Source organism: Amphiura filiformis, chromosome 13, assembly GCF_039555335.1.
Source record: "Amphiura filiformis chromosome 13, Afil_fr2py, whole genome shotgun sequence".
Taxonomy (NCBI): domain Eukaryota; kingdom Metazoa; phylum Echinodermata; class Ophiuroidea; order Amphilepidida; family Amphiuridae; genus Amphiura; species Amphiura filiformis.
This window is the reverse complement of record NC_092640.1, coordinates 9,960,373-10,032,461: the sequence shown is the minus strand read 5'-3', so window position 1 is coordinate 10,032,461 and position 72,089 is coordinate 9,960,373. Positions and strand designations below refer to the sequence as shown.

Here is a 72,089-nt window from a genome sequence, read left to right as displayed (position 1 = left end):
AAATTCCATTGGGTGAAGGAAGTTTTTGATAACCAAACAACTAATCACCGATTTTTGCGATAAAGGAGGAAACCGGAGATCCCGGAGAAAACCTGCGAGAGCGAGCATGGAATCGGGATAAACCAAGTGCACATGTGTCCTTGGGCCGCGCCGGGGCTTGAACCCGGGACCTCAGTGGTGCAAAGCGAGGGAATTACCGCTGCGCTAACTCGCCCTCCTGCTTAAGGGGGTACTACACCCCTGGCCAATTTTGTGCCTATTTTTGCATTTCTCTCAAAAATTATAGCACATTGGTGACAAGTAGGCCTAAGATATGTATATATATTATAGGGGCAAGGACTACAACTACTGCACTGAAACTTCAGCAACTCAAAGCAAGTAGTTATTGATTTATTAATCAAATATTGGTTTTCGCTCATTTTTGACTGTAACTCCACAACTGTTGTCTGTGCTGAAATAAAATTTCCAGTGCAGTAGTTGTAGTCCTTGCCCCTATAATATACATAGGCTATCTTACTTGTCCCCAATGCGCTATAATTGTTGAGAAAAATGCAAAAATAGGCACAAAATTGGGCAGGGGTGTAGTACCCCCTTAAACGTGAAGGATAAGTCATTCAAATTGTCATTTGGTATTTTTGAAGTGAAAAATTTGGCAAAAAACGAAGAAAACAGCAGTATTGACTAAGTTGAAGCCCCATTCAAATACATGTTGCTAATTTATATACTGTCAGTATATAAATTGCAGATTCATGCAAAATCTATTATTAATTTTGTCTTAAATACACGGCTTTCGGCTGAACCACTATAGCAGGCTATGTTAGCACATCTATAATGACAAAGGTACCAAAATCTGGTGAGCAAATCACTGAATGGGCCTTTAATTAAAAACTATTTGGCAAAACGAAAGGTATATCACTCGTGCCATTTTCAAACCACTGTCACAGAAATATTGCTTATGTCAGTCAGATAAATATTTTGCCTGGAAAACGTTTTTACTTTCCTTTTCCTTTAAGAACTCGTGAACTGTTGAACTTTTTAGTTTGTCATAGAGTAATATGATTGGTCACAATTGTAAGGATATCACAGAACTCAGTGGCGTACCGTGGCCGCCCCAACCCCGGGGGGCTGAAGAAAATTAAATTTTGCCGCCCCTTCCTCAACAGCCCGAAAAGGTTGAACCAATTTTTTTTTTTGTTATTTTAAAAAATGAAGAGCAAAAAAAACAAAAAAAAACATTTTTCAAATTTTTTATGCTTTAACAAATTTTTCCGCCCTTTTTATTTACTAATTCTTTTTACCGCCCTTTCATTTTTGTCGCCCCTTCTTCTTTCGCCGCCCCATCATTTTGGCAGCCCCCAAAGCCCCCCCAAATACGCGCATGGAGCTTGAATATTGCTTATGTCAGTCAGATAAATATTTTGCCTGGAAAACGTATTCACTTTCGTTTAAGAACTGATGAACTGTTGAACTATTTAGTTTGTCATAGATTAATTCTATAATTGGTCACAATTGTAAAGATATCACAGTGTGCGGTAAGGTGACATGATGGATGACCGAGTCGCACTTCCGATTCCAGAAAATTTCTAATTTTTTTTTTACAAATAAGCATAGGGTAACAAAATTACACTTGCATAATCATGAGTAGATGAATATAATTAATAATTATTGTTTAAAAAACAATCAACATGACTGTACAATCTTGCAATAACAGGATTGTAGACATCAGTCAGAGGGTATAAAACGTTTTTCATAACATTCAAAAACATTTTTGATAACTTACTACAAATATTCTAACATAATGTTGTTTAAGTGTTGACAATGGGGTTTTTTGGCAGAAATGTTTGCTAAAAACATTTTACAATACATTTTGACAACATTTTAAAAATATTGTTATATTGCAGTGTGTTTTCATGCAACGTTTTCATGACCTATATATTAAACCTGGCATTTAGTATTATTAAAACGTTATATCAAAACTAATATCAGCAGTAGATATAGCTTCTTTACATACACTAATATCAGCAGTAGATGGCTACATTATCAATACTAATATCAGCAGTAAATAGTTATTTTACCTTCACTAATATCAGCAGTAGATAGTTATCAGAGTAGACAACTGCTTCATCAATACTAATATCAGCAGTGGATAACTACTTTATCCAAACTATAATATCAGCAGTAGAGCTACTTCATCAATATTAACATCAGTAAATAGATACTTTACCAATATGAGCAGTAGCTCAATAACTATTTTACCTAAACTATTACCAGCAGTCGATGCCTACTTCATCAATACTAATATCAGCAGTAGACAAGTAGACCTACTTCATCAAATTAATACCAATATCAGCAGTATATAGCTATTTCATCGACACCAATATCAGCAGTAGATAGCTACTTCATCAATACCAATATCAGCGGTAGACAGCTACTTCATCGACAACAATATCAACAGGAGATAATTACTTCATCAACGCCGATATCAGCAGTAAATAACTACTTCATCAACACCAATATCAGCAGTAGATAATACTTCATCGACACCAATATCAGCAGTAGATAACTACTTCACCAACACCAATATCAGAAGTAGATAACTACTTCATCAACACAAATATCAACAGTAGATAACTACTTCATCGACACCAATATCAGCAGTAGATAACTACTTCACCAACACCAATATCAGAAGTAGATAACTACTTCATCAATACCAATATCAGCGGTAGACCACTACTTCATCGACACCAATATCAGCAGGAGATAATTACTTTACCAACACCAATATCAGCATTAGATAACTACTTCATCAATACCAATATCAACGGTAGACAGCTACTTCATCAATACAATATCAGCAGGAGACAATTACTTCACCAACACCGATATCAGCAGTAGATAACTACTTCATCAATTCTAATATCAGCAGTTTATAGCTACTTCATCAACACCAACATCAGCAGGAGATAAGTACTTCGTCAATACCAATATCAGCAGTAGATACGGGAGTAGATAATACTTCATCGACACCAATATCAGCAGTAGATAACTACTTCGTCAAAAACAATATCAAAAGTATAGACAGCTACTTCATCAATACAATATCAGTAGTAGATAACTACTTCATTGACACCAATATCAGAAGTAGATAACTACTTCACCAACACCAATATCAGAAGTAGATAACTACTTCATCAATACCAATATCAGCAGTAGATAACTAATTTATCGACACCAATAACAGCAGTAGATAGCTACTTCATCAATACTAATATCAGCAGTAGATAAATACTTTGTCAACACCAATATCAGTAGTAGATAACTACTTCATCGACACTAATATCAGAAGTAGATAACTACTTCATCAAAACTAATATCAGCAGTAGATAACTAATTTATCGACACCAATAACAGCAGTGGATAACTACTTCATCGACACTAATATCAGAAGTAGATAACTACTTCATCAAAACTAATATCAGCAGTAGATAACTAATTTATCGACACCAATAACAGCAGTAGATAACTACTTCATCGACACTAATATCAGAAGTAGATAACTACTTCATCAAAACTAATATCAGCAGTAGATAACTAATTTATCGACACCAATAACAGCAGTAGATAACTACTTCATCGACACTAATAACAGCAGGAGATAAGTACTTTGTCAATACTAATATCAGTAGATAATAGTTCATCGACACCAATATCAGCATTAGATAACTACTTCACCAACGCCAATATCAGCAGTATAGATAACTAATTCATCAATACCAATATCAGCTTTAGATAACTACTTCATCGATACCAATATCAGCAGTAGATAACTACTTCACCAACACCAATATCAGCAGTATAGATAACTACTTCATCCATACCAATATCAGCAGTAGATAAATACTTTGTCAACACCAATATCAGTAGTAGATAACTACTTCATCGACACTAATATCAGAAGTAGATAACTACTTCATCAAAACTAATATCAGCAGTAGATAACTAATTTATCGACACCAATAACAGCAGTAGATAGCTACTTCATCAATACTAATATCAGCAGTAGATAAATACTTTGTCAACACCAATATCAGTAGTAGATAACTACTTCATCGACACTAATATCAGAAGTAGATAACTACTTCATCAAAACTAATATCAGCAGTAGATAACTAATTTATCGACACCAATAACAGCAGTGGATAACTACTTCATCGACACTAATATCAGAAGTAGATAACTACTTCATCAAAACTAATATCAGCAGTAGATAACTAATTTATCGACACCAATAACAGCAGTAGATAACTACTTCATCGACACTAATATCAGAAGTAGATAACTACTTCATCAAAACTAATATCAGCAGTAGATAACTAATTTATCGACACCAATAACAGCAGTAGATAACTACTTCATCGACACTAATAACAGCAGGAGATAAGTACTTTGTCAATACTAATATCAGTAGATAATAGTTCATCGACACCAATATCAGCATTAGATAACTACTTCACCAACGCCAATATCAGCAGTATAGATAACTAATTCATCAATACCAATATCAGCTTTAGATAACTACTTCATCGATACCAATATCAGCAGTAGATAACTACTTCACCAACACCAATATCAGCAGTATAGATAACTACTTCATCCATACCAATATCAGCAGTAGATAACTGCTTCACCAAAACCAATATCAGCAGTAGATAGCTACTTCATCAATACTAATATCAGCAGTAGATAACTACTTCACCAACGCCAATATCAGAAGTAAATAACTACTTCATTGACACCAATATCAGCAGTAGATAACTACTTCATCAATACCAATATCAGCGTTAGATTACTACTTCATCAATACAATATCAGCAGTAGATAACTACTTCATTGACACCAATATCAGAAGTAGATAACTACTTCATTGACACCAATATCAGCAGTAGATAACTACTTCATCAATACCAATATCAGCATTAGATAACTACTTCATCAATACTAATATCAGCAGTAGACAGTTACTTCATCGACACTAGTATATATAACAACAGTAAATACCTACTTCATCAATACTAATATCAGCAGTAGATAATACTTCATCAACACCAATATCAACAGTAGATAACTACTTCATCAACACCAATATCTGCAGTAGATAACTATTTCATCGACACCAATATCAGCAGTAGATAACTATACTTCACCAACAGCAATATCAGCAGTAGATAACTACTTCGTCAACACCAATATCAGCAGTAGATAACTACTTCATCGACACTAATATCAGAAGTAGATAGCTACTTCATCAATACTAATATCAGCAGTAGATAAATACTTTGTCAACACCAATATCAGTAGTAGATAACTACTTCATCGACACTAATATCAGAAGTAGATAACTACTTCATCAAAACTAATATCAGCAGTAGATAACTAATTTATCGACACCAATAACAGCAGTGGATAACTACTTCATCGACACTAATATCAGAAGTAGATAACTACTTCATCAAAACTAATATCAGCAGTAGATAACTAATTTATCGACACCAATAACAGCAGTAGATAACTACTTCATCGACACTAATATCAGAAGTAGATAACTACTTCATCAAAACTAATATCAGCAGTAGATAACTAATTTATCGACACCAATAACAGCAGTAGATAACTACTTCATCGACACTAATAACAGCAGGAGATAAGTACTTTGTCAATACTAATATCAGTAGATAATAGTTCATCGACACCAATATCAGCATTAGATAACTACTTCACCAACGCCAATATCAGCAGTATAGATAACTAATTCATCAATACCAATATCAGCTTTAGATAACTACTTCATCGATACCAATATCAGCAGTAGATAACTACTTCACCAACACCAATATCAGCAGTATAGATAACTACTTCATCCATACCAATATCAGCGGTATATAACTACTTTATCGATACTAATAACAGCAGTAGATAACTGCTTCACCAAAACCAATATCAGCAGTAGATAGCTACTTCATCAATACTAATATCAGCAGTAGATAACTACTTCACCAACGCCAATATCAGAAGTAAATAACTACTTCATTGACACCAATATCAGCAGTAGATAACTACTTCATCAATACCAATATCAGCGTTAGATTACTACTTCATCAATACAATATCAGCAGTAGATAACTACTTCATTGACACCAATATCAGAAGTAGATAACTACTTCATTGACACCAATATCAGCAGTAGATAACTACTTCAACTACTTCATCAATACCAATATCAGCATTAGATAACTACTTCATCAATACTAATATCAGCAGTAGACAGTTACTTCATCGACACTAGTATATATAACAACAGTAAATACCTACTTCATCAATACTAATATCAGCAGTAGATAATACTTCATCAACACCAATATCAACAGTAGATAACTACTTCATCAACACCAATATCTGCAGTAGATAACTATTTCATCGACACCAATATCAGCAGTAGATAACTATACTTCACCAACAGCAATATCAGCAGTAGATAACTACTTCGTCAACACCAATATCAGCAGTAGATAACTACTTCATCGACACTAATATCAGAAGTAGATAACTACTTCATCAATACCAATATCAGCATTAGATAACTACTTCATCAATACCAATATCAGCGGTAGACAGCTACTTATCAATACAATATCAGTGGTAGATAACTAATTTATCGACGCCAATAACAGCAGTAGATAGCTACTTCATCAATACTAATATCAGCAGTAGACAGCTACTTCATCGACACTAATAACCGCAGTAAATACCTACTTCATCAATACCAATATCAGTGGTAAATAACTACTTCATCAATACTAATATCAGCAGTGTATAACAACTTCATCGACACCAACATCAGCAGTAGATATCTACTTCATCAACACCAATATCAGCAGTAGATAGCTACTTGATCGACAGTAATAACAACAGTAAATAGCTACTTCATCAAAACTAATTAGCGGTAAATATACTTCATCAATAATAATATCAGCAGTAGATAACTATTTCAGCGACACCAATATCAGTAGATAGATATACTTCATCAATATGATCAATACTAATTAGAGCAGTACATAACTACTTCATCGACACCAATATCAGCAGTAGATAGCTACATAAATATCTGGATATAATTATTTCATCAATCCAGATATGCAATTAATTCAAGCCATTTCGATCGATTATCAATCAATCAATCAATCAATCAATTTGTTCGATCAATCAATTGGTTAGTAAATCAATAAATTGGTATAAATGCAAACTAAAGTCAGCAAACAAAAGACATCCAACTATGACGGTGGCGGGGTCTTGTACAAGTGCCCAGATAACCAAGCGCCTTATCCATATTACGAGGGTTGGTCAATAATATCCCGCAACCATTATTTATCTCCGCTCATGCATGACTTAGATGAGTGTTACTTACGATCAATAAAGTTTGTACCTTTGTCTTTCAAAACGCACAACAATTAGTATCAGAGTACCTTTAATTACGTAATCTCATTTGCATAAAGTCATTGCTATATGTACACTGACAATTGTCAACATTGGCGAGAAATTTGAATTGGCTTTGAGGAACGTGTAGTAAAAAGAAGCAGAAGTAAGGACCAGAGCAGTTTACAAGCCTTATTTTTGGTATGAGGTAATCTGAGTATATTCAATTAATAATTGTGAAAGAAGAAATGTATCCGTCAATAGATGAGGAAAGGGACCGTCTTTGAACTTCACCAAAAATAGCCCTATAACAAAAATCAAAAATGGTGTGAAAATCGCGAAAAAGAGCCCACACGGCAAAAGAAAGAATCCAAATTATCTCCAAAATAAAACAAAACCAAATATGGTTATTGGTATGGTATTAGAGATCATAGTCAGGACAATAGAATTTGTTGCAACAAAAATAGAAATATGCGCATGCGTTGATGGTATGCATGATTAAAAGTACCAAAAATGTATGAAAAAAGTAAAAATTAATCAAAAACGCGCTAAAAATAGGACTAATACAAGGTTTGCGGAACAGTAGCTGTGTGAGTAAATTGCTATACCAAGTCTTATGCTAAAATTAGACACACCTTTCGAAATTCAAATTTCTTATTCAATCCAGAGCCTCTCTATGGTGTGCCACTTTAATTACAAAAACAAGACCTTTTGAAATTAAAGGTTCATTAAGAAAAGAAATGTTTATGGTTTCACCACTGGGACCTCCCTTTTTTATAATCAGTAGATACCCAATCAAACCAGGTACCATTGGTTAAATTTTGTCATCGATTGATCTTTTTATCTCTTATTATGTAAAGATCAATGGGTGATAAAGCCTACTCAAAATTGGAGATATTCAACACGATTTCTTTTCTTTAATAAAAATGGTATATGTCTAAAAAGAGTCCAGCATCATGCCTATGTTATCGGTCTATAAAGCTGCAAAAACAGTGCCAGATTATATACTTTTATTCTCGAGATATTTGGAATTATGTAACAATACCTCAATTTGGCGCGAGATTTTCTTGACTACTTTTCACCATAAATCAGGCAGTACCCATACGCTATTGTGTTTATGCTAATGTCATTACGTAATCAAGCATTCAGTATCGCTAATACATATTCGTTTTGAAAGACAAAAGTACAAACTTGAATTTAGCGTAAGAAACAGCCATCCAAGTCATGCATGAGCGGAGATACACCATAGTTGCGGGAACTTATTGACCAGCCCTCGTATTTTAAAGCCATAATGTACAATCTTAATATGGATTTTTTTTTCAAACCTAATTTTTTGGTATATTTGTATAATGTTTACACATGTCCCAACTTAATCAGCCAAATTTATTGTCTTTAGGTCAATAAAGCAAAGTACCGTAAAATGGGGTAACTTCGGACAGCGGGGTAACTTTGGTCGGTCAAATATATTTTTTGAAATGGTCATATTTCCGTACAGCAATATTGTTTTTAGTCATATTAGGTGTCAATTTGTTAAGAAATATATTTGGAAGAAATAATAGTCTCCCATGTCCAATTTCTTCGAAATTTACTAAAACAAAATTGATTTTTGACCAAAAATGAGCATTTTTTTACATTTTTTTCAGAAAAAATAAAAATCGATATTTGTGACCAAGGATGTGTGTTTGATTAATTTTGCAAGGTGTCAAATGTCACAAAAAACAACTTGCTCATTTACAGCGAAGATCAATTTTTTTATTTTTTTTTTCTTCATGGAATGTAATACTCTGACCAAAGTTGCCCCAAATGCGGGGTAACTTTGGGCAGGCTATTTTTAACCCCTAGGGCACCCTTACAAAATTATTGAAAAATCTTTTTAAACTTCAAGGTGTAGAAGGGAACCCTAATGTCTTAAAAGTCATAAAATGTTTGGAAGCAGTGGTTTAAAAACTATGAAAAGTGGCACAAAGTTACCCCATTTTACGGTACCACTACGATGTCGTAATAAGACAAGTGTTTTTTTTTTCACTTCACCATGTTCACCTTGTTATTTAAAATGGACAGAAACCCTCCCCGACAGGTGTTTTAACTATATTTCCAGGGGGCAGGTTGGACGAAGCCCATGGGCCCCAAGGGTTCAGGGGCCCCAAGCAAAAGAGAAAATGAAATAAGTGCTGATTAAAGATATGCTAAAAGGCATGGCCGAATTTACCAAGAAAGTTATAAGAACACTTCTGTAACATCAGTGGAATTTTGTCAATGTCATTGTCATTAAGGGCTAGGGGGCACTCATTTAACAACGAGCACTATGATTCATCATCCAGTGTTTACGGTGTTGGTAACTACCCCTGATAGCATAGTATACATGGTATAGTTCTGCATGTGTGCAATTATTGCTATCTACCCCTGATAGCACAGCTCACAATACCGGTACGGTAGGCCCTACACACTGTAGGGCCTACAGTGTGCATGGTGTGTGTTGCTATCTACCCCTGATAGCACAGGCACAATGTATACGGTACAGTGTGTGTTGCTATCTACCCCTGAGAGCACATTCATTAAGGTTCTGCAGGTATCTTCATCACCAGATCACAACAAGCCAAAAACAAACTACTACTGGTGGTGCATCGTTCTCAGTTATAAGCAAAAAGGTCAAAGGTCACACGTGGGTAAAAAAAACCCTTTAAAATGTTCCGATTTTACTAAGGCTCAAATTATTCATCTTGAAAAACCGATTCATTTAAAGATAAGTTTGCGGCATCTAGGGTGTTTCAATACATTATAGTAACACAGCAAAAAAAAATCAGTCAGTAGAGTTGAGGATTATCCTTTTCACCCTGTTACCTAGGTAACGGAGCATCCAAGGCGCGGCAAACTAATCTTAATTCAACTGTCTTTGCATAATGAACAATATTTGAGACTATTTGGGTGAAAATCATAGCATTTTAAAGGTTTTGTGGAGGTCAAAATGTGACCTTTGACCTTTTTGCTTGTAACTTATAACGACCGTCCGCGAGGAAAGCATGCTTTATACATTCTTCGCGCAAAATAAGAAATGCGTTTGTTAAAATTTGATCTATTTCAATCATGATGATAAAGATTACAAAAAGTCATCCTGATGAATTATTATTGAAATTGTTTTTAATTGGATGAATAGGTGTTTGCAAAGTCGAGAGAAATGCGCACGGAAATGCGTCCAAAACATGCCTCAAAATGGGTTTTAGGCTTGATAGATATTGTTAATCTGTACGAAGCAGTTTTGCTGATATCAGTAGGCCAATGCAAAAAGATTATAACTGTTTAAACTGAAACGGGGGGGGGGGGGTGATTATAGTTCAGACTCAATTATAAATGATTTCCAAAACAAAATGGCAACACCGATAATGTAGAAAGGAAATTAAGCTTGGTTCAGACGTGCTCAAATTGTTGTCCGTCTCTAGTTTCTGAGTTTTGTACAAAATTTCGCATAAATATGACAAGGGAAATGAGTCGCATGTCGCTAATATTGATTTTGAGATATTAGCAAAGAAAGTGTTCAAATTCTTTTGTTTTACATTGTTTTCAGCGAATGATAAATTGATGTAACTTCGCAAAGGAAAGTCACATCAACATGGGATTTTCAGTTTCTGAAAGCTCTAAATGTCCTCTTTAGGAACCTATGTAAAACTCATTTTCGACCAGGGTCGACATTGTGACTCATTCCCCTTGATCATATTGTTTGAAATGTCGAAATGTGCGACATTCTGCGTTTCGGTACTGATCTTTAAAACATTATTTCTCTAGAACGGAAAGTCGCAGAGACGTGAAATCTTCGGCGTTGAGCTACACATTTGCTCTAGTTTACATAATAAGTAAAAAGGTAGATTTTGAAAACTTTTAAATCCTTATAAGAGGCGCAGCAATAATCACTACGTATTGTATGTAAGAACGAAATTCGGCTAATATAGTTCATAGTGAAGATGAGATTGTAGCGACCATATCTGCCGACACGTTCACTTAAAAATTGCCCTGTTGGCTTCTGCTTTGGACCCAAGACACTTTTTGTTTAAGGCAATAGTACAGGATGTATAAAGGGTAACAAAACACCTGAGATATGGCAAACTAATCTTTTTATTAATATTGCTTTTGCAAACGGAACAATATAAGACCATCAAAATCAGAGAATTTTTCATTTTTGTCCCCCTGTGGAGTCCAAATTTTGACATTTGACCTTCCCCCTATTAATCATGAAATGTATATATGTAATTTTATTTTTAAATACAGTCATGGACAAAAGTTTGGAATATTTTTATTTTTTTGCATAGGCCTGTTTTTAAGTGCAGATTTCTTACCATCAATGACCCGGCAGTCATGCAAAATGGATCACGGGTGTCTGCCAAGGTCTTAGGTACCATTCCATATCACACAATACCTAATGTAGGACAATGGCTTCTTATGCCTGCCCTAGCAGAAATTCTATACAGCAAGAAGTGTATCAAAAGTGTATCAAAGTGTATTAAAACTGTATCAAACAGCAATTTAATACAGTTTTGATATACAAAAGGTGTATTGAAAATGTATCAACTGAAAATATAAGGTATCAAAACTGTATCAAATACCACCTAACTGTATCAAAAATGTATCAAAAGTGTATCAAATTTGAACTTAGTTAATTTTGGCCATGCTTGTGGTGTATCAAAAGTGTATCAAATTGAACTTTGCAGTTTTTCAGTGTATGTAAAGTGTATCAAAGTGAACTTTTTGGTGCTAGATGTATATCAAAAGTGTATCAAATTGGACTTAGTCAAATTCTGGCTGCATACAGTGTATCAAAAGTGTATTAAATTGGACTTTGCCTGTTTTTTAGTGTATGTAAAGTGTATCAAATTGAACTTAGTTAATTTTGGTGTCTAGAGGTATATCAAAAGTGTATCAAATTGGACTTAGTCAAATTCTGGCTGCATACAGTGTATCAAAAGTGTATTAAATTGGACTTTGCCTGTTTTTAGTGTATCAAAAGCGTATTAAATTGGACTTAGTTTATTTTGGGTGGCTAGAGGTATATCAAAAGTGTATCAAATTGGGCTTTCATAAACTGACCTTTTGTAGTGTATCAAAACTGTATCAATAACTGATCACATGTCTAGATAATGACTCATCATTTTCAAATTTGCCCATGTGGCATGTATGCAGTTAACACCAGGATTTGCATTTGGAAATGTACTGTATTTTAGAGCAAATTATGGTGTTTTATTTATCATGATGACGATACAAACATGCTTGTAGACTGCACATTAGGTTACAATGTAGTTGTAATCAGGGACTGTGATTAAAGAGGAAATATCTGACTTTGTTCTGATAAGGTAAGCTTACTATATATTATATATAGGGCCTCAATGTATATGTATTAAGCATGAATATAGCACATGCCTGTATAGTAGATGTTATTGGTAGCCTTTTTGTCTCTTTATTGAGGGTAACAACTTCAGTGACAAGCACTGCATTCCAAGCAGGCCTTCTGATGTATGTATGTTCCATTTTGGTTGGGTTTTGCTTCTTTTTTGCAAGACTTTCTCACACATTTATCCTATTGCGTTGTAATTTTGAACGTTGATAGGGGAAAGTGCATTGAGCTGCTCTGTGATGGGGGAAAGTGCTAGAGGTCAGCATTAGCAGTAGAGGGCAGTGTTGAATTTGAGCTTGATTAGACTAATTTCAAAATTTGACCTTTGACCCCTTCACTTTGGGGTCATTAATGTTTGCAAATATGTTTAGATCATGTACGGATAATTCTTGTTGAATTTGAGCTTGATTGGACCAATTTTGAAATTTGAAAATCTGTATCAAAAGTGTATAAAAAACTGTATCAAAAGTGTATCAAAACTGTATCAAAAGTGTATAAAAAACGTATCAAAAGTGTATCAAAAAAACTATCAAAAGTGTATCAAAACTGTATCAAACTATATCAAAGGTGTATCAAATGGCATGTATCAAAAATAGGGCGGTCCAGCTGGCCAGCATTAGAATTGGAACGCTGATTTGATACAGTGACATATTTGATACACTTTTGATATAATTATGTATAAAATGTGTATAAAATGAAAGGATAAGAATTTCAATGCTAATTTGATACAGTTTAAATTGGCACGCTGATTTCATACAGTGACATATTTGATACACTTTTGATATAATTATGTATGAAATGTGTATGAAATGAAAGGATCAAAATTTCAACGCTAATTTGATACAGTTTAAATTGGAACGCTGATTTGATACAGTAACATATTCGATACACTTTTGATATAAATTATGTATGAAATGTGTATGAAATGAAAGGATAAAAATTTGAACGCAAATTTGATACAGTTTAAATTGGAACCCTCATTTGATACAGTAACATATTCGATACACTTTTGATATAAATTATGTATGAAATGTGTATGAAATGAAAGGATAAAAATTTGAACGCTAATTTGATACAGTTTAAATTGGAACCCTGATTTGATACAGTAACATATTCGATACACTTTTGATATAAATTATGTATGAAATGTGTATGAAATGAAAGGATAAAAATTTCAACGCTAATTTGATACAGTTTAAATTGGAACCCTGATTTGATACAGTTACATATTTCATACACTTTTGATATAATTATGTATGAAATGTGTATGAAATGAAAGGATAAAATTTGAACGCTAATTTGATACAGTTTAAATTGGAACGCTGATTTGATACAGTTACATATTTCATACACTTTTGATATAATTATGTATGAAATATGTATGAAATGAAAGGATAAAATTTGAACGCAAATTTGATACAGTTTAAATTGGAACCCTCATTTGATACAGTAACATATTCGATACACTTTTGATATAAATGGTGTATGAAATGTGTATGAAATGAAAGGATAAAAATTTGAACGCAAATTTGATACAGTTTAAATTGGAACCCTGATTTGATACAGTAACATATTCGATACACTTTTGATATAAATTATGTATGAAATGTGTATGAAATGAAAGGATAAAAATTTGAATGTTAATTTGATAGTTTAAATTGGAACGCTGATTTGATACAGTTACATATTTCATACACTTTTGATATAATTATGTATGAAATGAAAGGATAAAAATTTGAACGCAAATTTGATACAGTTTAAATTGGAACCCTCATTTGATACAGTAACATATTCGAACCCTGATTTGATACAGTTTCATATTTCATACACTTTTGATATAATTATGTATGAAATGTGTATGAAATGAAAGGATAAAATTTGAACGCTAATTTGATACAGTTTAAATTGGAACGCTGATTTGATACAGTTACATATTTCATACACTTTTGATATAATTATGTATGAAATGTGTATGAAATGAAAGGATAAAAATTTCAACGCTAATTTGATACAGTTTAAATTGGAACCCTCATTTGATACAGTAACATATTCGATACACTTTTGATATAAATTATGTATGAAATGTGTATGAAATGAAAGGATAAAAATTTCAACGAAAATTTGATACAGTTTAAATTGGAACCCTCATTTGATACAGTAACATATTCGATACACTTTTGATATAAATTATGTATGAAATGTGTATGAAATGAAAGGATAAAAATTTCAATGCTAATTTGATACAGTTTAAATTGGAACCCTGATTTGATACAGTAACATATTAGATAGACTTTTGATATAAATGATGTATGAAATGTGTATGAAATGAAAGGATAAAAATTTGAACGCTAATTTGATACAGTTTAAATTGGAACCCTGATTTGATACAGTTACTTATTTGATACACTTTTGATATAATTATGTATCAAATATGTATGAAATGAAAGGATACATTTCATTTGATACTTTTTGATACATTATCTTGGCATTTGATACACTTTTGATATGTATAAAATGTGTATGCAATGTTAATTTGATACAGTTTTGATACATAAAAGTGTATGAAATGAGGGTTCCAATTCAAAGCCTTTTATTTCATACATTTTTCATACATATCAAAAGTGGTGTATCAAAAGTGTATCAAATTTCAGCCAGGGTGACCAATGAACCATCGGGCATACTTTTCGCAGTTATTTTAGCAATATGATTCATAAAGTTACATTGGCTTTTGCATTACGGTGTGAAGAATAAAGCTTTACTTTGTTGCATCTTTCTATTGTATACGATATTTCTGATTATGAGGTACGGGTTGAGCACAGATTTATACGCCCGCGTCATTAACTTACGTAATCGCGGCTATAAACAGAAGGATATTGGTGCCGCTTTCAGAATTACATAAGGTGCAGTCTCTAAAATTTTGAAGAGACGTCGAGAGACCGGAACTTCTACACTTAGACCAAGGTCGGGTCGGCCACAAAAGACAACCGCCAGGGAAGCCCGATCTATCCTCAGACTTTGCCGCAATGGCTGCACGAAGTCTGCATCGCGGCTACGAACAGAATGGCTGAGGTCCATAAACGCGCCTGTTACTAGGAAACTTGTGAACAATAGACTGGTTAGTGCAGGTTTTCGCGCAAGACGACCAATAAGAAAGCCGATACTTCTGCAAAGACATCGGCATGCGCGCTTGCTTTTGCCACAGAGACATAGGGATTTGACAGTAGGCCATAGGCATAATGCGATCTTCAGTGAAGAGGCCCGGCTCCTTCTCTACAGACAAGATGCCCGATTCAAGGTCCGAAGACAGGTTGGTCAAGCCCTGCTTGAGGATTGTATCCTTCCTAGAGTCCAGGGAGATGTGGAATCACAGTATGGGGAGCATTCCACAGTAGTTCGAAATCACACGTCTAAATGCTAGAAGGACACATGAACCAGGACCAATCCCTGCATGTTCTTGATACAGTTATGCTTCCGTTCACAAGAAGAGACTTCGGGAACAATTTCATAATCAAAGATGACAACACCACGGCACACAGAGCCTTACGCGGGAGGAGTTCCTTGAAAATGAGAATGTAGAACACCTGGACTGTTCGGCTTTGAGCCTGGATTGGAACTCATAGAGATCTTATGGGCAGAAGTATTCTACAGGATAGGTAACATGGACAACCAACCAATCACCATGCAGGAACTTAGACACGCCCTCATTGCTTGCTGGCGAGATATTCCACAAGGGACCTTGACAAACATGGTCCAGGGAATGTCACGTCGTGTAAATGACCTTGAGCTGGCAAGGGGTGGACATACCAAATATTGAGATGTGTTTTCTCAAGCAAGAGACTTATCTGAACATATCACAGTGAGAGTTCAAGTTTTTGTTTAAACAATAAAGTTTGCTAGTGTCTTTAATCTCATTTTGTGATACAAAGAGACCGCCAAAAAGTGTTGCGATTGTGTGATCCTTCCATTGTAATGCGCTTCCTCAGGTAATTCTTTGTTTAATTGACAAACTGTGTGATGTAAACATCAAAGGACATTCATATCTTTCAATTAAATTCAACTGAGCACTTCTCCAGAACAATAAATATGTTTTTAATATGATTGAAAACTGCGTTTGATACAAAAATAAAAATATTCCAAACTTTTGTCCATGACTGTATCTAGTATATATGGATTATGTACTGTGCAATGTTTTGTAATATTTATAGTGTATTTAAGTGAATAAAGGCATTTTGCCTGACAAAAAGAAGAAATGTACATTCGAGATAGGTTAAACTGTACCTTTTCTGAATCCTTATGACAAGAGCAATACATTGGTATGGTTTTTAGCAAGATTTAACCAACTTTGAAACTTCACCCCTGCATTAGGTCAAATGAAAAAAAAAACATGTTTCACGTCCCCTCCCACCTCCTTTTTTGAGGTTTCTTCAATTTTATTTTTATTTGTTGAAATTCAGTTATAACTTTTCAAAAAATATGTCTAGGAAGTAGATGCTTTCTATATAGCCTTGCTAATATACAAGAAACACTTTTATAAGGTTTTGTGATAGTTAGAAGGGACCTATCTCTCAGAACAACAAATAAAAAGAGGCCTCCTCCTTTTTCCAGGCATTATTGTATACGCTAAATCAGCTCTAATTATGGGTATTTGCACCGATTTTGCGATAAAAATAAAAAACATAAAAAGCCCCCTCTTCCTCCTTTTTTTCAAAAACCCGGACGTGAAACATGTTTTTTATTTTACTTGGCCTCAGTGACCACTAGATAAAGAATCCATGATGGAAGTGTGAACATCAAGTTTATTCCAAAGAAGCTCTGACATATGGAATTTTGTTCAATTGATATTTTTGATATTTAACAGTACTTGAAGTAAACTTTATAAATCTGATGATTTATACTTAAAGTGTATGTAGGTGGGATGAAAAGCCGACGATCAATTGAAAATTTTGACCTTTAGTATTGAAGATATGGATTTTTTTCCCAAAAAACTAAAAAAAAATAGGTCTTTTTTGGGAAAAAATCCATATCTTCAATATAAAAGGTCAAAATGTTCAATTGATCGTCGGCTTTTCCTCCCAGCTACATACACTTTAAGAACATATCATCAGATTTATAAAATTTATTTCGAGGACTGTTATATATCAAAAATTTGAAAAATATCAAATTTTAATAATTTGTCATAAAATTTGTATTATATCGTGAATTTAAAAAATGAAAATTATTTGATATCAGAAAGACATGCTTCGTATTCAGAATGCAATTCGATACGTCTGAGGTGCTCTCATGTCCCACAAATAATACTGTCGAAACGACATAAACGCTCATTCTAGATCCCTTAACAATCTAGTGCAGCATAGGCCGATAGTGACAAAAAGTACCTCAATGAACAAAGCACATCCAGATCTTGCAAAAATTAATATGTTTATTTCTTGACCATCGACCTATGTTTAGCCAGTCTACATGTATTCTCAAAATGAAAACAAAAAGAACATGTACAAAGTAATAGCAGTACACTCATAGAAATTCTTCGTTGGCATTACTCAGTAAGTTGATGTAAGTCGTTGCGTCAACTTTCCAAGTTATGCCAACGCGTACAATTTTGAGTAACGCTGACTCGATATCATTATGTTGGTCGCACTCATTTGCACTTACTTCATTGAGTTGTTACAACTCAGAAAATGAAACCAGCCTAGGTTAGCATAATTTTCTAGAGGTGTGCTATAGTATACAAAATTTTGCACTGATTACAAAAAATAAATATTTGAATACTGCTAATTGTGCAGAAAATGATCCAATTACGTGAATTAAGTAACAAAGTACCAAATTGGAATAACTCAAAACAATAAGTACCAGTAACTTAATAATGAACGAGTTACATCAATTTACATATTGAGTTACAATAACTCAACTAATTGGTTCTTTGAACCTTGTTTATTTTTCTATTAAAGTTCCCTGAACTTGAATTCAGAAGTTGGCATTACTTAAAAAGTTGACGCAACGACTTACATCAACTTTTAAGTAATGCCAACAAAGTTGATTAGTTGACGGAACTTTTGAGCTTTTTCAGCATTTTTAAGTTCGGATAACTAAAATGATTTTTGTTTTGGCAACTTTTACACTATTTTTGAGTTGTCCAAACAAGTCATTTCTATGAGTGTAGTCTTTTGATGTAAAGAGGTGACGTGTCATATTGCAATGGATTCTGGGAAGAGTAAGATATCTTTTCTGGAGAATGACGGCATATTGGAACTTTACCCTCTTCTGTTAAGGTGCAGCCAGGGATGCAAGTGCCCTGAAGTGATTTTGCAGGAAAAGCCTTAAAAAGCGCGTAAATTAGTGCTATAAAGCCACAAAACGGGCTGAAAATCAATAAAAGTGCGTAAATTTGGAGTAACAAAAAGCAGGAATTCCTGCAAAAGCAGGAAAACTTGCATCCCTGGAAGGGTGTGAAAGAAAGCTTATAGCAAAGATAATCAAGACTCAAGAGCATTACCAATCAAGCATTTCAAAAACATGATAAGAATTTGATTGGTCCTGCCATTGTAAGGGCTCGTTCACCCACCTTTGCACACTATTTTTTGTGGGCCCTGCGAGCACATCAGATACTAATTCAAATTGCATTCTGAATACTGGGAATGTCATACTGACAATATCAGATAATTTTTGTTGTTGTTAAATTCGGGATATAATATAAATTTTAATAGTGCAGTCCTGGTTTTCTATTTCCACCACACCCCACCACACCGTACCCCTTCCCCCACCACCCATACCCAATACCGCCACCACTAAGTTCCACAGCTTAGAGGGTGCTACCAGACTTGACTTTTGCATATGCAGTCCCAAAAATGGTCACATCTAGTTTTTATATACAAAAAAGCCCCTTTATCAATTTTTCGTAAGTGGCATACCATTCTCAATGTATCCCAAACAGAAAGGTTCATATACTAGTATTCATATATTCCTTTATCATGACTGTGAATGGCTGAGGTGATGCATTAAATCCAGGCACGGGCTCCATTGAAGGCATCTCTGCACCAGGAGGAATTTCAAATTTAAACTGATGCATTAAACTAGAGAAATAAAGAAAGAGCTCCATCTTGGCTAGCGATTCACCCATGCACACACGACGACCTGCCCCAAATGGTACCAAGTATGGACTCTTGATCACTTCTCCCTTGGTGTTCAAATGTCTGGTAGGATCAAAACGGTACGGATCAGGCCAGATTTCAGGATCATAATGTAGTCCCCATGTATTGCAGATGACATTGGTTCCTTTTGGTATAGCATAACCAGCCAGTGTGGTGTCGACAGTTGCACAACGACAAATCATAGGAGTGACCGCTCCCAATCTTTGCGACTCATAAATTGTAGCAACAGTATACGGTAACCTATCGCGATCTTCTATACAAGGTAGTCGAGAAGGCCCTACAACCGTCATTAATTCGTCATGTACTTTTTCCTGCACATCAGGGTTGGCTACCAAATATAAAAGAGCAAACATAATGGTGTTTGATGTCGATTCTATGCTTGCTCCAAACATATCACGCAAAACAAATGGCAAGTCTTCCAGGGTAAAGATGTCAGGCTGTTCAAGCATCTTTGCCAGGTAACAGTCTACAAAATTCTGCGGCTCTTTATCAGCCGAAAATGTCTTCTGACAATCTGCAACTCTCCTCATAACAAGAGATGAGAACTCCGCAGTTAAGTCCCTCATTTCTTGTGCCGATCGTTGAAGAAATGGCCTGCTGATGGGTACAAATTCCATCAACACCATGCTGGTCTTTCCAAAGTTTGACATATATTTCGCCAGTACATCTACTACTAGTATGTGAAGGAATTCTTTGTTGCTGTTGTAGTCATAACGGCAACCCAGGAGTAAATTGCACACAATACTAGCAACGCTTAAGGTAAGAACGTTATTCAAATCCTGGGGCACTTTTGCTAGGTCTTTCAAATGACTCAGTAAATTCTGCACTTCCTCAGTGACTCTTCCCTCAAAACTGCTCTTCCCAAAACCAAATCCGCGCAAAGTTGACACCACAAATCTTCTCTGTTGTACCCATTTCTCACTGTAGTCCGGATCGAACAAGCCTAATTTCTTGGGATTAGACAGCCCAGCAACGTAAGCCGACCCCCGTCTACTCGCAAAATCAAATCCTTTGTTGCTGTTGAATACTTCATTAATAGCGTCAAAGTCATTTGCTAGGACCATAGGTATGCCTAACATAAAACTGCAGACATTACCATAGCCGTTTTGTGCCAATTTCCGTGCAGTTCGATGGAAATCAATGCCGGTGTAAAGTCTCGTACCTATGATAGGTAGACCGGTCGGTCCTGGGGGGAAATTAGCGACCGGCCATCGTTGTCTGTAATACTGAAGTGTCAATATAATGATCAACATGGACACTAAGACGACAAGAAACTGCAGTACCTCATCCATTTTGAGTCACATCAAGTTTATTAAAAATACCAGGCGATGACCCGTCTCCTCCGCAGCCAATTTCATCGAAAATACTTTGATAATACAGATATATGTACTAATGGGTCGAGGCGATTGTATTGAAAAACCTAATAAATTATTTATAACAGTTACGTAATCAATCAATAGTGCGGACACTTTTCACTTGCAAACCACCAAAATTCGTGATCTTTTTGCGTTGGAAAAGAAACCACGTGAAAAGAGTGCCCTCTCAAGGATGTCTTCTCTCTGCTAATACGGAATTGCTCCATAGACCAGTGACCGTCTTGAAAGACTGATTCTCTATAGACTGATTACGTCACACTTATGTTTTTTCAATGCAATCGCCTCGATCCATTAGCAGCTAGTGCATAATAATGTACTTGCAGTCCGGTGAGTTGAATGAACTACGCCCTGAAACCGAGTATGCTCTCCATACACAGATGAACAAATACAATAGAAGAAGGCCAACACGTACATATATGACATGCTTTAGTGATATGTTATATGAGTTGTACAAAAAGCTTAATATCTTAAGATGCAAAATATCATCATTATAATTTAAACAAGAAGTGGGATTTTGACATAAGGTATATACCTTGAATAAAACGACTTATAAATTCTGCCATCATGGCGTCAGGTCAATGATTCATTATATCCCGCGGACATTTCTCTGAATTCATTTATAATGTATTTGAGACCGATTTTGCTACCCATTTATACCCAGCAAACACAAAACATTTTCGACATCAATCGCAAAAAGTTAGAAAAGGTTGCCAGAAAACGTTTAAATTTCGGTTATATAAAGGTTATAAAACGTTTTTATAATATTCAAAAACGTTTTGTGATAACTTCCTGCAAATATACTAACATAATGTTATTTAAGTGTTGATAAAAATATTTGGCAAAAATGTTTGCAAAAAATATTTTAAAATAACATTTTGAGAACATTTTAAAAATATTTTTGTAGTGTGTTTTCATACAAACATATAAACCGTTTTATTAAAACGTTTTCTTGACATAACCCGACATTTAATGTTATTAAAACATTTTAGGAAAACCAAGAATTCAAAGTATAACCTATTAAAAACGTTTTAAAAATATTTTGTGTTTACTGGTATGTAAAGTCCATTCGCTCTAAGAGTGAAGGTTTTGACTGGATGTGTTTACTAGTTTAATGGGTTACCTCATTGATATCACTAACCACAAGTTCCAAAGGGGTACTGAAGAAGTCATAACAATGATAAGAGATTATATACAATTTTAATTATTTTAGTCTAAAATACTATGCCATTTTATCAGTTGTTGACCGAAAACTTCTCCAGTGTGGTTTAGGAATACTCCCAAAAACCTTCACAGTAAATCAGTTATAGCGCCTTTCTCGGCAAATGAACTCAATATTGAGGATTCAAAGTGGGAATTGTCAAATTGTCAACTCCCAAAAACCTTCACAGTTAGGGCAAATGGACTTACACAGGCAGATATGTTTTAGGTTTTTTCAGTAGCGTAACTAGGGTTGTTAGCAGGGCCGGATTTACCATAGGGCCAGATGGGCCCGGGCCCAGGGCCCCCACATTTTGGGGGCCCCCAAAATTGCCCTGTGCAGTGTGCATCTTCCATTTTAGCCGAAAAACACCATGTTTTGCGGGGCCAAAATAGGGTACAAAAATTGCAAAATTCGCGCGCACTGTCCTATTATATAGCAAAATTAAGCTTCAATTTGGGCTAAAACAGTCTAAAATTGACATTTTTCGCGCGCTTCGCGCGCAAATGTCGTAGTAAAATCTATAAAAATTTGGCCACATGCCTTCCTCACGGTGCGTTAAGGGCCTCCAAATTTTGGCCTGGCCCAGGGCCCCCAAAAAGGTAAATCCGGCCCTGGCTGTTAGCGCTCGGGACAAGAAACAAATTGGCGCCCCTACCCGCGGGGGTGTGGGAATGGCATCGGAATTTAAAAAAAAAATGTTGTGTTGCCCTCCGCGGCCGGGTCAAAATCGCGAAAATCTGGTCCCGGGTTTTTTTTTTTTTTTTTTTTTTTAAATAATTTTTTTTAACAAATGATTTTTTTTATCATACATGTACCCGCAAGCCTATTCCCATTTATCTATAACGTTCACTAAAAAGATTGTGCCCCAAGCCAGCACTTTAACTGGATAGTAGGACTGACTCATTGAATCCCAACAACATGGATGTTTAGGCCCTTCACAATTGATTTTGAGTTTCCTATTTCCAGCCAGCATCAAATCAAAATTGCAAAATATTTAATTATTTGATTTTTCTCTGTCATTTTCTCTGTTAAATGACATTTTTGTTACATTAATTTGCTAGTTTCTTACTTTGATCATTAATCCTGAACAAACAAATAACACATATTATTAATTATCAATATATAAAAGTAATAAATAACTAATAATTAAGTTATCTCATGCCTATTTTAAAATCTTTAAATAGTAAACTAAGAGTTAATTGTGAAGGGCCTTAATATTAATATTTACTTCAATAAAATATTCAACATTGGGTAGAAAATACAGCCAATATTAAGCATATGCCTCTCTTCACTTATGTGACTGTGAAATAGTAGGTACAGGTATCAAATGGTTGAGTTGCTAAAAAAAAAAAAAAAAAAAAAAATCCGGCCGGGTGTAGGCCTACTGTACTACCAGATTTTAGGCTTGGGAGGGCAACACAACAATTTTTTTTTTAGCCTTATGATTTGGTTAACTAGTAACAAACGCACGGCGCATGCGCGAGCCGGGAAATTCAGTTTTGGTATTGAAACGTAAACAAAGCCGAATATCAAAACGATTCCATGCAGAATATCACTTCTTTTTATAAAACTAAGCAAAATTACAACAATTACTTCAGGGTATATAAACACCAAAGTTATATCTAGCACATATGTCAAAAAGAAGTTGAAAATTCATCAGATAAGCGAGAAAGGGTCGAATTTTCGGTCAAAAACAATTTCGAAAAAAATCATATTTTTTTTGGCCTAAAACTTGGCCATAACAAAATTCCCGTACACCACCAATTTTATGATTTTTGTCCTCAAAAATTAACTGCGTAATCCTCATAGTGTTTTCAATTCAATTCCCCGGGAGACGGAGAAACGGACATATAGAAAAAAAGATATTTAATTTTATTTAATTTAATCCACAAATTGGCACCTGAGTCGGGGCGTTGCAAACGTGTTATATATGGTGAGTATGTGTGTACATGTGTAGGGACCGAATCTACATCAAGCTTGAACTTCCCGGCTCGCGCATGCGCCCTGCGTTTGTTACTAGTTAATGATTTGGCGATTTGGCGCCCCCTAGAGGTAGCGCCTGGGGCACGTTGCCTCCCCCTTTCCCCCTTGCCCCCTCCCTCCTTTACCCCTAGTTACGCCACTGGGTTTTTTCGTTTCTGGTTTTCCGGGGCCGCCGGGATGATACTGTATTTCTAGTACAATGGTTCTCTAGTACACAAATGAACAAACACAATGGAAGGGTGCCATGCAAATGAGCCAGTGTCCCCCGCCTCGGTAGGTATTAGACGTTCGCTGTTTGTATCTCTGTCAGTGGCGGCGCTACGGGGGGCATGGGGGTAATGCCCCCAGACAGAAGCTCTGCCCCCCGCCCCCCAGAAAAATGGAAAAGAGGGTTGAAAAGCCACTTTTTAGCCAAAATTAGATGAAAATGCCCCCAGCCGGAGGTTCTTCTCCCCCTTTTGTCCCTGAACTCGGGAGAACGAAGCCTGGTAAGGGGTGGTGCAATAATTATGTGAAGGCCTACCCCCGGGACCCTCAAATTGGTCTGCCAAAAATCACTTGCCCCTCCCCCTGGCCATGTCAAAAAAACTTTGCCCCCACCTTTTGACGTGCCAAAAAACCTTTTGATGTGCCAAAAATTCTTTGCCCCCTTAGATTTAATGTTATTAAAACATTTTAGGAAAACCAAGAATTCAAAGTATAACCTATTAAAAACGTTTTAAAAATATTTTGTGTTTACTGGTATGTAAAGTCCATTCGCTCTAAGAGTGAAGGTTTTGACTTGATGTGTTTACTAGTTTAATGGGTTACCTCATTGATATCACTAACCACAAGTTCCAAAGGGTACTGAAGAAGTCATAACAATGATAAGAGATTGTATACAATTTTAATTATTTTAGTCTAAAATACTATGCCATTTTATCAGTTGTTGACCGAAAACTTCTCCAGTGTGGTTTAGGAATACTCCCAAAAACCTTCACAGTAAATCAGTTATAGCGCCTTTCTCGGCAAATGAACTCAATATTGAGGATTCAAAGTGGGAATTGTCAAATTGTCAACTCCCAAAAACCTTCACAGTTAGGGCAAATGGACTTACACAGGCAGATATGTTTTAGGTTTTTTCAGTAGCGTAACTAGGGTTGTTAGCAGGGCCGGATTTACCATAGGGCCAGATGGGCCCGGGCCCAGGGCCCCCACATTCTGAGAGCCCCAAAAATTGCCCTGTGCAGTGTGCATCTTCCATTTTAGCCGAAAAACACCATGTTTTGCGGGGCCAAAATAGGGTACAAAAATTGCAAAATTTTGCGCGCTTCGCGCGCACTGTCCTATTATATAGCAAAATTAAGCTTCAATTTGGGCTAAAACAGTCTAAAATTGACATTTTTCGCGCGCTTCGCGCGCAAATGTCGTAGTAAAATCTATAAAAATTTGGCCACATGCCTTCCTCACGGTGCGTTAAGGGCCTCCAAATTTTGGCCTGGCCCAGGGCCCCCAAAAAGGTAAATCCGGCCCTGGCTGTTAGCGCTCGGGACAAGAAACAAATTGGCGCCCCTACCCGCGGGGGTGTGGGAATGGCATCGGAATTTAAAAAAAAAATATGTTGTGTTGCCCTCCGCGGCCGGGTCAAAATCGCGAAAATCTGGTCCCGGGTTTTTTTTTTTTTTTTTTTTTTTTTTAAATAATTTTTTTAACAAATGATTTTTTTTATCATACATGTACCCGCAAGCCTATTCCCATTTATCCATAACGTTCACTAAAAAGATTGTGCCCCAAGCCAGCACTTTAACTGGATAGTAGGACTGACTCATTGAATCCCAACAACATGGATGTTTAGGCCCTTCACAATTGATTTTGAGTTTCCTATTTCCCGCCCGCATCAAATCAAAATTGCAAAATATTTAATTATTTGATTTTTCTCTGTCATTTTCTCTGTTAAATGACATTTTTGTTACATTAATTTGCTAGTTTCTTACTTTGATCATGAATCCTGAACAAACAAATAACACATATTATTAATTATCAATATATAAAAGTAATAAATAACTAATAATTAAGTTATCTCATGCCTATTTTAAAATCTTTAAATAGTAAACTAAGAGTTAATTGTGAAGGGCCTTAATATTAATATTTACTTTAATAAAATATTCAACATTGGGTAGAAAATACAGCCAATATTAAGCATATGCCTCTCTTCACTTATGTGACTGTGAAATAGTAGGTACAGGTATCAAATGGTTGAGTTGCTAAAAAAAAAAAAAAAAAAAAATCCGGCCGGGTGTAGGCCTACTGTACTACCAGATTTTAGGCTTGGGAGGGCAACACAACAATTTTTTTTTTTAGCCTTATGATTTGGTTAACTAGTAACAAACGCACGGCGCATGCGCGAGCCGGGAAATTCAGTTTTGGTATTGAAACGTAAACAAAGCCGAATATCAAAACGATTCCATGCAGAATATCACTTTTTATAAAACTAAGCAAAATTACAACAATTACTTCAGGGTATATAAACACCAAAGTTATATCTAGCACATATGTCAAAAAGAAGTTGAAAATTCATCAGATAAGCGAGAAAGGGTCGAATTTTCGGTCAAAAACAATTTCGAAAAAAATCATATTTTTTTGGCCTAAAACTTGGCCATAACAAAATTCCCGTACACCACCAATTTTATGATTTTTGTCCTCAAAAATTAACTGCGTAATCCTCATAGTGTTTTCAATTCAATTCCCCGGGAGACGGAGAAACGGACATAGCCTATAGAAAAAAAGATATTTAATTTTATTTAATTTAATCCACAAATTGGCACCTGAGTCGGGGCGTTGCAAACGTGTTATATATGGTGAGTATGTGTGTACATGTGTAGGGACCGAATCTACATCAAGCTTGAACTTCCTGGCTCGCGCATGCGCCCTGCGTTTGTTACTAGTTAATGATTTATGATTTGGCGCCCCCTAGAGGTAGCGCCTGGGGCACGTTGCCTCCCCCTTTCCCCCTTGCCCCCTCCCTCCTTTACCCCTAGTTACGCCACTGGGTTTTTTCGTTTCTGGTTTTCCGGGGGCCGCCGGGATGATACTGTATTTCTAGTACAATGGTTCTCTAGTACACAAATGAACAAACACAATGGAACACAATGGTTCTCTAGTACACAAATGAACAAACACAATGGAACACAGTGTCATCGACCAAATGAACAAACACAATCGACAAATGAACAAACACAATGGAACACAGTGTCATCGACCATATATCCGGTCATCGTATCGTGCAGACGTGTTTTCAATGAGCTCCGACAACATACAGGCCTAATAATTATTTAATTAATTATTATTCGGAATATATTTTCCTGTATATTTTGCTTCGCTACTATTATTCCACATTGGATATTTATTGTATTTTATTTCATCCTCTTTCTTGGATTCTACTGGACTTATTCTCCTGAGTCGTTTTTTTTTTGGAACTTCATCATGCGTCAATGTTATGACTGCAAGAAAACCAAGAAGGATGTTGGTAGCCGTCAATGTGACTACTATTTATGTAATGACTGTGAAGCAATAAGGCAAGGAGCAAAACCAAAGGTAATGGCAACATCTACAAGTAAACAACAAGTTAAGCAGGGTAACCACCAATCCCTATGATGACCGCGAGTAGAATTTCGTGTGTGCCAACATGTCATCACCAACACTTGGAGACACGCGTCAAATCTTTGGAGTGCTCTATTTGCCAGGAACTTTACCATCGAGAATGTGTAGGGCTTAAACCCTCGTCGAGACCGTCCATGTGGATATGTCCCTCATGTAAACTTATCCCACAAGTGATCAAAGAGTTAACTGAACGTCAGAGTGCGCAAGAAAAGGTAATATCGAACTTAAGAAATGAGAACTCGACCCTAGCGAAACTTGTACACGAACAGAGTACATTGATCTCAGAACTCTCTGAAGCAGCGAGAATACCATCTGATACAACATCATGCGATGTTTCTAGTAACGACACGCAGGAATCTGTCGATTCAGATGATACATATGTGGAATCAGACTCTGGCTTTGAACATGTTGAAAATTCGGATCATAATACGCTCATTATTGGTGATTCAATGATTAGAGATTTAAACGAAAGGGGTCTCATCAAGACTAAGGTAAAGTGTATCCGCGGTGGCCATGTCTCAGATGTAAAGAAGGAACTAAAGGACGTGGATATAAGCAGTTTTGATACTGTATTATTTTGTGCACGTTGGAACTAACAATTGTTCATCAGATCATGAGATGCAAGAAGGAATACGTGAATACAAGGAACTCTTAAATGATTTACATGTTTGTGCCCCGACCACCAAGAAAGTCATCTCATCAGTGTGTCCTCGCGCGGACAAGAAGGTAAAGCAAGAGCGAGTCAAGAAATTGAATACGGAAATGAGGAAATACGCCGCTGAGAACAACACAGAATTTGTGGATCATGATAGCACTTTCATCGCTAATGGAAAGGTAAATCGCAAACTACTCGGTAAAAAAGGACTACACCTTACTAAAGACGGAACACGCCAACTTCTTGGTAACCTCAACAAGGCCCATACCTTATTCTACACGCGATCGCGCGGAAAAGCCACAAGCAACGTAAGAAGTAGGCCCAACGAGAACGTGCACGTAAGTAGGCCGAATCGCGAACGCCATTCAACTCACCGCCGGGTTCATCAGCATGATCATAATCGCGGACAATTTAGAAACTCGAATCGCAGAACGGACTCTAGACCTTATAGTGGATGCTTCAACTGTGGAGGCCTAAACCATAATCGCGGTAACTGTAGGTATACTGATCCAGTTGAGTGTTACTCCTGTGGAGATTATGGACATTTATCATATTTTTGTGCCAACCGCTAGAAAAATGGCCATGTCACGCGTGCCGATAAACTGGTTACGGACATCGGCAAAACGGACTCAATGGACTATTTTTGCTCTTATAATATGTTTAATATCTTAAATGATGAGTTACAAGTAAATGATAATGAGACGCCAATGGTAACTGATAAGGGCCCTAGTGGCAAGGAAGGTAAATTGCATAATGATTCTAAATCTAATGTGTTTGACAAATGTATTAAGCATGTTAAAAAGGTTGTAGGTCCTTGTAAGCAAAGGTACGTTAACATGGTTAAGAACAACACGTGCAATAATGTTAGTATTATATCAAATCATGATAGTAAAAGTAGTAATATAAATTGCAACGAGGTTATTAAAGATATGAATAGCGTTGATCGTGGTAACAAAAATGCTCGTGCAGAAAACAAGTGCCACAGAAGGCATAGAAGAGGTAAGAATAACAAAACAAGAAATGGTAAAGTAAAAGTTGATTTAAAGCTTGCTTTTAACAATGTAAATAGAGTCAATTCCAGTTTGTATGAAATTCCAAAATTCTTAAAGGACAACCAGGTTGACATTTTTGGTATTGCAGAAACATTCTTGAAGAACGATGATAAAGTCAATATTGAAGGGTATAAATGGTTCAGTAAGAATAGACAAATCAAGGGTGGAGGTGGTATCGGCTTGTTGTTCGCTGATCATATTGAGATTGTAAATGATGATGTATTTGATACAAATTCTGATGATTTTGAACGTATGTGGGTGAAACTTAAAGTTGGTACCAATTCATTCATGTATGTAGCTTGTGCTTATTTTCCAGGAGAAGGAAAAGATTCAAATTTAACCGAAGAATTGTACAATCAACTGCTTTCCGAGATTATAAAAATTCAAGAGTCTAATGAAATTGAAGACCCCATATAGTTGTAATGGGGATTTCAACGCCAGAATTGGGAGTAACATTCCTTTTGGTGACCCGATACTTAATAGTAATGGTAAGAAACTAATTAATTTTAGGGATGACTCTGATTTAACAATTGTAAATTGCACCCGTAAATGTATCGGGAAAATAACATGGTTTCGTCATCCTCATTCTTCCACAATTGACTACTTTTTAGTCTCAGATAGTACTTATCATTGTATTAAAGAAATGATCGTGGATGAAGATCGTAAATTTAATATTGGTAGTGACCACAACATATTATTCCTGAATATGACATTTTGTATTAAGCCAATTAAGAATAAGACACACAACAAAAGAATTGTTTGGGATATCAAAAAGATCAGGACTTTTCAGAGTATGGGAACCAAATTAAGACACATTTTAATGATTGGCGCGCTGATTCTTTTAAGGATCCTGATTCTCTATGGGGAAGCTGGAAAGATAAGCTCCTCTTAATAGCTAATAATACAATTGGTGTGAAAACGCATAATGGTAAGCAGAAACAATGGTGGGACAAGACAATTGATAATGCCATTAAGGACAGGAAGCGTAGTTGTCAAGCTCACCGCAGGTGGGCCTCTTCAGGTTCTGATGATAGAGATCAAGGGGATGCGCTTTGGAAAGAGTATATTGAAAAAAAGACAAGGGCTAAACAGCTTATTCAGAATCGAATAACTCAAATGAGAATCGATCGCAGTATCAAGATTTCAAAAGAAGGGGGCCCGTCAAGTAGGGATTTTTGGAAAAACTTGCGCGGGCCAAAAACTAAAAGCAATAATATTTATGCTTTGAAAGTTCCGACTTCTGGTAATGTCACAAATGACCGTAAAGTAATGAATCAAACCGTGCTTCAATATTTCCATTCTTTGGGTAAAATGAATAAATGTTTGCATCAAGAGGAGTTCACAAATGATATGAAGTTGGTAATGAAACACTCTATAATATTGAAATAGAACTTGAGGATGTCATTGAATCCATTAGTGAAGCAAGAAATAATAAGTCGCCTGGTTTAGATTCGATTCCTAATGAACTTATTAAGAATGGTGGGGATTACCTAGCAAAATCTCTTCACATGTTATTTAAAAGGTTAGTCATATTAAAAAGCGTTCCAAAAGAATGGAACAAGGGCATCATTCTACCAATTTTTAAGACAGGCGACAAGAAAGATCTTAGTAACTATAGAGGTATTACTTTAACATCATGTGTGTCAAAGATCTTTAATCGCATTGTATCCAAAGCCATTTCCACTTTTCTAGAAGATCATAACGTTCTTTCAGAAATTCAGGGCGGGTTCAGGAAGGATCATAGGTGTGAGGAACACGTCTTCACACTAAAGAGTATTGCTGCGATGAGATTGGCTGAAAACAAGTCAACCTTCCTGGCCTTCCTTGATTTCCGGAAGGCGTTCGATACGGTATGGAGAGATGGTCTCCTCTCCATCGCTTGGAAATTAGGAATAAGAGGTAGTATATGGAAACTCATCGATAGTATGTATACTGATGTTCAGGCCAAGGTAACTTTTGGGGATATTGATACAGACTTTTTAACATAGAAGACGGCGTGAAACAGGGCTGTGTGCTTTCCCCAATTTTATTTTGCGCCTACATAAATGAGTTTGCTAAAATGTTAAAGGATTGTAATTTAGGTGTGCGTATCTGCGATGTAGAAATAGGGTGTTTGTTCTGGGCAGATGATATTGTCTTAATTGCTAATGATGCAAATGAACTTCAAAATATGCTTGACGTCGCCTCGTCTTTTTCGCGCACCTGGCGGCTTGGTTTTAATTATGACAAATCGAATGTTATGATCATAGGTAAAGAATCCAATAGGCAGGGGAAAAACATGCTCTGGAAATTAGGAGAAAGCACCATCTCTACTTGTGATTCATATAAATATCTTGGTGTCCACATAAACAACAATTTGTCCGATCACACACATGTTTCGGAAGTTATTAAAAGGGTAATAGAATTATTGGGTATATTAAGTCAATCCTTGATGGTCAAGATGATTTCAATAGAGTTTATTATGGGGATATTCTATGGCGCTCTCTAGCCCTTCCGTGTATTAATTATGCTAGCGCGGTGTGGATTTGCAATGTAGCGGATACCAAAAGTATTGAAAATCTGCAAACTCAAATGGCACGATCCATCCTGAAGGCTTCTCGTAATACCCCTATCGCTGCTCTTTATGGGGACTTGGGCTGGGAGTCAATTGCTACTATTCAAGATCGCATCAAGGTAAATTTCTATGCGCGCCTTAATTGTATGGACATGCATCGATGGCCCAAATTACTGTTCAATGCATTATTAAGTCTTGACTGTAATATCGATCAAATTAGATTTAAATGGCTGTCTTCTGTCCGATCCGCTCTTAATAAATGCGATTTAGACTATATTTTTGGGTACGATTCAACAGCAAATCCACGCTGGGCAAAAACGTTTTTTAAGGAAGCCAACAAACAAATGTACGAGAGTAATTGGTATGATAACGCCAAAGCTAAATCTTCTCTTAATGACTATGTTTTGTATAAGAAAGAACTTAGAATGGAGAAGTATCTTTTGGAAAAAACCGATTTCCACGGAGCAAGTTTCAAATTTAAGGCACGGTCTAACACTCTTCCCTTAATGGTAGAATTCATTCCTGGACTGTAGGCATGGACGAAAATTGTCCGTTGTGCAAAAATGGTACAGAAGATCTTCGCCATTTCCTCTTTACATGCACCGCCCTGAATGATATACGTACTGAAGAATTCTCCGAGCTAGAGCGTAATCTTTCGGACCAGCATTTAGAGATGTTCTGGCAATTTTTATGGCGGGGGACTTGGATGTAAAACTGTGCCTTATGTTGGGAACCCCCTGGGACTGTGAGAATGAAGAAGTCAACAATTGTTTTGATGTGTCTTGCAAAAGTTATTTAAAACGTGCATGGTCTTTGAGATCCTCTGTCTTGAAGAATATTTAATGTCCATTAATTGTCATGTCATGCCAGTATGTAATTTAATTTTATATTTTCATTTTCTACATTTTGTTTTATTTCCTGCTAACGACCCATTTCAAACCAACTTGGGTTAAGACAGACAGTTTCTTTTGCTTTCGTATTAATGCCACAATTTTACATACATGTACATATTCATTTGTCTTTTAATTTGTTTCTTGTATTATAATGTTGTTTTTGAACGCACCGCTGGTTAGGCGTGTGCCACTGATACAAAAGTGTATGTTCCAATAAATAAATAAATAAATAAATATATCTTCATGGCAGGAATCGCCATGGTAGGTTAAATCCACAGCCACGATTAGCCATTTGGTTCAAACCTTTAAAGCTCTTTTAAACTAATAATTAGTCGAGGGACATAACTAAGGCTACTCACAATAGCCGGGTAATCGATCTTGGTTGTGCGTGATTAAGCTTGTATACCCCATTGAGGTCAATGGTCATCGACTTTATACTGCCTACAGTGAGTGCAGCTGTACTACACGCTGCACGCTGTAGTCCATAACAGGACCAATTACGCAATATAAAATGGTCAAATTTTGAGTTCAAAGCGCACGGCCAATTTTCAAAGCGCATTCTAGCGACTATCATATCTGTTCAACACGTATTTCCAAGTTTATGAGACCAAATCTGGTTTCTTGAGAAAAAATCATGACGGGAGATATTCATCATTTTCTAACCCGGTATCAGAAGATTTTCGTCTGATATCAAAATCGTGCATAGCAATTCACGTGTATCGATCCCGTGTATTCATTTTAGTGTCCCTTCTGCACCAAATAATTATTAGCCAGGCGGTGTCGGTGTGTGGAAGGGTGCCATGCAAATGAGCCAGTGTCCCCCGCCTCGGTATTAGACGTTCGCTGTTTGTATCTCTGTCAGTGGCGGCGCTACGGGGGGCATTGGGGGTAAAATACCCCCCCCCCACAGAAGCTCTGCCCCCATTTCCCCCAGAAAAATTGAAAAGAGGGAAAAGCCACTTTTTAGCCAAAATTAGATGAAAATGCCCCCAGCCGGAGGTTCTTCTCCCCTTTTGTCCCTGAACTCGGGAGAACGAAGCCTGGTAAGGGGTGGTGCAATAATTATGTGAAGGCCTACCCCAGGACCCTCAAATTGGTCTGCCAAAATCACTTGCCCCTCCCCTGGCCATGTCAAAAAACTTTGCCCCCACCTTTTGACGTGCCAAAAAACCTTTTGATGTGCCAAAAATTATTTGCCCCCTTAGATTTTTGGGAACCTGAATTTATAATGCGAGCGCAGCGAGCAGGACATTTTGCATCAAGTTTGAACGTGTTCCTAACGTTTTCCTACATCTTTTTATGGCGTAATATATAGAAACAGTGCATGTCCAAAGTATCTGTGCCAAAAATCACTCCCCCCTTCTTTCGACCTGCCGAAAATCGCTTGACCCCCCTTTCGACCTGCCAAAAAATGTTTACCCCCCTTTTGGCCTCCCAAAAACTCTTTGCCCCCCCTATAATTCACCACCCCAGGGGTACACATAATTATTGTAGGCCTACCACCCCTAAATGAGAAGGAGTGAACATGGTGAAAAAAAGATAGAAAAATGGCACTAATCGTACGCCGTAATTTTAGGCAGGTACAGAATAGCTGCTCCCAGTAAATTGAATTTTAATATTCTTTTTCACAGGCTTCTTGTCATTGGAATCTAGCCCATGCACTCGCTGCATGCTATAAACACTATCTCGTAACACGGGTAAGAGACTAATCAGATCGCAAGAAGGTAAATAAAAATCTGCTGACATGACTGAATCTGACCAGAAAAACGACTGAAACTTCCGCTGAAATTCGTATTTTTTTAAATTGAAGTGCAGGGTAAGCTGGTATATAATTGTGCTGTCTGGAGTGGAAGGTTTTTAAAGAATTAAAAGTGCATTCTCACTCGGACGGGGTTGTTCCACTGCTACACATTCTCGTCACGTCTGTCAAATTGCCAATGAGTATGACCTACAGTACTGCCGCCTATTCCGTGGTACTGCGTTTTGGGTCAAGCTGGGAGAAAAAAATCCCAGGTCGACCAAAAATAGCGTATCGCACACGATAGACCACCTAAGTTATCGTAAATCGGTTTCTCCCAGGTCGACCGTAAATTTTGGGTTGCCCCATTCGGCCCGCAAATGCCAGGATTTTTAGCCAGGTCGACCCATGACAAGCATGCAAATAGCCCTACACGTGCCCCGACCATGGCGATATACATGTGATGAGTATAAACCATTGTACGCATGTACGGCACGATTCATTCATAACTTTGTTCAAGCGCCGGTGTGACTTTTACGATATCAGTTTCAGTGTCTTGGCATCTAAATTAATTCAGTCATAGGCCTACTCTCATTTTCGTATTTATTTAATAGAGTAGGCCCTATTCTTGTTTTAGTTTGCAAAATACAGAGGCAGATATAGTCCTGGGATATAGTCATACTTCCAAGTTTTCTACTTTCTTGAATTTGCGTCAACATGTAGGCCCGGGCATGTAGGCCTAAGCGCTTTTAAGCGCTTAGTTAGATGCGAACTTGGATGCCCGGCTTGTTACATCCAAGCCGGGCATCCAAGTTCGCATGGACGGTACTACGACTCGATGTTTCAGGAAAGTAATAAATTATGAGAAGAGGTCACAAATAGGATCAAATAAAATAATCCAACAAAGAATCACCCTGCCTAAGTGCCGGACATAGGCTATGCCTACATGTTTTAAACTTTATTATTATCCACCACGAATGGAGTGCCAATTTCTATTAGCCTAGGCTGTCTTTCTATCAACAAACGTGGAATCTCCCAGCTTGACCAATTTGGCTACAGTACTTGTCTACACCCATCGAATGTGTGTCATCGGCCCAGTCATCGGCCCTCAGACACACACACACAGGCATAGAGTTCTGCAGCAGCATGTTTTGTTGACATTAAACTGTTTACTTCATTTGACAGTTAACTAATCCATAAATTTGACAACTCAAATACAAAGAATATCAGTTGGCAATCTTAATGTTATGCAATCAAGTTTACAACACTGTCATAATAGGTACCGTATGCTAGATGAATTCAAATTTGCCATCAAACTGCATCATTTTATATATCAAATCAAAGCCCTTGAGTAAACAAAGCCAAAACTGAAAACCATTTTTTCATAGCACTTTCCGTAGGAAAGTTACATCTTGTCAAAGATTGACTTTCATCAAAAAGTTTCAGCTAGCAAAATTCCCCAAAAGCGGCATTTCGGGGTGTTTCTAGATCTTAGTCTCATTATGATAGCAGCTTTTATTAATGGAACTGCTATCCAAATCCCTCTAAAATTCCATGTGCGAGTGACTTATCACCATAAAAAATCATATATTTGGGTCAAGTGAAGTATAGAAAACATATTTATGTATGTTTCCTTCTTCGGCCAGTTGGTTTAAATTTCTATGTAAATATGCATTGACATTGTCGGCGAATTTGGCTGACTAGCAAATGTGTTAACTAAGGTTTGCCTGGGTTACCTACATTAGTGTCAGTCTTACAATGAGTAGAAAATTACTGAGTCATGCAATTCAAGTAGTCATATTGATTATCTCAAGTGGCCTGCTGCAATTGACCAGAGCAGGGTTGCCAAACCCGCGATTTCGGCGCCCAATTGGGCGATTTTCGACTCTCGTCCCGCGACAAAGAAAGTGCTCCCATGATTTAGCGACATTTGGGCTACTTTGAAAATCTCACCCGCGAAATGTATTAAATGTTGGGCGATTTGTGACAAAGCCGACCTCAAAACTTATTTTTTGATCATGATTGCCCATTCTTTCAATGGTCATTCAACAAAAGCACCAAACAACTAATTCAATAAGCAAAAGTTACAAAACACTCTGTGGTCAGTGTGATTGATTGTGCTTTCCATGACAGTGGCACGCACAGGGAGGGGGGATGGTTAATCGCATCACATGTTGTTGCTAAAGACCACTTGAGTTGGAGGATTATCCTTAGAATATTCCCATCTATTACTCACAAGTGGTTTAAGACGACTTTCAGCTTCTTAGTGTCAGCGGGGTGCCAAGTTTAAGTTTCTACTTCAACATAAGTTTTTTTTCCATTGGCGGTTCTTTTGAAATAAAAATGTGTAAACACCTACCGCACATTTTCTTTTGAAACGGCATGATGATCAAAAGTACTGGCCGTTTTGAATTTGATTAAAAATATTACATGCACATGTTGTTATCACTCAGCTAAAGGCAATTTTTGTAGGCCTATCCCCCCTATATTGCAATGAATGGCATGTCTATTAATAAATGTGATTGTTTTCCTGGCATATTTTTAAATAATTTTTAATTTGTTTCAGCATTTCCCCAAAATTAAAAAGATAGTGCAGAACCCCGTCAAAAGTCAACATTTTATTTTCCTTGCAGTTTATTTTTTTCTTAAATTTTTGAAAATGTTTGTTAGTTTTTCATTATTTCAATTTGCAGTTTAAACATTTTTTTTCTTCAATTTTGTTACCGATAGTTTATAATTTATTTCAATATTTCCACAAAAATTCACAAATAAATTTTCCTTACAGTAGGCCTAGGCCTATAACAAAAAAATCAGATTTTGTTCTTTTTTGATAATTTATTTCAGCATTAAAAAAAATAGAAAGAAAGGGGTGTAGAACCCCCTGAGCCGTTTTTAATTTTCCTCTTTTTTTAAAAACTTTTTCATTTTTTGTTAGTTTTTTATAATTCATTTCAGCATTTCCCAAAAATTCCAAAATAAAGGGGGTATAGAACCCCCTCAAATCGACTTTAAATTTTTCTTCCGCTTTTTTTTAAATTTTATTTTTTTTCAGTTTTGTTGTTTTTTAGAATTTATTTCAGCATTTTCCAAAAATTTCAAAATAAAGCGGGGTGTAGAACCCCCTAAATCGACTTTTAAAATTTTGGGCGATTTTTTGGCTATTTAGGCGACATTTCACGGCTAATACCCATGACTTGGGCTAAAAAGTTTTGGCAACCCTGGACCAGAGATGAACTGTATGATTTTCCTGTTATTTTGTAATAACAAACCCATGTTTTCCTTGATTTTGGTATGAAAATGAGCAAATAGAATTTAATATCTTGTCAATTTGGAGTTATTAAGGGATCTAAAATGAGCGTTTATTGCGTTTCGATAGTATTTTTTGTGGCACATGAGAGCACCTCAGACCTATCGAATTGTATTCTGAATCTGAAGCATGTCTTTCTGATATCAAATAATTTTCATTTTTGAAAATCACAATATAATACAAATTTTATGACAAATTATAAAAATTTGATATTTTTGAATTTTTGATATATAACAGTCCTCGAAGTAAATTATATAAATCTAATGATATATTCTTAAAGTGTATGTAGCAGGGAGGAAAAGCCGACGGTCAATTGAAAATTTTGACCTTTCATATTGAAGATATGGATTTTTTCCCAAAAAGACCTAATTTTTTTTGGTGTTTTGGGAAAAAAATCCATATCTTCAATCTGAAAAGTCAAAATTTTCAATTGATCGTCGACTTTTCAACCCACCTACATACACTTTAAGTATAAATCATCAGATTTATAAAGTTTACTTCAAGTACTGTTAAATATCAAAAATATCAATTTTAATGATTTGCCATAAAATGTGTATTAAATTGCGAATTTCAAAAATTCAAAATTATTTGATATCAGAATGACATTCTTCGTATTCAGAATGCAATTCGATATGTCTGATGTGCTCTAATGTCCCAAAATAAATACTGTCCAAACGTTCATACCCCAGCCCTTAAGGGCAACTAAAACTGATATTTAGGTAAGTTTTATCTGTTTGGAATCTGTATTTCCTGTTCTGATGGAATTAATGCAATGTAAACAAACCCAACCATGGCTGATATGGACATTGTGTAGTGCTTTTCAGTACCCTGTTTTCCATGGGTGACTGTAGGAACCCATGGATTTGATCCATGTACTGATGTAGTACTTGTCCGAGGTGCTCTGACGATAACACTCCGATCGCCAGGCAATCTACGTTTATAGTCAAATGCAGCAAACCTTTGACGAGCACGACTACCGTGATGTTGCAAATTCGGATCTAACAACGCGTACGGCATTCATAAATTTCCACTCGGCAACAGCAGATCGGCTCAGCTCCAATCAGAGACAAGTGCGTCCAACGCAGTAAATACGCGATTATACTTAAAATACGTGCTCGTCAAAGGTTTACTGCATTTGATTCTAGTAGGCCAGTAGGTGTAGTAGGCCAGTGGGACAACGAAACCGCTACGTGAACGAGCTACTACAGTACATGATTGATGTAGGGTCTTTCAGTTCCAGTCAATTTCCTCCGCATATATAGCATGTATAGATAAATACCATTGCTGGGAATTAATTCCCCTGATCATGTGATATAAATTTTGGAATTGTTTCACCAAGACAAGCATCATTTACTAGCAATATAGCATGCATTGCATGCAAGCATACAATAATCATGATAATTGCATAGCCATAGTCATGATAGTACATGTCTGGATCTGGATCTGGATAAGGTTGAGTCGGCAGCTTCAACTAGCAAAAGTCGTACTATCGCCAACTTTGGTGGAATTACTTTAGTTCAGGTCGAAATGTGCGCGCGATTAATGTGAGAGTGATGTCATGAATACGAGTACAAGGAACCAGGCCCGTACGCAGGGGGGGGGGGTGTAATAAATACTCCATTATGAATCCAGAAAAAAATAAATATTCATTGGTACACGATTCAGTGCAGTGAGTGTCAAAAATCCCCGAAAAATAAGTCATAAATCATAGCGATGACTGAGGGCAGTCTACAGAATTAGAAGTTTACCCAGTCTATGTTTTGCATGAGCACTGCGTCACTTGAATTTTAACGTACAGGATTGGAGACTACCAGCCTAAACTTGGTCAGGTCAGAGGTTACCTTGAACAGAATTATGATTAGTGCCGTATAAAGTTAACATGTAACAACTTTTCCCATGCGCTTTTTTCATCTTTTGTGGCGATTTTTGCATACAATGCAGCAATATGGTTCTTTATAAGGACCTCTAGATTAGTTTGATGAACAATTTAGAGTGAGTATATGGGTAATTTACTGACAAATCGATGCACTCAAACTGAGATGGCTCTTCGGTGCAAACTTAAAATAGGGCAGCATCAATAACGGACATCAGCACAGGACAATAAGCTTCAAAATGATACCAAAATTATATACATAGCATCAATTCTTTTCAAGATATGGATAATTTTGTGAATGATACCTTGATATTTTTGCCGAACGACTTTTCTGAGTAATGGGCTCATAATTAGTGTCCTACACATTTGAATGAGGAGATGCTCAGAAGGCCAAAAAGGCCTGAACAAACACCCCTTAACCTTAGCCTAAGTTTCTTAAATTATCTAATAAAGTACAATTACATACATGTATACACACACCACACTCTCTTTCATACATTCATGTAGAACTAAGCAGAAAAACAAACTTTTAATAAGTACTTTCAAGGATTTGAAAGTCCACTCAGTTCCAAGGTCAAATACGGTACCATGAAATTAAGAATTCCAAAATTTGATTTTTTTTTATGGGAATGGAATGTCATCATCTTTAAAGGTCTATAACTAAAAAACATGCCTGGTGACTTGACTTGTTCTGGGTTTTGTTGGAGCTGGTTACATATTCATATTACTACATAAGAAAATACAAAAATATTAGAAATACTAAAAGGTAAAAGAGCCTACATGAAATAATAGTTTTTCCTACACCTGTCCAAAGTCACCCCAGTGTCAGTTCCAATATTGAAACTCCCGGCTCCGACCGGGAGTTCCAAGAAATGCTGTGTATGTGACATTGCGGTTTAATGTGCATTCACATGCATACTTAGTTGTGGGAACAAGGAAATCTTTGCTCTACAAATGATTGCAAATTACATATTTGTAATTATTTTTCACCATAAAATATGATATATGAAAACACAGGTGAGCAATGTACATGTATGAATATATGGATAGGTCAAACAGGTTGTTAATTATTTTCAATATTAATATTTTGAGACATAATGAAAACACTGGAGACCCCTGTGACACTTCCTACAACTTGAAAACAAGTCCTCAAAGTCATTAATTAATTGAATCTTTGTTTCTCTTATTATAATCCCATATCTAGAGACATCACCATGTCTAACAGCAGTCAAAGCAGTGACTCACAGAAGTCTGGTATAGCTACTACACAAGTTAGTTTTGTGTGCCAGAGATGTTGCCAGCCATTGAAACTTGACCCTTCATTTAGTTCTTTAGATAGCCAAACTTATGCTGATTTAACAGGTAAGATATTGTGTCCATATTGTTATCAATGTTTGGTATTATTGAAGACCGATTTAAAAAGACTAGTTTGCGTCCTATGACGTCCTGTCAACCAGACCAAAAATGCTGTGCTGCGCAGGTCTGCAACCAATCACGTCGCGCCTTTGCCCTGACATCGGAAGCAAACTCTTTTTTTTTTTTGGTCTTCAATTATAGTTGGTGTGTTAGTTTGGTACCAATGAGGTAGAAAGGATAGAGCGCCCTGCTCGCCGAATCTGTGAAGCCGGTTTGGGTGCTGTAATAGCAGAGAAGATACACTAAGTTGAACAAATCATGTATTAAATTTCCCAGTATACCATTGTTTTTATCAAAAAATTGCTGAATTATAAAGGCAAGCACGCCTGAATCTGGTATTTCATCAGTGTTACCACGCTAAACAACCTGTAAACAACTCGGGAAACAACTCTACCACTTTTCAAAATTTCGCCTTCAGTCGCCGTTCCAGTAGCGGCCGCATGGCAACGGGCGAATGAACTAGATTTAGGAGCGTGACTTGCCTTTATTTTCAGTAATTTTTTTATAGAAAAATGGTACACAGTAAAGTTGAATATGCTAAAACAAGTAATGTGTTTAATTTGATTAATTCATACATGCTAGAGTAAATTCAGTTCACATTTTAGTTGTATTTGATGCTGATTTTGTTAGGTCCCTTCATTTCATAATGGCTTATTCAGTGTGTGATTGTCAATGAAACGGCAACGTACCAGCTCGAGCTCAGCGATCTCTGTTTTTCTACGTCATTGTACTAAACACATCAAAAAAAAAAAGAAATTCCTCACTTGATAGATTAGTCATAATTCTGAACACACACAAAAATGAAAGCAATAAAACTGAGTGATATGAATGTGAGGAATTTTACTTTTTTTTGCTGCAGTATGATACCAAATTTGTGTAAAACAGTTCCGAATGATCAAAAAATATTGAGTGAAATATGGTGGAATTTGGTGACTGTTTGTTTCTCTTTTGTTTCCTTTAAATTATTTGATCAAAACTGATCACTAACTGGTATGACATTTTATTCTATTTTCTCTCAATAGCTCCTTTATTGACAGCCAGTTCAGGGAAAGGTACACCACTAATACAAAGTACAGAGAGTGCAGAGCCATTTGATGTCGATAAGAATGATGGTGTTTCTAGAAAGGAAATACATTCTACTAGGTGAGGAAAAAAGTTGTTTTCTGTTCTTGAAATTGTCAGGAAATATTGTTTTGAAATTTGGCTTCTGATATGTGACATGATCAAGGGGAATCAGTCGGATGTCGCTAATATGTGACATGATCTGGTCCATGGGGGCCAAAGGCGGCAAATTTGAAACTGAGATAAAAGTAAAAATATGGAGTAAAAAACAATAAAATACATAAGAAAATAGACATCAAAAAACTTCATAACTTTAGAACCAAGTATGCTAGACCTTTGGTGTTTTCAGTAAATGATAGCCTATTGTATGTATAATGTAATAATTACAGTAACTCAATTTTAAAAAATGCCTCCTTTGGCCCCCATGGACCAGATCGTGTCACATATTGTTTTTGAGATATTGGCAAGAACAATGTTTAAATTCTTTTGTTTTATATTGTTTTCAGCCATTGATGAATTGCTCATAACTCGGTAACCAGATGTCCGATTTTGATGGGGTTTGCATCAAAATGTAGCATTCGTAAACTGCCAGAAAATAATGTAAAAATCTTCTAATTGAAAATTGCCGACATGCGACTCATTCCCCTTGATCATGTCACATATGATAGTACAACCTATATTGAAGAGTAATTACTTTCTGAAGTGTCATCTAAATCTTGAGATACCCAAGATATCTTTTGTTAAGTTGACAATTTGCAATTCAATTTGCCTTGATATTAATGTCGATTCGGATCATTGTCAAGTTTAGCATATCATTGGTCTATTTTGTTGGTTTACTAATACAATGCCTGAATGCATCACACCATAAATATATGGTTTTTTTTAAACTTAAGCTAAAACTGGGCAAATGTGACACAACATCCAAGCAAGGGGAAGGGGAAACAGAAGTAAAAAAAAAATTAAAAACTTATTTCAAAAATATACAACATTTCTTTTTCTATGGATAAAAAGTTTACAACACATCAGTTAGAGACCAGTTCTCTTTAAGTATGTTTAAGCAGCAGGTGTACTGTACTTATACCACCCCTGTCGGGAATATTCCATACATGGTCCTGGTCCAAGTTGACTTGTGCTCCTTTGTCAATATATGTTTAGTGAAGAAGGAGTACAAGGTGGCTGGGAAATGGGAATGAGACCAGGATATAAGAACGGTCTCAATCAACATGCTCGGCCTGTATGGTATACTAGTAGTAGTATTATAAACATGTTTTATGTGAAATGATAGGATAAAAAGCCAAGCATAATGATCAGAAAACAGATTAAAGAAATCAAAATCATTGATGAGAAAATTTGAGCATGTCTGAATTCCCAAGACAGCAAGGGGTATGGAAGGCCAAAGAGGAAAGAAATCAGAGAACAATGGAAAAGTATGAAAAGCCACTTTGGCATAAAATTAAATAGATGGTGTCTTCTACAAGGTTATTTACTGTGACTGTTGGTTTATTTTGTATGTAGGCATTCATCACAGGACAGTGGACAAGATTTTACACTTCTTGGAGAGGCTAGTAGCTTCAGAATTGAAAACCTAAGTCATCAAGTTAAGGTAATTTGGTTGATTCATAATATGATGCGTCTCCAGTGTTTGCTGGGGGAGAGGTCAAAATATTCAGTGCATATTGGAAAAATGTCGACATCCAAAGCCCGCCTAATACGAAGACAACACAGGAACATAATGTCATTGTGTGTTTGAGTGTCAATTGATATAACAATGTTACAGGCGAATGCGCAGAAAAACAGTAATTTAGTAAAAGCAAACTGGTAAAGTTATGATGACTCTTGTCGTAAATTAACAATATGTGTATCAACTGTAAATCTCCTTCTCTGGCAGTTACGATTCATAGGAACTTATGATCGATTTTGAGACTTGAGACGTTCCATAAATGTTAGTGAAATCTGGAGGGCCTGCTAAAATATTGGCCTATTTCGAGGCCTGATTTGTAATAACTTTGAACATAGGGGCTCAATTTGTTTAATTGGTTCTGTAAAAATGTTGGTTACCTGAGTTTACTATAATCCCATATCTAATGATTTCCCTATTGTTTTTGCAGGTGGCTAGTAACTTGTTTGACGTCATGTCTGGCCATTCGGATATTGATCATCCATTATGTGAAGTAAGTCACCATTATGTGAGCTCTCAAATCTTTCAATATGATACAAATGCTTCATAGTTTATATCGGGAGCAGGGTTGTCACCAGGACCAAAAAAGTAATGGTTAAAATATTGAAGGCGAAGCATATGTAGCATCTTTTTAGTGAACACTAGGGATTAGGAATAGGCTTTGAGGGTACCACCCCACTAAAAAAAATGTTCTTGCTCTTTTTATGATGAAATATCATCCACTTCCGGAAATGTAAAAAAAAAAAAAAAAAAAAAAAAAATTTTGTGAGTGCCGGATGGCCCCGGCGTAGTGACAACCCTGATCGGGGGAATATAGTTTCATCAGCTCATAAGTGTGGGAATTGTTTGGCTGTTACTACTATACTACGAGTGTAACAGTGCAGAATGTTGATGCGGGAGTCTTACTTTTTTGTAAGACACTCTTGTTGGGAAATTCACAATTTAGGATTCCGATTCATTTCACACACGGCTATTGCTGAATCATTCCAATCGATTATGATCGACAAAGGATATTTGTTTATGAATAGGGGAATCAGTAATAAAAGCTGTAGCGTGCTGGGAGTTCGTTCTCTCTTACTCAAACTTTCATCGGGTCAACACCACATTATTAGTTGCTCTGTATTTAATCAGTTTATGTATTTTGATGTTATGAAGAAGGAAGACTTGCCTCATCTAAACTCTTCAAAAAAAGTTTGGAAACTTTCAAAAACGGTTGTATATCAGAAGGTTTTGAAAACTAATGCAAATTGTTTCATATCAGTGAAATTATTGTTCTTTTCTGTCAACAATGACACCTCATTTGTGACGATAACTTATTCCACGGCTGAGTAACTTTCTTTGCAAAACGGAGAGGTCTCAAAGAAAATGTGCCAAACTGACCATTATATGCGCTCATCTCATTGCTTTGAATGTATGAATGAATGAATAAATGAAAAAAATGTTGTTTGCAGTATATCACTTTGAATGAAAAGTGCTAGGATAGGATTCAATGGATCAACACCAGTCAATCTCTCTTGCTGTTCACTTGCAAGATTAGTTCAAATCAACCATGGTTCAATTATCAGATCTGAATAAGGCTCGACCTATTGGTCAGATGGTCAGCTTGAGGCTGGCATACCTCAGAATCAAGTTGCAGCAACTTCAGTAGTTCCCGGCAGTATGATCTCCAAGCTAAAACATTAATTATCATGCACGAATCACATGGTTTTATTTAGTACTAACTCATATTGACCATAAAAATTAATAAAAACAGCCAGGTCTCAATACGCCATACTGTAAAAGTCAATATTTTCGCGAGAAGATATTTTCAAGATTTTGAAGATTTTGTCAATTTCGCTATAATTAAATTTTGCGGTTTTGATATTGATACAATAGAAACCTAATGCAAAAGGTTATTTATGTCCACTCGCGAAATTTGCGGAAAAAAAACCCTCAAGAAAATTTCTACTTTTACAGTACCGGTATTCAAAATCCCACCACGAAATTGTTTAGTGCAATGACGTAATGCTTGTTTGTGCTCAGTTGTCGTCAGCCTTCATTGTATTACTGGGACGTCATTGCACTCGACAATTTCAGTGCCCGGGAATTTGGAATATCGTGTGTAGTGAGACGACTGTTTTTATTCATTTTATGGCCAATATGAGTTTGTTTAAAATAAAATCACATGATTTGGGCTTGATAATTATTTTTCTAACATATAAGGCAAAATGTTGTGATTACCGAAGACTTCCTTAAGAGAATGTAGACAAGTATCGGATTTGAATTCCATGGAATAACTTGTGATACTTCTGTTGAGATGTCACAAGATAATTCTCAAAATACTTAAGAGATTAAGGTCATGTCTTCCATCTGGGATATATGGATTTCAAATGGAATGGCCCAGTTTCCATTAGCCCTTAAATGTTTTAGAAAAATCTATTAAAAAAATCTGACTAATCCCAGAAATTGAGGTGGGAGGGGATGAGAATCAAAAGGTTAATTTCATTTGGCCTAATGTTTTTCATTTATTCAGGAATGTACCGATAGTCTCCTGAATCAGCTGGATCAGCAACTCAAGATAACAGAAGATGAGTGTAAACATTATAGGGAGTCTCTAGAGCAGCTTGGTGATGGCAATGCACAGGAGGAAGATGAAGGAGTATTGGAGAATGAAATAGAAGAGGTAGGTTTAGGGGCTGACTTGTAACTACTCGACTCAATGAGTCAGCTCGGACTCAAGTCAACATTTTAGGACTTGTGACACAACTAGTCGAAAATCCCAAAAACTTTCAGACTCAAGCCTAATCCCAAATTACTCAACTCTAATTGAGACTTAACAGTAACACATCAATGACTTGAGACTCCAGTGACTCTGACTCGACCTGGGCAAATAATAAACATACAGTGCTACTGCTACTGATAAATTTTGGTTGAAATGTAAAGTTAATTCAATTTGAGACCCTTGCTTTGCATAAATAAAGTTACAATCTTTCCCAATTTTATTCTCCAGTTGAAGTCTCAAGAAGTAGAGTTAATAGGCAAATTACAAGAAATAGAAGAAGAAAGAGAAAAGATAGCCGAAGACACCAAAAAACAGAAGAAAGAGTTAGAAAAACTGGAAGTAGAAGAAGAAAGGTAAATCTTAGCTGTTCAGCATTTGTTTAATGTACATTTTATCTGCTTTAAGTTACCTATTTGATGTAAGGTCTACATGCTGTATCAAAATGATTGTTTTCCATTTATCAAAATGATTGTTTTCCATTTATCAAAATGATTGTTACCCATTTATTTTGGTGTTCAATGAAAAGCCTGTTTCTATGCAACATAGAATCTTCTTGGAATGACCAGAACCTTGCAATTGGTTCACATTACATAATCTAACAAAATTGGTGGATCTTATGTTGCATTTTTATGAGGAAGTCTTATCCATAATCACTGAAAACTGATGGGTACCAATCATTTTGATACAGCCTGTATATCAGAAAACTGATCGGTACCAATCATTTTGATACAGCCTGTATAGCAGAAAACTGATGGGTACCAATCATTTTAATGCAGCCTGTATAGCAGAAAACTGATGGGTACCAATCATTTTGATACAGCCTGTATATCAGAAAACTGATGGGTACCAATCATTTTGATACAGCCTGTATATCAGAAAACTGATGGGTACCAATCATTTTGATACAGCCTGTATAGCTGAAAACTGATGGGTACCAATCATTTTGATACAGCCTGTATAGCTGAAAACTGATGGGTACCAATCATTTTGATACAGCCTGTATAGCAGAAAACTGATGGGTAACAATCATTTTTATACAGCCTGTATAGCAGAAAACTGATGTCAATTTTCTTAACGGACACTTTTTGGAGCTTTTGGTGAGATGGAACCATTTTAGGGGAGGCTCTTTGGCCAGGAGGAGTTCTGAGGCTTCTCGGCTAGATTGAATATTTAATGCTGTTGTCTTTGCTGAGGCCCCTTGGTCATAAGGAATTTTATTAGCGGCAGTTTTGTGATGAGATGGAACAGTTTTTAACGGAGTCTTTTTGGACAGGGGAAGTTTTCTTAGCTGAAACTTATTGGCTAGATGGGGTGTTTAAAGCTGAGGCTCCTTGGACATGTTGATATTTCTTGGGTATAGCACCTTGTTTCCTTATTTCCTCACACTTGTCACATAGGAAATAATCACATTGTCTGCTGCTAACACTCTTGTCTACTTTGTTACAGTTATCACAGCAAAACATTTTCTGTGTTTACTAGGCCTTCGCCTGACTGGTTCCAATTAAATTGGACGTAAAACTATAACAGAGTTTATCACACCTCACTGGCTTGCTGATGTAGATCAGGTCTTAAGGTGATCTGTTATACACTGTGCTCACAAAGTACTATAATCAATACTAGACACTACTACTTTTATACACAACAGGGATATGGCACTTTATACAGTCTTAAAACGAGAAATTAGGTTAGTTTTTCCCGGGCACTGAAGATTTCTAAAGTCAGGTTTTGTCTAAATGACCATAGATGATGTTTTGGTATACTAGATTTCAGTAGATATCACAAAGTCAGTCGAAAAAAATCGTAAATACTTTTTCGAGAGCACACAAAATAACGTCCGTGCCATTTCAGTGTTGCCAGTTCATAGCTGCCAGTTGCCTGAAACATGGTTTGTGGTCTTAGATCCTTTACATTTGTTGGTCCTAGTCCTGTTCCTTTTTGACCTCTCCTTTAGAAGCAGCAGGGTTTTTGAATAGTTGTGGGGCACACCCTCCAATGCAAATAACGTCCGTGCCAGTTCAGGGTTGCCAGTTCATAGTTGCCAGAAACAAGGTTTATGGTCTTAGATCCTTTACACTTGGTCCTAGTCCTGGTCCTTTTTGACCTCTCCTTTGGTAGCAGCAGGGTTTTTGAATAGTTCAGTTCAGTTCAGTTCAGTTCAGTTTATTTCATCCATTCAAAATACATGTTAACATAATACAGAATAATATTTTCTTGTATAAAACAGTGTGGAACATTTTAAATTATATGACAAAAGTATGAGAAACAGAGGATGAGGATGCCACCAAACGCACAGCGTGATGACGTGGCACCCTATACATAATGTTTCAATTTTACAATAAGCAAAACAAAATTTAATACATTAGGAAAAAAAAACGAACAAAGACAAACAAGCCTTGTATAAGTAGAGAAAATACAAGATTTACCAATGCAAAATTCAAAGTATACAATGCATATTAAATAAGAAATTATTTTATAACCAGTAGGCATATCTAGAATATTAAGTCATTTTAGGCAATTTCCAAAATATTACATGAAAAAGATGTATTGTAAATGTAACAAGTATTGGACATAGGCCTACAACCTTGAAAACAAAACATGTATGCATGAGCAAATCAGAGGCCTAAATCCAACATTTACATGTGAAATTGTAAAAGGCTAGTACCTACAAAGTAAATGCTAAATATAGCAAATGATAATGATATTCAATATTGGAGTTACATACAAAAAAATTGTTGGAAAATAATTTATTGGGGACAAACTCCAACCAAGATCTACACGCAAGGCAGAGGGAACAATATAACACAAACACACGAAAACAAGTCCAATCTGAGATATATTTTAATATAATAATAATAATAGAAATATAAAAAATATTTGATCCATTAGCCAGAAATGTAGCTACTGATGAGATGCTTTTTAAAATTAGTTTTGAAGGATGACACAGAGGGGCTGGATTTGATTGACTGGGGAGTGAATTCCATAGTAGAGCACCTTGATCTTAATGGTATTATCAGCAAGTTTTGTTTTGGTTAAATTGACATGGAAATTACTGGCTTGTCTTGTGAGGTGATCGTGAATACTTGCGTTTGTAATAAACAAGTTATTTAGAGACAAGTCAGTTGGAAATAATTTGTGGTGGGAATTGAACATGAACGTTCCAAGTTGGTGAAAATGTATATCTTGAATCTTAAGTGTGTTAAGTTGCTTGAAGAGGGGTTCTGTGTGGGCCAGCCAAAGGGAGTTAGTGCACGCGGATGATTCTTTTTGGAGGAGAAAAAAGTGATTCAAGGTGCGAGTTGTTTTTGTCAGCCCAGATAATATTGCAGTATGAAATATAGGGAACTGCAAAGGTGTTGTAAAGTGTAAATAAGGATTCCTGAGGAAGAAAAGGACGAACTTTACGAATAATGCCATTATATTTAGAGACTATTTTAGATATATATATGGGACGTATGAGATTTCCAGGAAAGATTATCGTCAATTAGTATGCCAAGAAATTTGGTTGTGTGGACTTTTTCTAGTTTATTATTATTAATATGAATATTAATTTCCTTTTGATGTTTGGTAGTATGTTTATTTTTGAAAATCATGAAATTAGTTTTTTTAACATTTAATGAGAGTTTATTTAGCTTAAACCAGTTGGAGATAGTTTCCAATTCATTATTAATCAGGGTTTCGAGAGAATTTTCGTCCTTGTGAGAAAAGAGGATATTTGTGTCATCTGCAAAAATGATGAAGTCAGCTGTGGTAGAACAAAGGGAAGATCATTAATGTAAATTAGAAACAAAAGTGGACCTAATATCGATCCTTGCGGGACACCGCATGTGATTGATGTCATTTCAGATGAGGTTTGATTGAATACAACGAACTGTTTCCTGTTATTAAGATAACTACGGATCCAATTATTAGCAATTCCTCTAATGCCGTAAGTGTCAAGTTTATTTAAAAGAATTTCATGGTTGAGCGTGTCAAAAGCTTTGCTGAGATCAAGGAAAATACCTACAGTGTGAATTTTATTATCTAAATTCTGGGTAATTATGCTATAAAGTTCATTAATTGCCATATAGGTTGATCGTTTTTGCCTGAATCCAAATTGGTTGGGACTAAGAATGTTGTGCGATGAAATGAAATCATGGATTCGGTTATAAATAACCTTTTCAAGTAATTTAGAAATGGCTGGAAGGATTGAAATTGGTCTGTAATTCGAAAAATCATGGGTGTCACCAGATTTAAAAATTGGTGTCACTTTAGCAATTTTGAGTTTATCAGGAACTAAGCCATATTTAATTGAAATATTGAAAATGTGGCTGAGGACCATGCTGACATTGTTTATGATTGATTTCAATAAGATAGTGCTGATGCCATCCATGCCTGAACTATGGCTTGATTTTAGGTTAGCACATAATTTAATTAGTTCCTCCGGTGTTGTTGGGGATATAAAATGCTATTCATTAGTGGCGGTTTTGATGGAGCCTGAAAATCGCCACATGGAGGTGGAATTTTATCAGCAAGGGAAGCACAAAAAAAAGAGAAAAAATCGTTGAATTTGGTGGCAATTTCATGGGCATTGGTGATTTTGCTACCAATGTCATCAGTAAAAAAGTCAGGAAGTTTTGAATGTTTGTTACGCCTTTGAGTAAATTGTTCAAAGTTGACCACATTTTTTTCATGTCATTATTGTGGAGCTCAATTTCTTTAGTGTAGAATGATTTTTTGGCAACACGGAGGAGACTATTAAGGTGATTTCTATATTTTTTATATTTAATTTCATTATTATCAGTAGGTTTAGAAATATACTTTTGTATAATTTATCTTTAGTTTTGATCGATTTAATTAGACCTTTAGTAACCCAGGGTTTTTAGGAGTATTCGGTAGTTAGATTTAGTAGTTTTTATTGGGCAGTGAATATCAAGTAAAGTAAGTAATTTATCATTAAACTTATTATAAGCTTCCTCAGGGTCATCGATATCATACACAAAATGCCAGTCGGATTGAGAAAGAGCATTATTAAGGCCTTTGATGTTATCAGGCTTGAATTGTCTAGCTTGCCTAACAGTTGGTTTGGGTGGTGGGAAGAACCTGGAGCCCTTTGATATGGTGAACACAGGGAAGTGATCCGAGAGATCTGTAATTAAAGCACCAGACTTGTGATTAGTTGACACAACGTTGGAGAATACATTATCAATACATGAATAACCAGTAACACCATGCGGTTGCGATATACACGAGTCGGACGATCGATGCATGGATAAAAATCATGAGAAAAGAAAAGGTTAACAAATCTGTTAACTTTAGGCAATTGATCGTATTTTAGAAGATCGATGTTGAAGTCTCCCATAATATAACATCTTTTCTTTTCTTTAGAGATAGTTTCAAGTGTCTTTGTCAACTGATTGATAAAATCGTCAAAAATCACATATTCCGGCTTGTATATAATTCCAACAATAGTTTGTTGAGACTTGTGGTTAATCTCAACGAACACAGAATCACAATGTTGGCAATCTAATTTAAGATCACATCTTTCGCGAAAATTGATACATGGATTGATATAAATTGAGGCGCCACCACCATTCCTTTCATGCCTTACACAATTTACTGATGAATAATTGCTAAGATCAGCCAGATTTGCATCATCATCATGAGAAAACCACGTTTCCGTGAAGCCATATATATCAAAGTGATGATCGAGCATAGAAAGATAGTTTGCAACATCGGTGGTATGTTTGTTGAGGCTCCTGATGTTAAAATGCAGAATGGAAAGGTCGCTGGCGCCTAATTCAGTCGCATCGGGTAAATTCTCACTACTATAATATTGACAGTTATTGATCTTGTTATAATTGAGGTTCAAGGTGTCATCAAAGAAATCATTATGAGAATTAAGTGAGCAATTAAAAGAAAATGGATCAAATTTGATATTGGACATGAAATCGGACATTATACTGAATAACACAAAACTTAAACTACCAATAAATTTACTTAAATTACAACTTGTAAACAAATCAAAAGATTTGAATAATTAGTATAGAAGCGGGAGAGGCTGTGCCCAGTGATGAAAAAAAATGCACCAGTCTCTTAAGCTCTCAGACTCAAATATACATGTAAAATATGAACGAAACGAACTTGAATAAAAAACCAATTAAATGAACTGAATAATTTAAGCAATAACCAAATCATCAATAGAAAAAACAAATATAGCTCAAATGTGAGCATGGTATAGTAAATCAAACTATTTTGGTATCAAAATGCAAAAGATGAAACAATAAGCACATGTTAATAATACCTTTCTACATAGAGAAATATGAAAACAATTCTAATAGTCAGATCAGTCATGAAATAACAGAAATATAATGAAATAATAATCTGACGAATCATGACGTCATATATAGGTATTAAATTGTACAGATAAAACAAATAATCAAAATGATGTGGATGACATAGAATATCTGCAGCGTTAATGGGGGATGGGAATGGTAAGCGAGGACTTGAACTCATGTACACAGATGATATCAGAAAAGATCAGATGAAAATGGTAATGTGGTACGAGCAGCAGACCAGATACCAGTAGGTGTACAAGAGAACAGATCTGGTTTCCACATAACACAGTCTCTGGTATTATGTGCTTTTATTTTACACCAAGGCCATGGAAAACAGCAGGCACAGGAGTGAACCTCAGAACATTAAAACACAGAACTTATTAATCATGACAAGCATATAGAATACAGAAAGTAGTAAGATCATGGCGATTGAAATACAGTTAATTCACTGAAATATGTTTGTACGGATAAAACAACTATACATGTATAATAATACATCCAAAATAATCAAAAATATTGATGTAAATGACAAAGAATATTTGCAGAGCTAATGGGGGATGGGAATGGGAAGTGAGGATTTGAACTCGTGTACACATATGTGATATCAGAATAGAGCAGATGAAAAGGGTAATGTGGTACGAGCAGCAGACCAGATACCAGTAGGTGTACAAGAGAACAGATCTAGTTTCCACATAACATACTCTCCGGTATATATGTGCATTTATTTCATATTAAGATCACGGGTAACAGCAGGCACCGGAGTGAACATTGAAACACAGGACTTTATAATCTTGACATGATATTGAATACAAAAAGCACTGAGAGCACTCAAATATGTTCAGAGACCCTTAATATAATAAAATTAGGTATAGGCCCAAATCATACTATAACAAGGCAGAACAAACCGCAATCAACACGGATAATGAAAGCCGTGATAAATACATCGATGAGAACAATATTTATAATAAGGTCACCAATTAAGTAAAGTTGGAACTGCAAGGGATTGATGTGACAATGATCAATGATATGAGGCAAAGCTGGTAGTCGAATCATGGTAATGTGGTGTAAACAAAGCACGGTATGAAAAAAAGGATGTGATTAAAAACCGTAGACCATTGAATACGTGAAAGGAAAGCCTCAATTATCATGATCAGTAATCACAACAATATCAATAATGTTGACGATACAAACCAAAATACAAATGATGAGACAATAATTATTGATAATGGGAGCAATTGTAACATGGTCACCAAATAAATAAAGGTGGGACAATAAGGGTTTGTTGTGTAACAGTGATCAACGCAAATGAAGCAAAGTAGGTGCTAATCATGCTGACGCGATGTAAACAAACCATGATGGCATGTCACACAAGGAATGTAAGATGGGAAATCCCGTATGATCGATTTACGTAAAATGAAAGCTTCACTTACCATGATCACTGATCACAACAAAACCATTGATGATGACGATGCAAACCAAAATATTAAATAACAAATGTTTGGCCACGAACATACAAATAAATATAGGCCGTAAATCTACAAAGAGCTTTGACACATTATGCATAAAGCAGTATACAGACTTTTTATTGTACGTACAATATTGTATGTACAACATGCACGTTATTCAATCTATCGCCATTCCATTTCCAGCACTGTCCAAGTTTTAACGAACGTTTGATGACGTAAAATCGATAATATATTTCTGCTAGATATTGTATGCAACATATTATCGATTTTTCGTCATCAAACATTCGTTAGAACCCAAACATTACTGGAAATAGACTGGCAATAGATTGAATAACGCACACATTGTACATACAATATTGTACGTACAATACTCGGAGTCTGAAGCCCGCTTAAGACGTAAAGCTACACTATGTTATGGTACATTGGTCAAGCCAGTGATACGGGGAGTGCGCACGAAAAGCAATCCGAAGACAGGAAAGCGTACTCTACAACTCAATGCACTGAATGAAGATGATTGATGCAAAACTGGCTTGATCAGCGAACATTGGACTGTGTAAATAGGAACAAAAACGCAAAATCGGTTTAAATGACCAACAAGAGCCAAATTAATGAACGAAAACACAGTCAGAGTGCACCCAAGCCATGATGGAGGAATCGAAAGTGTGATAATTAATGAGCACGATGAGCGAAAAACAAGTGATTGGCTCAAGAGCATCACAAAGGAGGATGCTGGGGAGGAATGACGAAGCGAACGAAGCATCCCTGATAATACAGAAATCAATGCACACAATATCGACTGTGTCCATCATGGCAAGGAAAGACGAATAAATAAAACAAATATGGCGGAAAGCTGAAGGCAGTATGGTCCAAAGCAAATAATTAAATGTCAAAATTAACAATAAATTTAAACAGTTACCAGCAGAATGACAAATACGATGTAATAATAGAAAACTTCATTCTTACCATTAGTTTTGCAGATGTAAACAAGATGATAATTGCATCAGCAATATTAATAAGATATCAAATTACACACATGAAATGATATATCCAAATATAAACATGATAAACAAATCAAGAGAGTCAAGTCCGATTATATCCAGGATCGCGGACAGTGATGTAGATGGAATTTGAAAATCTTAGACCGCGATATTTAAGTCCGATTTTGTTGCAATTGATATCTTCTTGCCCCGGTTGTCTAGAGCGAATATTCTACCATCATAGCTCCACACACGCTTTATACCGCCTGATTTGATCATGTCTTGAGCTCCGCGGAGTATCTCCATCCTTTTATTTGTCAAGCTTTCTGTGATCAGGAAGTTAGATCCTTTGAGATCCTTCTTTGTGCCGAAGACATTAGCTGCGTTTGGCATATGAAATAAATTTCATAATTATTGGTCGCGGTTTCGCGTCTTCATCAGATTTTGGTTTACCGATACGATGAAATGCGGTCGAGGTCTTCAGATTTGATGTTTAGGCCGAGCCGCTGGTTGATAAGATGGACACAGGCATCAGTGGTATTTTCCTTATCGTGCTCTGGTATTCCATGGAGAAGTAGACAGTTCCTTCTGCTGTACTGTTCGAGATCATCCATCTGTCTTTCTAGTTTGTCTTTTTCTCCTGACAGGGATTGGATCTGTTCTTGTAGATCGTTGATTCTTTGGGTATTGGTTTCAATATCCATCGATACCCCATTGTAGACCTCTTGCTTTATTGCTGCAAGCGAGTCTTCCTTGATTTTTTGGTAGACGGATTTGTATATACCATCTACCAGTTCATTGAGTAGATCTTCATTTGTTAAGATACCGTTAACCAAGGTGGAAAGCAGAGGTTTTACGGTCTCTTCCTTGTCAAGTAGGCCACGTGTCGTTTCTTTAAGTTCGGTTTTCTCTATATCGCTCTCTACTGTTTTGCCAGCCGAAATTGGTGTTGAATTCGGCGGGTCACTAGTAGCAGAACTCCTAGTACTCTTCGGAGGTTGTCCACTCGGTTTCCTAGGCATTTTCTGACCTTAGAGGTGGTAATGATCAGTGATGATGGTTTCTGCAGAAGATACGCTTGGTTTAACAGATGAAACAATGGTATAATTGATGATTTATGATAATTTATGAGAGCCGTTGTGAGCGCGATGTAGTCGCTACATAATCGATCGGCACACCCTCCAATGCAAATAACGTCCGTGCCAGTTCAGGGTTGCCAGTTCATAGTTGCCAGAAACAAGGTTTATGGTCTTAGATCCTTTACACGTGGTCCTAGTCCTGGTCCTTTTTAACCTCTCCTTTGGTAGCAGCAGGGTTTTTGAATAGTTGTGGGGCACACCCTCCAATGCAAATAATGTCTGTGCCAGTTCAGTGTTGCCAGTTCATAGTTTCCAGTTGCCAGAAACAAGGTTTGTGGTCTTAGATCCTTTACACTTGGTCCTAGTCCTGGTCCGTTTTGACCTCTCCTTTGGTAGCAGCAGGGTTTTTGAATAGTTGTGGGGCACACCCTCCAATGCAAATAATGTCTGTGCCAGTTCAGTGTTGCCAGTTCATAGTTTCCAGTTGCCAGAAACAAGGTTTGTGGTCTTAGATCCTTTACACTTGGTCCTAGTCCTGGTCCTTTTGACCTCTCCTTTGGTAGCAGCAGGGTTCTTGAATAGTTGTTTTTTTTTTAAATCAAGAGCAATACCTAAAATATAAATTTTTGGGTGCATTTTGGGAAAATGTAAGTGATCCACAACCTAAAAAATAGGGTAGGTGAGGTTACTCCAATATAAAACAAAATCCTTGGTCTAATGGAACCCTGGGTGCCACATACAGAAAGTCAACTAAGTAAGTGCATAGCATTTGCACAGTTTTGTATGCCAAGCAGGATATTCTTCCAATTGACCTGTTCAGCATAATAGGAACTGTATATATGGCACTTACAATGTAACTCACTTGACATGACATTTTTCTCTGATTTAATTTATTATCTTTTTTTAAAATTTTATTGTGTATGGGCTCCTTAGATAGCTTTTCAGGGGAAACAAGTAAAACACTCTTAATAAGGAAAGGTTACTAATTAATTAGCTTTTGGATCTTCCACTTCCATTGTGTTCAGAAGAACTTGAACATAATTGGAATCAAGTAGGGAATGATGGCCTATCGGTACAGGCTCTGACTCATAAACTGAGTGTTGTGGGTTAGAAACCTGTCAGTGGTTTTGCACTTGGACAACCCTTTTAAGCTCTGTTGTCTCTCTCAAACCAGGTGTATGGGTGCTGGTATAATATAGTGATGGGTTGGTAAAACAGGCTTGTTGTATGGGAGGAGTGGTGAACCCTCAAACAACAAGTTAATACTAGCCCAAATGCTAAGAAAAAAGTTGGGCAAACCTTTACCATACCTATGATTTAAAGCTATCCAAAATGTTACCGCAAAAAAGATAAATCTGCTAAACTATTTGGATTCATGTATAGAAGTAAAAAAAACTTGCAGAATTGACTGGCCACTCTGCCTTTGCAGCTTCTACAAAAGAATTTTCTTTAATCTGGTCGAACTTAGATAGTACAATATGCATGTACTGTTTGTAATTGATTAGCATGTGAGCTGTGACTAGGGAAGCTTCATGTGTCACACTGCAAAACTGTAAATGTAAACACACAAACATGGTGGAGTCGGTACTCCTTAGTTTCCTCATCCTCTAATGGTTCTTTTTATGCTAAATTTTCAGATATTGGAAAGAGTACAACCAATACAAGCAACAGTTATTAGAATACCAAGATGAACAGAGGAGTGTAGATAACCAACTGAAATATGCACAGGCACAATTAGATAGACTTAACAAAACCAATGTCTTCAATGCTACATTCCATATATGGTAAGTCACATTCCATATCACACAATCAAGAGGAATGAGCCTAATGTCGCTACAGGCAAAATACCTAGTGATCGATCATGAGAGGGCACGTACATATATTTGTGTAGAGGATACTACGCAAAGACCATACTCTTACGGCGCAAACACCGCTTTTGAGAATTGACTAATCAGCTTTTCGCATACGGTCATCACTAGGCAAGATCAAGGTTCAGATATGTATGTCATGGGATTTTATTATTTGTTGCTCTCTATTTGGCCAACTCTCAGTGACTTGCATGTACAAATCTTCTTATCACTGTCTATAACTTTTTCACTTTAGGCACAATGGACATTTTGGCACCATCGAGAATTTCCGGTTAGGACGCCTTCCTAGTGTTCCTGTAGAATGGAGTGAAATCAATGCAGCATGGGGACAGACTGTCTTATTGCTACATTCATTAGCTCAAAAAATGAGTTTCAAATTCAAGAGGTAAGAATAGAGTGGGAAGTTTTCTGTGATTTAAAACACCGAATTCCACGATTTTCCGTGCGTGGATTTAAATACTAAATTCCGTGATTTTTTGTGATGTAATTTCAATTCCGTGTTCACTTTCAGGGTAAATAGAAGTTACTTGCATTATCTTTTTAGTTGTTTTAAGCCTGATATCTTTGAAGAGGGACTTCATTTTCATTATTTTTAAATCACATTCTCGTTATTTTTTCTTCGTTTTTTTATTTTTCTCAATGTAAAACATGTTTTCCGCAAATTTCTGTGTTTTCTGGTTTTTTTTTCTTAAATTCTGTGGATTTGTCCATTTTTCTGTGACACAGAAAACTTGCCACTTTAGGTAAGAACTTATTCAGTAGGCTTTAGTGGTGGAAATGGAGTGATTAAATACTAGACCCCACAGTGGTTTATAACGTGGAGTGATTCTGCAGGTGGTGGACAGGAATTGGATTTAGCTCAAGAGTCAGGAGCCCTTTGTACAGGCTGTATCAGAATGATTGGTATCTATCAATTTTGACGTTTATTGAAAGGGTCTGCTTCTTCCAAATGCAGCTTTGGATACTCTTGAAATGTCCAGAATATATGGTTTATGATTTGTTATATAATTTTCTACAAATTGCTTGGATCTTTGTTGAATTTTGGTGTGTTAGACCCAATGAAAACTGATGGGTACCAATCATTTTGATACAGCTTGTAGTGTGAGTAATAGGGTTTATTTTTTTGTGTCAGAGCCCTTTCTTTGTAAGTGTTTTATATTTATTCAAGGCAGCTGTGTACTCTAGACATTGTTTCTTTCGCAAAATTGAGTTTTTTTGATATGTTTGTACTTTGTTATGTTTTTTATAAATACAAGGAATGAAAATCCAGATTTGTAAACTCCAACTACAATATTTTAAGGATTTTATTTCACTATTCCACTCGTGTTTGAAATTGAAAAGGAAAGAAAATCTTTGTTGTACCAGCAGGGTACACACGCGCAACAATGCATCGCGTTGCGTATCTATAATTTGTTAACGCACAAATCGCTACGACACGCATAGCGCTTATTTGCATCTTGTGGCGCATCTTATGGAAACACCACAGAAGCACAAAAACCTAGTGGTCAAATGGCTCCGTTTTAGCTGATAAAGTGTGGGTTTTTTCAAGTTCTTTCCCCCGATTTTAATATCAAGTTAGAGATGCGAGATTCGATGAAAGTACAAAATGTGACCACTTTAAACTTCAACAGCCATTATTTCAATGTTCATTTTCTCGGTAAAATGACGATTTAGGTACACGATAACTCAATAAATACAGCATCTATAGGTAAGCAATTATGCTCATCATAAAAAGCATGATCGACTTAAGAAACGGTTTTCTCATTTTTTTTATTATTTTGGTCTATTTCCGATTTTGGGCATCATTTTGTGCAAATAGGCGTTTGTGAATTTTAAAAGTTCAATTTGATGCCTTATATGGTCAATATCTCAAAAAATAAGGCCAATATAAAAAAAATAAAAAAACTGTTTTTGGAATGGAGCCTCAAGATTGAGCTAAAAACAAAATAAAATATTTTGGAAAGAGTGTTTTTTTTGTTATGATGTACCTACCAAATATTGCCAAAAACTCACTTTTTTGTGATTTTCTTCATAATTGTTGTTTTTTTACCCCAAATCTGTATTTATATTAAGATTTATTGATATCTTGCCTTCATAAAAATGTATACTTTTATATGTCTTGCGCGAATAATTACAAAGTTATTGCACTTTTACTGTGGTTTCTGATTATTCTGTTATTGTGTATTTATTCAATGTTTGTGTTATATTTTTCATTCTTTCAGGTATCGTCTGATTCCATGTGGCAACCATTCCTATTTAGAATCTCTGACAGACAAATCTAAACAACTCCCACTACATGGCTCTGGTGGTTTCAGGTTCTTCTGGGATACGAAGTGAGTTAGGCACCAGAAACAAATATGTTCGATCTTTGGATCGACCGTCGATGCTGCTTTGATGCTTGTTATTAATAAACTATCAACTAATTTATTTATATTGGGCAATATTCCTAGAGGCACAAATTACTATTTTATCACAATTAACAATAGTAAATTAATTGATTTCATAAATAATAAGGATCGACCAAGCATCGATGGTCGATCAAAAGATCGAACTAATTTGTTTCTATTGCCTTACCACATTGAAAAAATGTTGCACATATTGTTTTAATTTAATGGGTCATAGCAAGTGTTGGAAATTCAGCCAAAAATCTGCAGTAAGACAGCAGGACATGTCTGGGCTTAAAGTGACTTATCCCATGTTGTAATTATTTTTCTTCTGTGAATTTGAAATTATATAAAAAATGGGGTTCCTTTTAGAAAGAAGCCTTTCTAAAATGATCTGAAACGTAGGTGACAAAACAAAGGTGGATGGCGATTTCCCTCAACAAGCAGGGGTACATTTTAGAGATAGGTAAGTCAGAAAAAAAGAATAATTGTGATAAGAAAATGGCCATCTGACAGGTGGACAAGTGCCGTTTCTTTCTCTATATAGTCATAGTTGCACTACAAGATTCCTTTGAGGCTGCCTGTACTAACACCACTGCCAATGTACCTGACTGGTACACACAGAGTACCTACACAGTACCAATGTTGCTACTGTGCAGGATCCACCAACAGTGGTACTGCACTGGTACTACATTGGTACTCCCCTGGTATTGCATAGTACCAGCCAAGTACCTTAGCGATGGTGTACCTGTGCAGGCGGCCACAGTAGGAATATGGTATTGTAGACATGGAACTTTTAAACTTTTATTTTTGCCACTCAAGATATCAAGACTTAAAAAATCCTATTGTACATGCAGAAGGTCAGCCATTTTAATACAACCACACTGCACATAAGGCTTGCCGCATAGCAAATAACTGTAAAGAATTACTATCATAATAAGGATTTACTTTGAACCTATTATAGGAGCTAGGCTGTAAGATGTATGCAAGGAAAGTGATTGATAAGAGAAGATTATTTATCAATTTCATCCTGAAGGTCCATAGTCCATTTGCAAAATTGGCAATTCCAATATCAATTACGAAACATGTCAGTGATATTGGTTCGTGGGCTACAAAACATTTGCTATTGGCAATCATGAGAGGATGTTCCTTCTATGTACTGTTTCGTCAGCGCATTTTTCGTGGAGTAACACAATCTCGGGACCTTCGTGACCGAACCTCGACCTTGCCTAGCGATGATTGTATTCGGAGACTCTGATTGGTCAATTCTTAAAAGTTGTGCTGGCTCCGTAAGCATGTGTTCTGTACATAGTATGCTCGATGCAAATATCTGTGCGTACCCAAGTTAGCGCTCATGATCGAGAATAAATATTTTAAATAGACATAATTGGGAGTTCTATGTGAAATCCTAACCATGGCAAAAACATGTTTGTTGTGATTCATTGTGTTTAGGTTTGACCAAGCCATGGTAGCATTCCTTGACTGTTTACAACAACTAGAGGAAGAGGTGGAGAGAGGAGATACAACATTTTGTCTGCCGTATAAGATGGCCAATGGGAAGATAGAAGATAAGAGTAATGGTGCTAGCTACTCTATTAGGTAAGGGATCTTGACATGCAAGGTATGGGTCTCTATCTATATTCACATGAAGATCCTCTTCCTGTTTGTTTGAATCGTCACCCGGGGAACTTGTGTGACCATCAGTAGTGATTTGTGATCAGATACATGTATAGTTCCTATTATTGTATAGCGGAATTTTTTGTGAAATTATCAATTCTAAAAAGTTTAGTGAGAGATTTATTGGCATTTCCAAAATATTCACATTAAGTACTAAGTGCAATAAATTTTTTTGCGGGGTTAAAAATGTGCTGCTAATTTCCAGCTATTTTTGTGTTTCATGGCATCTGTCATTATAACACAATATACCAGTTTAAGAGTTGTGCAGTACGGTACTTAGATGTTTCTTGAACTGGAATTGATTTGAAAATGTGTATTTCACGGTTCAGTTTTTTTTAAATAAAAATGTCCCACAGTTGGAGCCAAAATAAGTTGATACGATGATAGGTTGTGGGTGCACACAAGGGCACATGTAACTTGAATATAAGGACATAAGCAACTTGAATTTGAATGCACAGTAAAGTTTCAATTAATTGGTATAATAAATGTGTTCTTTATTTTTTTGTTCTTAATGCAGAATCCAGTTCAACTCAGAAGAGCAGTGGACTAAGGCACTTAAATTTATGTTAACCAATCTGAAATGGGCTCTTGCATGGGTGTCATCGCAATTCTCCAAGTGATTATGTCCCGCCTCAACTGACCTCTGACCCCAAGGAAGTTTACATTGCATTTCACCGGTAATGTAGGAGCATAAGACATATGTTTAGGGGTGTACATGTGATACAAACTATGTTTCTCGAGTGACATGCCCTTTGTTACTTATAGCAATTTTGAATTATCCATAAGCAGCAGATGTTGAAAATGAGAAGTGATGATCATCTCAATATTAACTATTTCAATTGAAAGGTGGGTGACCTGATTGACAGTCTTATACTCATCCTTTATTGAAATTCAAATTTTGAGCTCTGGAAAAAAAAGCTCAATATTTTCCAAACCCCAGTAAAACCTTTTAGACCGAGATATTAACTTTAGGTAATATGAACAGAAAGCAAGAAAGTGGTAGTGTAATACCATCCCAACAGTTTGCACTGTTGCTGTTGGGATACGCTTTTAACTTCTAAAGCTGAATTTATACTTGATCACTTTTGCAGAAAAGCGAATATCAATCATGCTCAGTGTTTACTTTTTTGAGTGTGTTTTCTGAGCGGCAGGCCAATTAATCGGTACAAATTACTGAGGCAAAAGCGACGTCACTTTTGCAACTTGAAGTAGTCTCATCTCCCGAGCGATGTTGTTTGACATGTGAATGCATCAACCAATCATTTCTTATCAATTGGATCTATTTTTTTGCTAATTAATATAATTTTTGGAGATAATTAATTCAAAGCAATAATTATTGACAGCAATGGATGTTCTAAAAATGTATGTTATAACCTTTTGAATATTTTAATTGTCTTCTGCAGTCGCTATTCTGTGATAAGCATAAATGCAAAAGCGACGAGCAATGCTTCACAAAATTTGGCGATTGTCCATCGCTTTTAAAAAGCATCGCAATCATTAAGCGATATATAAATTCAGCTTTATATTCAAACCACTGAAGCAATTCAACTCAAAAATGAGATTGTTTTGATAACATGCCTCAATGTAAGGTAGAAAACAACATGTGCAGAATCATGCCACCCACCTTTAAGTTGATTTAGCATAATAACAATTAGCTGATGGACTTCAAGTAAAAGTTTCTGTGCCAACTTCGCATTTCACCTACTGCATTTTAGGGTGATCGTTCCAAACACCCATTTGTTGAGTTGTGCTGAATGAGATATATATATACCTGACGCAGAACACCTGTGCATGGAAGACTAGTACACTATCTTTTTACAGTGGTTAAAAAAGGATTATCTATTATCACTCTCTTAAAGAGCCACCTCTGGTGGACTAGCCACCATCAGTGTGACTTCATTTTCTGCCCTCTTGTGGGTAAATCCATTATAATTACCTTCAAGTATAAAAAAAATCATGTGATGACCTATACGTTGGTTCACCGCAAGTTCAGCAGTGACGTAGGTGCACATTTCGCTGGTTGCTGTATTGAATCGGACGCGTAATGTTAATGGCGCAGAGCACACACATGCAAGGGCGGTTTGTCAAAGCTTGTTGGCACACTTGCAGCAACCATGGAATAGCATTGAACCAGAGAACCAGGACTTGACCGCCAATTTGATACACGCATGGATCAAAAATTGGGGGTATTCGGTTTCACTCGGAATGCGCTTAAGGCAATCGTTGTCAAATGAGCACGACATCACATACAAGATACATTTGAGAGACGCATGTGATGTGACCTGTACGCGATACCGATGTTCAGAGATGCAGAGTTTTTTTTGTTTGTTTTCGCGAACCCCCAAATTTTCTCCCATAGCTGACGGCGCTATTGTACATGAAGGTATAGGGAGTCCGGGTTCTCTGGTTTTAATTCTGTGGGTGAACCAAAGAATAGACAAATACACAGACTTGCACGCATGACAATAATGGGGGTTTTTTTCATCGGCTAATGGATACAACAGAAATGGAGGTGGCTCTTTATAAATTGATACTATGAAGAAGCAATTCATTCATGAAACAGTGACTCATAGAAGGATGTTATTACCTGGATCAGCATCACAAGGGCAACATTACAAGTGACATACATCGCCAATCGCATCATTTTTCTTGCATTCGCACAATATTCATAAATGTGACCTGCTACCACGAAATCAGCGTAAAGTTGCTGCGACTTTATACTCATTTTGTTGAGTTGATAGTTTCGAGATATTTGGTCTGACTAAGTTGATGTTCTTTGTTTGCCGCCACTTGTACAAGCCTGTAGTATTATACTTCGTGAATGGCCCATTGTGCCCCCATTCACAAAGGACATACAGACATACTTAATGGCTTCAACAGGTGAGTGAACACCAACGCAGTAGCCAGGGCATTTGGAGTGACTAACACCTTGCGACTTTACGCTGATTTCGTGGTAGCAGGTTACAAATACTGTAAAGCTATCTAATTTCGCTAGTTCTTAATTTTGCTAATTTCCAATGACCACCATTTTCATGCGTATTTAATTTTGCTTATCCAGCAATTGATGTGTACAATTCAATGTAAAAACTTGTCAAATTTGCGGGAATTAAATTTAGCGGATTGAGGCTTCTAGTGAAATTAAATCCCTAGCGAAATTAAGTGGTAGATAAGTGTTTTTGATTAGTTGTTTGTGAAGCAGTCTAAATCAACGATAATATGTGGCCTGCTCAGCGTGACAATCCTGAGTTGGATAAAAGGAGGTAAATCGCATTTTAACTGCATTTTGTTGTTGTTATTTTAATAATGTTGATTTGGTTATGTATGAATTTGGTTCATTCATATATAGACCTTTTTCTCAGACGTCACCAATCAATCGATATTGGGGTCCAGCATTGAGTCATCAGCACCCAAGCGCAAATACGGCGCCCGGTAGCTGCGATCAACTTTGCGCCACTCTAGGCGCCCCTGCGGAATTGCCAGCTCGCAGTACACGTTTAGTTCTTCACGGTGTAAAAAGTAAACAAAATTGTGAAACAAAACAAAGATTGAATTTTAAATAGCATCGCGGTTTTTCCGTATCTTTTGTATTTTATGGCATCAAAACTAACTGGAACAAAGGTAAAAAGTATACAGTTCCCGTAAACAATTATTTTATGGAAGCCAACGTGAAATATGACAAAACAGAGGAGAAAATACGCAGTATTTGGTGTTTTACACCGTGGACATGTGAGAAACGACGTGTTGTTTGTTTACATCTCAGACCCCAATATCGATTAGGTGACGTCATCAGAAAAAGGTCTATACGTGATAGGATTAAGGGAAATGAGTCCCATGTCGCTAATATTGATTTTCAGTTATTGGCAAAAAAGGTGCTGAAAATTACTGTTTTCAAGAACTGACAACTTGCTCACAACTTTCAGGCATGAAAATTTTCGGTGTTTTAGCGGATTTCAGTGTTTTTTGTTACTGTTTTCAGTGTTTTTTCAGCCTATTTCTAAATCAAATTCACAGAAAATGGTAAAAGCACATGGTTTTCGGTGTTTTTTTCCAAGACCAGTTTTCATGCCTGAACTTTAAACCAGTTGCCTGATTTTGATGAAGTTTGCATCAAAATGTAACATTTTGAAAGGACTAGAATCTGATGCAAAAATCTTTAAAATGAAAACCGCCAACATGTGACTCATTTCGCTTGATTGGGTTACATATTTTCATGTTTAAACATTACATGAAAACGCATGAGTGAACCACTATTTTACCATCTGCAAATGTCAGGATTTTCACTCTTCGAGATATTGAACAGGCAACTTTTTCTCAAAATAATCTTTACAATGATATATAACATTTCTCTATTGTTTATTTGAAAGGTTAAAGAGGTGAGAAATCCTTTGTTTTCCATTGTTTTTTGAAATGGACCATATCTCAAACTTTTGCAGACATTACAGCATATTTATTGGTAGCTGGACGCATATGGTATACTTTACGTAAGATGCAACATTTATCTTTTGAAAGGTCTGCAAATAAACTTAATTATTTGATTATGGCCTTAAATTGACATTTCAATATTTGTTTAGGATATAATATGAATGTATACCACTGAATCATTACAGCTTTTATAGTATCTCTCACATGCAATGCTTTTAACTTTCAGAAATTTTCCATTTCTCACTGTGACAGTTTTGCCATGCTAATTAGGCCAATAATAACCAAAAACGATGAAAAAATTATTAGTAATATCATTAGTAAAAACTGTCAGGAAGGTTTTCAGTCCATTTTAAGCCAAAATAATGAGGTAAAATGAAAGAAACCTCATTTGATATCTTGGCCTTTTAACCTGGAGTTCCATCAGGGATTTAATGTCGTAATTATGACATTAACTGAAAATTACTCTGTTGTCCTGCAATGAGTTTAGCTGATTCCAATTAGGTGTTAGTTGGGACATGTGTGAACATTACAAATATGCCAAAAAATTAGTTTGAAAAGCAAGACAAAAACAATTTCATTTTAAAAGGTCTTACATTTATTGCCTGAATGACTTAATGGGTTGAATGATGCTTAATTGTCATAATTTGGAAAGATATCTCATAATCATTGCAGAAAAAAAATGTTGAAGATGAGTTTTACCAAACAATTATATGAGGTGATGATATATACAATGGCATCTGGTAGATACTCAAAGTTGAATAGTATAGGCTTGAAAAATGTCAATCTATAAAGATTATAATAACAAATATATTGTAACAATGCAAGTATTGGTGTCATAAGCCCTAAAGCAATTTTTCCTGAGCAATCATTCACGTGAATTTCATGATTTTGGTACTTGCAATTTAATATTAACTGCTACACCGCCTCCATTGCAAATTCTAAATTTTGAAACTTATTCCTCCCAATACCTATATCCTCACTCTGCATCACTGTTTGCAGTAACAGGTGCATACCAAACAGTTATGGTAATGCAGCAACCTGTCAAATCTTCCTAGTATGACCACCAGGGTTAGCGCTTAAGCAAAACTATATGGGGTCAACATGACCCCATAATTTGTGATTTTCAAAATTATGGGGTCAAATCCAAAATTATGGGGTCAAAACTTTAAAATTGTTGATTCAGAAAGAGGGGCGGTCGACTCAACTGGAAGAATCAATTCCAGCTGTCACGTCACACTGTTTACCTCTACACTGATAGGTTAAAAGTTTTATGGCAGATAATTTTATTCAGGACATGATTTGGGAACTCATTCGGGCATTTTAGTGGGGCATGGGGCTGAGACAAGAATACCAATTCTTGTCTCAGGCATGGGGGCGTGGTGGTGCTATTAAAATAACATTTTCTGAATGGGCCCGTTATGGCGTTATTGTGCTTGTAATACTGCATAAAAGGTGTCATCTAATCAGTGATTTTAATACTTACTTCACTTCTTGCTCATAATTCGACGTCGGTCTCTCATTCAGTGATGGGTAGTATACCGTGTGAAACGATGTGAGTACTGCTGGCTTATGTCTCCTCTGGAACGTATGATCTTCTCGCTGAGCATGATCCTGTAGGGTGTTCTGAGACGGGTACAATCTTAATATGTTCTTCAATTTCCCATGGTCATTACCGCGTTCTTCGTGGCATTCTAAACTTGACCACTGGAAATTTGTACATCCTTTCGCCGTCGCATATGTATTTTTGCTTGTTATTTTCATCCCTTTCTTCATGGCCTCTTGACAGGTACGGCATTTCATACTAGATGAATCGTTGTCAAAATATTACCACTTGAAGTAACTTTCCCATTCTGGGTTATATTTGCATTTCGCTGAACGTGAATAACCAGCAAGAATCTGCCTCCACCATCATGATTCGTGCCGCTCACTCAGTCAGTTCATGTCGCTCACTCATACGTGTGTAAATAACATATTACTGTTTTTGAAATCCACAGACACATGTAGTGTTGCTATTGTATTGCGATATTCAATCCGGTATCATAAGTGATAATGATATCGTTGTAGCAGAGTCTGCGGGAGAGGGAAACATTCTATGTAATTAGCATAATTTATTACTCAACGTAATCGTTAGTCGCAAGCACAGTCTGCACTGCACTGAGTGCAGTTTGCAGATTACTATTTGCGATTGTAATTAAAGACTACGAGTAAGTGGGAACAAACTATATGCTACGAATGGTGATTGGTGCAATACGAATACAATGTCGATGTTTACCCAGGATGTTTATGTTTTCTATGTTCCGATTTTAATCATTAGTTGGACGAACATCGGACAATTTAACAACATTTTGGAACGAATATTAAAAGGAAAAAAAATGCTCAAACGACCATGAAAAGAAGGAAGAGGATTTCCAGGAATTCAACATGCTTGAAAACATGTAAGCTTTAAATTGTGTGACCCAAAATTGTTGCGTCATTGCGGATGCAATGATGTTACAGGTTTCATATTTATTGTCAACTGTCCACTTAGGCATGATTCGGCTTGCTGAAAACAATGTTCATTTATAGCCTTTGCATTTATTCCTCCAGACTCAGGTAGTATCTGCATTCATGAGACCACAATACATTCTCCCATCATCTCAGGACTGCTCCATCTCCTGTGTCTTCTTACATAGCACCTTTTGTAGATGTCTAGCATTTGGGCTATATTTGTGCAGTCTGTTCCTCACAGTCTGGGTACAGATGGTGCCTAGTTTCTTCTATAATGCAGTCGTTTTCATATCTGGCCAGCTGAAAAAGTTGACTAAAATTAATTTTGCTTTATTGTTCTTCCAGATTTTGTGTATTTCCTTATTAAATTAAAATATTTTTTATAAAATGCTTAAATACCCATCGGTTTAATATGCTTTATTGACAAGGGAGATATCCTGTTGTATAGTGGTTACTCTTGTTCTGCCAGGTTTAATATAGGTCATTCACTCTTAAATGCGTATTACATGCGTCTTGGCATTCTTTTGATATATGCATGCCTTCATCCAAGAATGCTGTCACTCTGTAAATGTCTTTGTAAAACCTGTATCCTTACCCTTTGTACAAGTAAATTTCATCCCTTCAATTGGATGCATGGAAAGCACCTGGATTGCACTGCAGACCTCATATCTCCTCCCAGTGAGAAATTTACTATTTTTGAATATGTTGAAGAAAACCCTATTCATGTCAACATTCCATTCAGTGGATCATTGTTGGTTTATTGTTGTCACCATCTTTCATACCTTTCTATCCAATCTGTATTATAAAGGCTAAAATAGCCATTAATGGATATAATATTGTCAGTCGTACATAGAACATCAATGTTAATGTTATGTACATTTTACCTGTATAAAAAAATTATTATGATTTAAGCTCTGAATATTTATTTGAGCAAATTTAAGACACTTGCCAGTAAAATAAACAAAACAAGAAAATAATCATCTGAACTTTTATTGTCAATCTTTGTCTCGATCATTCTGTATATCCTGGGTCCATTACTCCTGGCTTGAGGATTACCTTATTTGGTGGTACAGTGGACACCACTCACCTTGCTCATATCCATACTGGTGCATAATTTGTCTGCACTCTTCAGGTATAGAGGCCCTGCATTCTTTTATCGATTGGCTCCAAACAAAGGATTTGAACCGGTGCCCTTCACCGTAGTTATGGCGGAGTGCAGTCCATTCAATCAAATGTTGTCATCAACCTATTTGATCCTAGTGCAGGGTTATGGGTGTGAGACGAACTGTCACAGTAGATTGCAATCATGCTTTTGTTGAATGCATTTGAGTAGTCCGCCGTATTTACGGGATGATACGTCATATGCAGGGCCTCTATATATAAAAGCTGTTACCTAGTATGAAGGTAAAATATGAGATAAATTATTATTAGTGGTTTTCACACCCATATTCGGTAAATTCTCTCACACTCTTCAGATATGTCTTCTAAAGTATTTGTTGTTGAAGCTCAGCACTAGAAGATGTTTCCATTTATGCAATTTGTTATTTGCACACAGGCATGCACACTTGTTCAAGAACATCCAACAAATTATTGAGGATTATTACCATATAGCTGGTGGTACAGTGGACGACCACTGACCTTGCTCATATCCATATAATTCCATTATACATCTGTATACTTCAGGTACCTATAGAGGTTGTGCATGAAATTATTGATTGGCTCCAAACAAAGGATTTACACCAGTGTCCTTCACCGTGATCATGGCTCAATGCAGTCCATTCAATCAAATGTTGTCATCAACCTATTTGATCTTAGTGCATTTGTTATGTGTGAGACGAACTGTCGCAGTAGCAGCAGTAGATTGCAACAAATTTGTTGAGTACATGGGTAGTCCGCCATATTTACGGTTTGATATGCCATATGCACAACCTCTATATAGTAGAAGACCAGCCTGTAGATTCCATGACCAACTCATAGAACAAAGGTTTGAAAGTCGTTTTGGAATCTTTGATTGATTCTGAATAAATTAAGCTTGGGCTCACCTCCTGAAACTTACGGGCATTCCGGGAGTAGTCAATCAAGGTCAAATGGGTCAAATTTTCAGAATGCTCCAATTATGTCAAATAATATACCAAATTACTTGTATGGTCACAAGGATTACAAAAATGTATAGTTTGTTGTACGTCAGACCTTTCATTATGGCGCTATGTTCAAGGTCAACGAACCTTT

At 36.3% G+C, this 72,089-nt stretch overlaps 2 protein-coding genes across 2 annotated transcripts; one reads left to right on the top strand and one right to left on the bottom strand.

Annotated features, from left to right (window-relative positions):
* Window positions 1-18,925: 18,925 nt before the first annotated feature.
* LOC140167982 (cytochrome P450 2U1-like) lies at window positions 18,926-21,549 on the bottom strand. The gene has a single exon (XM_072191284.1). It carries the CDS (start codon window positions 21,288-21,290, stop codon window positions 19,788-19,790), a length of 1,503 nt encoding a protein of 500 aa, XP_072047385.1. The 5' UTR covers window positions 21,291-21,549; the 3' UTR covers window positions 18,926-19,787.
* Window positions 21,550-35,054: 13,505 nt separating this feature from the next.
* On the top strand, window positions 35,055-66,339 carry LOC140167980 (beclin-1-like). Its single transcript, XM_072191283.1, has 12 exons — window positions 35,055-35,167; window positions 41,474-41,631; window positions 42,708-42,828; window positions 44,263-44,350; window positions 44,856-44,918; window positions 46,938-47,087; window positions 47,415-47,539; window positions 58,660-58,806; window positions 59,126-59,275; window positions 61,113-61,223; window positions 62,727-62,873; window positions 63,469-66,339. The coding sequence occupies exons 2-12, from the start codon at window positions 41,484-41,486 to the stop codon at window positions 63,569-63,571; spliced, it is 1,353 nt and encodes a 450-aa protein (XP_072047384.1). The 5' UTR covers window positions 35,055-35,167; window positions 41,474-41,483; the 3' UTR covers window positions 63,572-66,339.
* The last annotated feature ends 5,750 nt before the right edge of the window (window positions 66,340-72,089 follow it).

Bases quoted from the DNA above. Each gene is read 5' to 3' on its own strand.
- LOC140167980 (XM_072191283.1), top strand. From the start codon at position 41,484: ATGTCTAACAGCAGTCAAAGCAGTGACTCACAGAAGTCTGGTATAGCT. The intron at 44,919-46,937 runs GTAAGTCACCAT...TCATTTATTCAG, and splicing joins TTGATCATCCATTATGTGAA to GAATGTACCGATAGTCTCCT. The intron at 62,874-63,468 runs GTAAGGGATCTT...TTCTTAATGCAG, and splicing joins GGTGCTAGCTACTCTATTAG to AATCCAGTTCAACTCAGAAG.
- LOC140167982 (XM_072191284.1), bottom strand. From the start codon at position 21,290: ATGGATGAGGTACTGCAGTTTCTTGTCGTCTTAGTGTCCATGTTGATC.